At 56.2% G+C, this 60,948-nt stretch overlaps 1 non-coding gene and 8 pseudogenes across 1 annotated transcript; 1 reads left to right on the forward strand and 8 right to left on the reverse strand.

Annotated features, from left to right (window-relative positions):
* Positions 1-6,611: 6,611 nt before the first annotated feature.
* Positions 6,612-6,786, reverse strand: LOC142766424 (U2 spliceosomal RNA; annotated as a pseudogene).
* A 3,141-nt stretch (positions 6,787-9,927) lies between these two features.
* On the reverse strand, positions 9,928-10,100 carry LOC142766176 (U2 spliceosomal RNA; annotated as a pseudogene).
* Positions 10,101-18,295: 8,195 nt separating this feature from the next.
* Positions 18,296-18,463, reverse strand: LOC142766464 (U2 spliceosomal RNA; annotated as a pseudogene).
* A 7,154-nt stretch (positions 18,464-25,617) lies between these two features.
* On the reverse strand, positions 25,618-25,796 carry LOC142766370 (U2 spliceosomal RNA; annotated as a pseudogene).
* A 2,799-nt stretch (positions 25,797-28,595) lies between these two features.
* LOC142766476 (U2 spliceosomal RNA) lies at positions 28,596-28,770 on the reverse strand (annotated as a pseudogene).
* A 3,080-nt stretch (positions 28,771-31,850) lies between these two features.
* On the reverse strand, positions 31,851-32,021 carry LOC142766339 (U2 spliceosomal RNA; annotated as a pseudogene).
* Positions 32,022-39,945: 7,924 nt separating this feature from the next.
* Positions 39,946-40,117, reverse strand: LOC142766240 (U2 spliceosomal RNA; annotated as a pseudogene).
* Positions 40,118-48,686: 8,569 nt separating this feature from the next.
* LOC142766177 (U2 spliceosomal RNA) lies at positions 48,687-48,859 on the reverse strand (annotated as a pseudogene).
* Positions 48,860-57,712: 8,853 nt separating this feature from the next.
* On the forward strand, positions 57,713-57,897 carry LOC142766309 (U2 spliceosomal RNA). The gene has a single exon (XR_012884485.1). It is a non-coding gene; the product is annotated as a U2 spliceosomal RNA (small nuclear RNA).
* The last annotated feature ends 3,051 nt before the right edge of the window (positions 57,898-60,948 follow it).

A 60,948-nucleotide genomic window follows, 5' to 3' on the forward strand; every position in this document is an offset into this window, starting at 1 on the left:
GGCCGCTGCGCTGCCGTAGAGGTAGTTGTTTGCAGCGTTACCTGGAAGATAAAGAGTTTTCTTTATCAGGGGCCGGAGTGCGTCGTCTAGGCGGGCCCATTCCGCCTTGCCCACTTGTCCGCACCGCATGGCGAAGTTGAGTGCTGGAAAGACAAAAGTTTTCAGTGCATCAATTCGCTGCCATGGGGCAAGCATGGACTCGAGCAGGGTGCGGCCGACGGAGATCGCCTCATCGACCTTAGAGCGGTCTTGGAGAAGGCTGAACCCGACGGGGCGTCCTAGAAAAGATTGACTCTCGTAGTCACTGATGCGAGGGATCTCTTCTCCGTCGACGAAGAATTTCGTGTCCCTAGTGCCTACGGGAGTCCTACCAGAGAGGTGCAGGCTTCTGCACTTCTTGGGGTTCAGCCGAAGTCCCAGCTGGCCCGCGAGAGCCGCCACGACGTTGATGCGGTCCTGCAGTTTCTTGGGGCTGTCCGCCAAGGGGGTCAGATCATCGGCGTAAGCCAGCACATTGTGCTGCCTCTCACCTCCTTGGACCGCCCGAATGACTGGATCGAGCACCAAGTTGAAGAGCAGGCCGCTCAGTGGGCAGCCCTGTCTAATTCCGGCGGAGATTGTGACTGGGGCCGTTGTCCCAGCTTCGGCGACAATCCGGGTGGCGTTGTCTCGGTAGAGGTCTGCGATGATTGCGCAGAAGTCCTCTCCTGCACCTGCACCACGAAGAGAATCGATTAGTGCGTTGTGCGGAACTGAGCCAAATGCGTTGGCGAAGTCGAGAAAGGCCACGCAAAGGTCACCACCGCCGGCCCGCGCGGCGTCCAGGCGCTCCTGCAGCACGAAGTTGTTTTCAAACACGCCGTCGTGCGGCAGGAACCCCTTCTGACACCTCGAGAGCACGTCATGGTCACACACCCACTGCTGCATGCGGGAAGCTAGGCAACCCGCATACAGCTTGGAGATGGTGTTCCCAAGGGCAATGGGTCTCCAATTCGTGACCTCACTCGGATCACCCTTCTTGTGGATGAGGATGGTCCTCGTTTCCTTCCAGGCGTCGGGCACTTGCTTGTACTGGAGGCACACGTTGAATGCTGCGGAGAGAAAGAGACCTTCAGGATCATGTTCTTTCCAATGGCGGTAGGTGATCCTGTCACTGCCGGGGGCCGTGTTTTCGCATCTGCGAAGACGGGCCGCCACCTCGTCGCTGGTGAATCGGGCGAGGCAGATCTCTGTCATGTCGTCCGGGCGAGCCTTGTTAAGGAGCAGGTGGGTGTTCCCTTCCTTCGGCGCCCATGTTTCAGCAAAGTGTTGCTCCAGTCTGTCCAGCGGAATCTCGCAGAGTTTGGTTTCGCCCTGTACGATGATACGAACAGCCCGACGGCGGTTGCGACGATACAGGCTCTGTATCTGCTGGGCGTTGTTCGGGTTGGTCGGGACGCGGGGTTTCCCACCGGCAGGGTTGTCCGGAATTTTCGCCTCCTTCCTCACCGCCGATACGGCCTCCTCCAGGATGGAGAGGAAGTCGTCCCAGCGCTCAGCAGTGGCGGGCTCCCGAAGCAGTTGCCGGATTCGCTGGCTGTGTTCTGCGAGTACGCTTGTGTCGTCGATTGGCCCGGAGAGGGTGATCTTGCCGGGGTTCACTGTCGGCGGGGCGGGGTCCTGTGATTCGCCGCCTGCGTCGTCTATCGAAAGTCCCTCGGATGATGCTGGATGTGTGGGGGAATCGACGCTGTGGGTGATACTCCTGGCTGATGGACTTGCTTGAGGGTCCTCCTGTGCTGTTGTCAAGCTTTGTTGTGGTGCTCCTTGCTGGCTGGTCCTCTGAGTAGCGCGGGCTGTGTCTGGAACCTGCTGGAGACGGGACGAAAACCGTGACCCTTCTGGTGGTGACTCCTCCTCGCTGGTTGCTGATGGAATTGTCGCATCCCTGGAGCTCTGGCTTGGAGAGCAAGCTGTGCTGCCTAAGAGAGGAGGGAGAGGGGTAGGGGCCCGGTCCAGTGATGGTGGCCGGGAACGCCGTGGGTTGTCGTGGTCCGTGTCGCTGTGCGGCGACTCATGTTGCCTGGGACTCGGCGTGATGGGGGACGCGTTTCCAACCTGTGAGAACAGAGAGGCACATGAAGACCTGCTCCTCGCGGTGGAGGCCTCGCTAGGCGTGGGCGATGGGGTGCCCGTGGTTGCCGAAACCCGGTCAGGGATTTCTTGCAAGTCACCTAGAAGGGGGGAGGAAGGTGTGAGTGCCAGCTCTGTTGGTGTTGGAGAGTCCGGCGTTGCGCTCAGTGTCGCGCTGTCCTCGCTTGGTGATGATCCCGTTGACGTCGTTGAGTTGGAGCTCTGTGACGATCGAAGGGTCATTGTCCGTGTGGCTCGGTTGCCGGCAGCAGCGCGGGGCGGTCGGCCAGTCGGAGTTGCAGTAGGTGCAGCCCTCGAAGTCCTTGCAGTCGGTGGTCGCTCGTTCATGTGCTGTGCTTCCTGTTTTCTGTGTTTGCGCATGTGATTGTCCAGCCCTTTCCTTGTTGTCATGGTGGCAGGGCATTGTGGACACTTGTGCCTGTTGAGGTCGAGGGGCGACAGCTCGTGTCTACCTCTTGAGATGCAGGAGTGGAGTGTGGGATGCAGCCCAAGGCCGGTCGTGGAGCAGAGGGTACAGGTGTATGCCACCTTTACTTTGAGCTCATGCTCGTCTAGCAGATGCCGCACCAAGCTTTGTCGCCTGCTTGTCCAGCTGATCCCGGAGTACCGTACCCCACATTTGTCTATGGGGCAGGTGAAGCTGTGTGGGATTGGGAAGAAGACATCAAGGGTCTGTCCCTCCTTGCCTAGCTGGGGTTGGTTTTGGGCATCTAGCGGCCTCGGTGCAGTGGGCGTCCCGGCCTCCCCTGTATTCGGGGGACCTACCTCCTCGGACATCACCTACTGGCGGGCGAACACTTCTAAAGACAACAGGATTAGCAAGGCCGGATGTACATCATCGTGAGAACACTTAGGCATCTTGTGAAAAAACACTTCAATAAAAGACGGCACTGTACACTTGAGTAAGAAGTAGAATGATGGAGAGGAGATAGAGAAGGATGAGAGGAAAGGGAGAAAGAAAAAAAAAAAAGGTGGGGGTGGGGAGTGATCGTCAACCCATGCTTAAGTGGAGCTGACGACCTAAGACAAAGGGGAAGAAAATGAGGTAGTGAGTGACCTCCTCCCCCTGGTCGGGTGAGAAGAGAGAAGAGGGGTGCGCTCGCCCAGAGAGGAAAAGGAAGAGAAAGAAAGTGGAAAGAAAAAAAAAAACACTGCGTGCGCACCAGTGAGAGTCGCGGGCTACAAGCTACATGGCGAGTGCAGCTGGCTGCCCCAAGAAGGCAGAAGGAGTACCGACTGCGGCAGCAGAGAGGAGGGTACGAGAAGGAATTAGTAAAGAAGAGAGAAGAAAGCGAGCGAATGAAGAAGGGAGAGGAAAAAAAAAAAAAAGAGGAAGGCAGGAGGAACCGGTTGAGCGGACCCTCTACTGACACGTGTCAGCAAAGGCGCTTCCGAGAAAAAAAAAAAAGAAAAGAAGGCGTGCAAGAGTAGAGAGAAAGTCGCCTGGCTACATTGTTAGTGTAGCTGGCAACAGTGGGAGCGGGAGGGGAGCCTTAGCGCGGGCCACGTGGATGGAAAGTAGAAGAGAGAAAAAAAAAAGAAAAAAAAAGAGAGAGAGAGAAAGTGAAGAAAGAGGAGAGAGCGGAGACGCTGCTTCCACGTGGTCACCAGCGGCGCTCGCTGGTGTCCAGAGTAGAGGCGCGCTCCGAAAAAAAAAAAAAAAAAAAAAGAGCGTGCAAGGAAGGCTTGCGCTATCTTACATCACTTGGGCAGATGATGCAAGGGCCGCTGAGCCAACTAATACACAAGAAAAAGGGTGCTTTTCAGACGGGAAGCTGCCGGCAAGGCCGGTTGGAGCAGCCCGTCTCGCCGAGCACGAGAACCCACCCCCCCAAAGGGGGGCGGAAAAGAAAGGCAAAAAAGAAGTGTTTTAAAGAACTAGCATCTCACCAATGACCAGAGCCAGAAATCCAGGGCAGCAGGAACCAAGTGTCAGCAGGGGGGTCCAAGAATCCGCAGGCAGTCGTTGCTGGTCGCTCGAACAAGCTAAGAAGGCATGCACACAACAACAACAACACAAGAAGAGACAGAGAAAGACACCGCACTAACCGGGCGGGTGGTCGATTGCTTCTACAAAGAGCAGGAGTAGGATGGACAAGCCAACACTACACTTTGATCTTAGCCAAAAGGCCGAGAAGCGATGCAATTCATTAGCACGTAATTAAAATCCATTCTTTCACACCTCGTACTTAGTTCTGGCCAAAAGCCGGGCAAACAGTAGCAAAGCAATTCCGACGTCCACCCATGCACAACCAGCATTGTGCACCGACAGCGGCAGCGCTGGCTTCACGGCATTGCTTTTATCCCCAGTCCGCTTGAAGTTTCTAGTTTCGCTTACAAACATGTTAAAACTGAAACCTTCTTTTTCCCAGAGGTCGAAGCCACGCGTGCTTGCTTGCATGCGTACTCTCTATGCGCCCATGACGTCACACCAAATGCTTGCTGGCGAACATTATCAGGCATGTCGCGAGGGATGCTACAGCATTTGTTTTAAAAACTGATGCATAGTGTACATGTCCAACTCGAGCACCAAAGTCTGGAAGGAAGGAAAAAAAAAAAAAAAAATGACTGTGCAAAATGTGAATACGTCACCCATCCAACATGGCTTCTACGCCGGCTGCCCAAGCAACGCCTCTGCAACGACGCCCACAATCATCGGCAAAAAGGTGGTGCCTTTGGCTGCTTCAGCACGCTCAACATATGCCTTGCAAGTTCCGACGTGGCGGAACACCGCACCGAGGTCGACGAAGGTCCTGCCGTGAAAGGCAGACCCGGGAATGCGTGCGAAACGTCTACCGCGTGGGTTGTGAAGCCGGTGAATGAAGGATCATGTGGCAGAGGGTGACGGAACGTGAGTGTGCGACTTGACGCTGCGATGTCGTTCAAGCGTTCAACGGGCCGGCAGGTTCTGTCTGTCGTGGTCGAAAACGTCCGAGTTTTGCTGATTCCGAGGGGTAGGAGTGCTATGGTGGCGTGTACGAGGCGCTGGTGCGGCGCTCCGTCGATCGTGCCGGACGGACATGAGGCGGCCGAAGGCGGTCGTGAAGTGGTCGCGGAAATCAGTGGAGAAGTACTCGCCTGCGCTTTTCGTCGAAGACGCGCGACAGACGGTCTTCGGGAGACACGGGTGGTTGCACAAATGCGACCGTGCGTCAACGTGCAGCCATATTCGTGGATTATTTCGCCCCATTACGATAGCTTCGTCACTGCGCTCGCTGGTGTTGCTTGTTTTTGTTGACCTTCACTTGTGGCTCACACCCACTGTGGGGGATTGGCTGGTTTGTTGTTCTGCTTCTTCGACTTCTACATACTCGGCTTAGTGAAGCTGTGAGGAGTGACGAGTGGGTACGGAGGCAAAGCGCGCCCGGGGCGTGATCTCACGCGTCCTGGGGTCCACGTCGCTTCAGGTACGTGCGTGGTGCGTCCGAACGTCTAGTGCGCAATTTTCTTGGAACTTCCAGCAACTGGCAATTCCATTGAGGTGAGCGTGCGAGGATGTTCGTTGTAATTAACGAGAGCCAACGGTGGATGAGCTGGTATGAGATGGTGTTCAGAAATGAAGTGTTTGATCAACAAGGCGATGCCCGCCGTGGTGGTCTGATGGCCGTAAGGTACTCGGCTGCTGACCCGCAGGTGGTGGGATCGAATCCCGGCCGCGGCGGCTGCATTTCCCTGTGCTCAGATTAGGGTGCACGTGAAAGAACCCCAGGTGGTCGAAATTTTCCCATAATCATATGGTGGTTTTGGGACGTCAAACCCCAAAGGTCAGTGGACATAGGAAAAGCACATCGGGGCTTTGCCGCTCCACCGTACAGCAGGTGTGTGCGGAGTGGGTCCTGTGGCGTTCTTTGCGATTTTAATTTGTGATGGGGAATAGTGTAGATGCGTAGACGTGGCGAGAGCACGCGTCTTCAGGTTCAGACGCCGCGTGAAGATGTGAAATAAAAATGCCTTCGCTTGCCACTGCAACTGTAAACAGAAACACCAACCAAACCCCATTTTCTAGAGGCTTTTTTTATTTTTCGTTGCGAAACGGGTGAATTCGAAAAGCGGAAATAGCTTGGCACATACATACACACTTCTACACACATACATACATACACATCGCACATGCATACACATCGTATACACACTTCTAGCTTTCCTCCGAAACAGTAATGATAATTTCCTCAATAGTTTTATTAATATGAGTAGGAACGTTAAAAAAAATAAGAAACTTGAGTATGTACGTGTGAACATAACAAAATAAAAGAGACCCTCCATATATGAAATACACACGGAAACATTTATTTTCCCAGAGCAATCGTAAGTGTAAACACAGCTAGCGCACTCCCTGCACGCGAATACCGCGTCAGCCGGGGCGGCGTGCCGCCACCGTCTCGGACACTCGACGCACCCAAGCCGTTTACCCCGGTATCATGGGTAAATCCGAACACTCCTTCTATCATTGAATTTATTGTCGAACTCACCCCGCAGGGGGTGAGTGGGCCGATCCCGGAGGTAGTGCAATACCGGGCCAACCCGTGGCGGAGGTGAAGCAAGCTTCAAGCACTCCGCCGCATCACAAAAATAAGTTTAATATCTTGGATCCAAATAGGATCCGTATCAGATATTAAGCTGATAAGAACAGAGTGAGGTTGTCAAAAGAGGCAGCACACAAGAGAGGGAAGTAGAAGTCTCGGCCTTGCTGGCCCGACCAAAGGCCGCCCGGACCTCCGGGACCACCGGGCCAAACCAAGGGTGCGGCGCCCTACCGGCTGCCCCAGCGTCCACCCTTTCTCACCAAAGGGCTTGGCCAGTCGCCATGGCTTAGAGCCATGGTGGAGCTGCAATGGAGCAGGCCGGCAGAGCAGGGGCTGAGCCGCACGTCCACCCAGGGCCGGGGAACCCTGGGCTTAGTCGGGAAGGCCGCCTTGGGCGACCACCCGCCAGCTAAGCAAGCGACCCCAGAGCTTATAGCTCAATACAGCGGTGATAGCGGGGTGAGCCTTTTGCCCACCGCGGAGCGTCACTCCCCTGCTGCCGCACCCCGAAGTGAGGCCACCAAGTGGATCCCGCAGGCATAACACCTTCGCGGGTCCAAAGACCCCAGACAGTCCTGCTGGAGAGGCCAGGCGGTCAGGGGTGGGTTTAGACCCACGCCCTAACCTCAGGACAGGGGAAGAACGTATAAGTTGCGGTGCAACTGCCCAGTCAGCTCCCGAAGGAGCCCGGTTTGGATGCACCGCAAGCGTAAGAAGGAAGCGTGAAAAGAGAAGCGAGGGGAGAAAGAAAAAAAAAGAGTGAAAAGGGTTGTCCCCCCTCAAGGGGGGGCATCCAACCCCGGCCCAAAGGCCAAAAATGTAGTCCCGAGAGGTAGGACTACACTTTGATCTTAGCCAAAAGGCCGAGAAGCGATAATGTTCGCCACACTTTGATCTTAGCCACTTTGATCTTAGCCAAAAGGCCGAGAAGCGATGCAATTCATTAGCACGTAATTAAAATCCATTCTTTCACACCTCGTACTTAGTTCTGGCCAAAAGCCGGGCAAACAGTAGCAAAGCAATTCCGACGTCCACCCATGCACAACCAGCATTGTGCACCGACAGCGGCAGCGCTGGCTTCACGGCATTGCTTTTATCCCCAGTCCGCTTGAAGTTTCTAGTTTCGCTTACAAACATGTTAAAACTGAAACCTTCTTTTTCCCAGAGGTCGAAGCCACGCGTGCTTGCTTGCATGCGTACTCTCTATGCGCCCATGACGTCACACCAAATGCTTGCTGGCGAACATTATCAGGCATGTCGCGAGGGATGCTACAGCATTTGTTTTAAAAACTGATGCATAGTGTACATGTCCAACTCGAGCACCAAAGTCTGGAAGGAAGGAAAAAAAAAAAAAAAAATGACTGTGCAAAATGTGAATACGTCACCCATCCAACATGGCTTCTACGCCGGCTGCCCAAGCAACGCCTCTGCAACGACGCCCACAATCATCGGCAAAAAGGTGGTGCCTTTGGCTGCTTCAGCACGCTCAACATATGCCTTGCAAGTTCCGACGTGGCGGAACACCGCACCGAGGTCGACGAAGGTCCTGCCGTGAAAGGCAGACCCGGGAATGCGTGCGAAACGTCTACCGCGTGGGTTGTGAAGCCGGTGAATGAAGGATCATGTGGCAGAGGGTGACGGAACGTGAGTGTGCGACTTGACGCTGCGATGTCGTTCAAGCGTTCAACGGGCCGGCAGGTTCTGTCTGTCGTGGTCGAAAACGTCCGAGTTTTGCTGATTCCGAGGGGTAGGAGTGCTATGGTGGCGTGTACGAGGCGCTGGTGCGGCGCTCCGTCGATCGTGCCGGACGGACATGAGGCGGCCGAAGGCGGTCGTGAAGTGGTCGCGGAAATCAGTGGAGAAGTACTCGCCTGCGCTTTTCGTCGAAGACGCGCGACAGACGGTCTTCGGGAGACACGGGTGGTTGCACAAATGCGACCGTGCGTCAACGTGCAGCCATATTCGTGGATTATTTCGCCCCATTACGATAGCTTCGTCACTGCGCTCGCTGGTGTTGCTTGTTTTTGTTGACCTTCACTTGTGGCTCACACCCACTGTGGGGGATTGGCTGGTTTGTTGTTCTGCTTCTTCGACTTCTACATACTCGGCTTAGTGAAGCTGTGAGGAGTGACGAGTGGGTACGGAGGCAAAGCGCGCCCGGGGCGTGATCTCACGCGTCCTGGGGTCCACGTCGCTTCAGGTACGTGCGTGGTGCGTCCGAACGTCTAGTGCGCAATTTTCTTGGAACTTCCAGCAACTGGCAATTCCATTGAGGTGAGCGTGCGAGGATGTTCGTTGTAATTAACGAGAGCCAACGGTGGATGAGCTGGTATGAGATGGTGTTCAGAAATGAAGTGTTTGATCAACAAGGCGATGCCCGCCGTGGTGGTCTGATGGCCGTAAGGTACTCGGCTGCTGACCCGCAGGTGGTGGGATCGAATCCCGGCCGCGGCGGCTGCATTTCCCTGTGCTCAGATTAGGGTGCACGTGAAAGAACCCCAGGTGGTCGAAATTTTCCCATAATCATATGGTGGTTTTGGGACGTCAAACCCCAAAGGTCAGTGGACATAGGAAAAGCACATCGGGGCTTTGCCGCTCCACCGTACAGCAGGTGTGTGCGGAGTGGGTCCTGTGGCGTTCTTTGCGATTTTAATTTGTGATGGGGAATAGTGTAGATGCGTAGACGTGGCGAGAGCACGCGTCTTCAGGTTCAGACGCCGCGTGAAGATGTGAAATAAAAATGCCTTCGCTTGCCACTGCAACTGTAAACAGAAACACCAACCAAACCCCATTTTCTAGAGGCTTTTTTTATTTTTCGTTGCGAAACGGGTGAATTCGAAAAGCGGAAATAGCTTGGCACATACATACACACTTCTACACACATACATACATACACATCGCACATGCATACACATCGTATACACACTTCTAGCTTTCCTCCGAAACAGTAATGATAATTTCCTCAATAGTTTTATTAATATGAGTAGGAACGTTAAAAAAAATAAGAAACTTGAGTATGTACGTGTGAACATAACAAAATAAAAGAGACCCTCCATATATGAAATACACACGGAAACATTTATTTTCCCAGAGCAATCGTAAGTGTAAACACAGCTAGCGCACTCCCTGCACGCGAATACCGCGTCAGCCGGGGCGGCGTGCCGCCACCGTCTCGGACACTCGACGCACCCAAGCCGTTTACCCCGGTATCATGGGTAAATCCGAACACTCCTTCTATCATTGAATTTATTGTCGAACTCACCCCGCAGGGGGTGAGTGGGCCGATCCCGGAGGTAGTGCAATACCGGGCCAACCCGTGGCGGAGGTGAAGCAAGCTTCAAGCACTCCGCCGCATCACAAAAATAAGTTTAATATCTTGGATCCAAATAGGATCCGTATCAGATATTAAGCTGATAAGAACAGATACTACACAAGGAGAAGTTTATTCAACTCTCAACGCATGAAACAAAAAAAACAGTACAGTATGCACCGCCGGGTAATCGGCTGATAACTACATCAAATACATGAGTTACTTATAGCACAGAGAAAAAAAAAACAGAGTAACATTGAACAACGGATGTGTGTATATACAAAGGTGAGTAAACAAGGCGTACAGAGAAACGAAAAAAACACGCGGGCTATATACATATATACAATGCCGGAAAACAAGATGAGCAATGGATATCAGTTTCCCCACGAATGAATATAGACGCTGGTGGGGGGGGGGGGGGTACACAGCAAGGTCTGAGTTACACCTCAAAAGATTGACACATGGGATGCATGTAGAACGCACAACTTAAACATAAAGGTGTTGGAGCCGGAGGGGGGGGGGGGTTAGAAGGGAGTGATTGGGGCGGCTAGCTTGCCGTCCCTGAGGAAGAAAAATTTCGTATGCCAGCGACGGAGGAACTTTTCCTCGCCGCTGGCTTCGAGTTCGGCCGATAAATAGGCCCACAGCAGCCTTCGGATCCTCGAGACTGCCGGAAACGCGGCTCGTACTGGTTTCCTGCGCGCTTCCGCAAGCGATCGCCTCTGCCATAAAACCAACACTGTGAAAATCACCACGAGTTGGGCGAAGGCGCCTTTGTTACGTTTGTGGTTGGGAGGGGTGCGGATGCCGAAGGAGTGGGCCACCATGCGCCACACGGGTTTCACCGCGACGCATTCAAACAACGCGTGCTCCTGCGTTTCCACGACGCGACAGTTGGGGCAGCTAGCATTCGGGACTATGCCTAATTTGTTAAGGCGCTGTCTTGTAGGTAGGACGTGCCAGGCCTTTTTAAGGAGCAAATCGTGCGCCTCGCGGGGGATGCCGCAACGGAGGGAGCCAAGTTCACTCTGCGCGCGCTTGGCCCGTTTTCGGTCGGCATCGCTTAGCTGGTTCATCGTGATGGCCTCGACGATGCGTGCTGGCGGGTCTTCGTCTACGTCACAGCCGGGTAGTTCATTCCCCAACATGCGCATTGTTGCCGCTGCCGTTTTATAGTAGGGCGCGGGTGCTTCAGCAAAAGGACCGGAGTGTCGGCCAGCGTCCAGCCAGTCGTGCCTGGCACCGCTCCAGTAGAGGAGGAGGTTGTGGCCAACGTAATCGCTCGCGCGCGCGAGCGCTCGGGCGGTTTTAAGGGCTAGAATTCTGCCTGCGCTCTGTACATGTGGAAGGCCGAGACCCCCTTCGGATACTGCCAGGTGTAAGAGGTGTCTTTTTAAAGGTGGCGGTTTCCCTTCCCACAAGTACGCCGTGATGAGCTTGGACAGCTGGTTTATCGTCCTTGCGGGCATCACTGCTACTCGACTTGCGTACAAAGCAAGTGCGCAAATACTCGTTTTAACCGCCAGCGCTTTCTCGCGCGACGAGAGGTCTCGCAGGCCTGCACGCTCTGCCATTTGAGCGGCCCTTTCAAGGACGCGGGACCACGTTGACGGTGCGACTCCCTCGCTCGAAAAATATATCCCGAGTACCTTTACTGTGTTGACCGCTTGAAAGGTGCCGATGGCATGCGCAGGGAAATTGCCGAAGCGAAGGGCCCTGCACTTTTCCTCGTTCAGCTGCGCTCCGGACGCTGCCGCGTAGAATGCGAAGAGCTGACGAAAACGGTCGAGGCTACTGGCGTCCCTCACGAAAAGGGAGATGTCATCGGCATAACCAAGGATCTTTAGTTCCGCAGTTCCTGTGAGCGGGAGGCCCCGAATACGCGTGTCACCGGCTACGGACGTGAGCAGGGGCTCTATGGAAAGCACAAACAGGGTCGGGCCAAGTGGGCATCCCTGTCTGATCCCACGCGTGTACTGGAAGGTGTCCGTAGTGGAGCCGTTCACAACCACATGGCACCTGAGGTCCGAGTACAGGAGCTTGATGATGTTAACAAACCCTGCCGGGAGGCCAAACTCTCGGAGCGTTTCGAACAGGTAGGCGTGCCTGACCCGGTCGAAGGCCTTGGCCTGGTCGAGGGAAAGAAAAGCTCCTGATACTCTTTTCTCGGTGGCGTACTGAAAGGCGTCTCTAGTCATGTTCAGGTTGGCAAACAGTGATCTGCCCGGAACTGCGCAGGTTTGGTGCGGCGCGATGATGTCCGGCAGAAAGGTCTTTAAACGGCTGTTTAGAATAGAGGCGACAATCTTGTAATCCGCATTCAGTAGCGTGATAGGGCGCCATGACGTGGGGTCGTTCGGTGGTGAGCCTTCCTTAAGTATCAGGACCACGCGCCCCATGGCAAACGAGGCGGGTTTCGCGTGGCCTTCGAGAATGCTGTTGATTACGCCAAGTAGCGGCTCGCTCAGGATACTAAAAAAGGTCGCATAAAACCCTGCAGTGAGGCCATCCGCGCCGGGAGCTGAGTTCGGTGGCATAGACTGGATGGCGGCCCACAATTCCTGCATCGTCGCTGCGCCGCATAAGGTCGGGCATTCACCTTCATCGAGGTGTTTCAAGAATTGGTACAGTTCTGACCGGTGCGGTAGCTCCGATGAGGTCGTTATGGGCTCCGGTTCGCGGAAAGCGGTCTCGAAGTGGCGTCGAAAGGTCGCCTCGATCTCTGCTGGGTCTTCCGTGAGTGTGCCGTCTGGGCGCCTTACTTGTAGGATCCGTACTGAGCCGTTGCCGCTTACTTCGCGCAGGTCCTCTTCCCGGTGCCCCTCTGAGGTGGTTCGGAACGCGCACTTCTCGCCGGTGATGGCTCGTTGCAGTCGTGCATGCTGTACCTTAAGCGCGGCAAGATAGTCGCGAGTGCAGGAAGTGAGACACTCGGCGTTCTGGACGATGCGCATCCTGCGCAGCAGCTCGTTCATCTGAGCCGTAATGCGTTTTTTTCTCGCTCTGCCCTCTTGTTGTAAATGCGCCTTCCAGGTCGCCTTGAGGTCGTCCCAGACGGCCGGGGTCACTCGGGGGGTCGCTCTGATTGTGGCTTCAATGCGTTGCTGCATCAGGGGGGTGGAAACCGGGTCATTTAATAAAGCCGGATCTAGGCGCCACGACGCGTTTGCTGGACTGGGGCCGGGCTTCCCGCGCACGGTTGTCACCAACGGGACGTGATCCGAAATGCCCGCCAAGGCAGGAGGCAACGGGAGCACCTCACACGCCTCAAGGGAAGGTAACAAAAGGTCAGGTAAGTAGGCGCGGTCGAGCCTACTGGCGGTGGTCCTCGACATGCGAGTGGGACCGAATGCGTTATCATGCTGGAGAACCCATGCATCCGAGAGTCGCAGTCGGCGAAGGAGTCTGACAAGGTCCTTCGCGTGGTAGGCTGAGCCTCCGCGACCTGGGCCCCTGATGTCCCTTGTAGTGTCGACGACACAGTTGAAGTCGCCGAGGACTACATGCGGGAGGGGCGCTTGCAAGGACTCGCCGAGCTCTCTAAAAAAGGTGTTCGTTTCCGTTCTCGTTGTTGGCGCGTACACATTAACGAGCCGTACTTTGCGACCGTCGATGAAGATGTCCAGGATTAGCGTACGGCCGTCGGCGCCAAACACGCAATGAGCCTTTTGCCTGAACCTTCCAGAGACGAAGACGACACCGACCCCGCATGACTTGGCCCGCGTCAAGGAAAAGAAGGCATCGACCTGGCAAAGGTTCCGAAAAAGGGTGACATCGAGGAGGGAACGGAAATTCGCCTCTTGGACGAACAGCAGGTCAATGTCATGGAGCTTGGCCAAAGAGATGACGGCGGTTTGCTTCGTCTTATCGCGGAACCCGCGTACGTTCCAGGTGGCGAAACGCAGCCGGTCAGCCATAAAGCGGAGCTAGGAGGGGAGAGGGGGCGAGTTTACGAAAGGGGGAGTGCATGGCGCGCCAGGGGAAAGGGACACAGAGGGAGAAGGAAGGGAGCGCAGTGGGGGAAGGGCGCTGCCATCTGGGGTGGGGTCGGCGTACTAGGCGCTGGAATCGCCGGCTTGAGGGGGCGGGTCCCCTTCGCTTTCCGCGCGCTCGCCCAACTTCTGTGATTTCGCTTTCGGAGGGGCGTCGCTGTCGCTGCTCCTCGCGCCGAGCCCGGCCCGTCGCTGCTTCGTCTCTCCGCTCGTCGCTCGTTCTCTCGGATCGCTCTTAACACCCTCTCCTGTGCGTCGGCGCGAGCGGGAGCGTGTCCTCTGATCGCGGCCAGTCGCGGTCTGAGCTGTAATCGGGTCCCGGTTTCGGCAGAGACTGGGCAACGCATGGTCAGAGGAGGGCGCAGGGAGGGGTATCAGGCTTGGTTGAGCGCGGACTTCAGGGAGCACGTAGTACCCGCGACTCACGATGGGCAAGTCCTCTCGGGCGGGGTCTTGGCTCCTTTCTTCCAAGTCCAGGGGAGTGACTGGAGCCAGCACGTTAGTGGGTGGGTTTGCGACAAGGAGGCTCGCTGCTTCTTGCTCAGAGGCACCAGTAAGGGCTTTAGGCGCGACAGAGGAACCCTGGCGGCCGGGCCCGCCTAGCGGGCGTGCGGGCTGCGTGGTGGGTGACGATTGTGCAGAGACCGTCTCGAGGTCACTGGTGTCTGTTTCAGACGACGTGGTGGCGACGTCGTCAACGCTTCCCGGCTTCTCCCCTTCGTTGGCAGACGAAGTGTCCGCACTGCTGCCTGTGGGCGGGCCAGTATTGCAGTTGCGGTCCTCGGGTGGGAGCCCCTTCCCAATGGTGCGAGGTGCAGTCCTTGGCGATAGCACCTGTAGGCGTGGGGCACTGGCGGCCTTCGATACGGCAGGGCCGCTTACATGTACAAGTGAGGGGGTGGTATCAGTCAGTGTGGGGAAACCGCGGGCGGCAGACGCGTAAGAGCGCCTCCGAAAACACTCGCGCGTCCCGTGGTGGCCGCCACAGCGTTTACATTCGGCCTCGCAGCCCTCCGTATCGTGGCCAAAAATGCCACACCGTCTGCAGTACGCGGCAGAACATGCGGTCGCCATATGTCCGACCTCGCCGCAGCGGGCGCACACGCGACGCATCCCACGGTATTCACACATGACTTTGTGCCCCGCTATTGTCATGAAATTAGGAACAGGCCGGGACATTTCTATTTTGACTAGCCTCACACCATTTAGCTTAGTCTGGCGAGTCGCCAAGGTGGCGAAGGAAATGCTCTTAATTTTGCCGAAAGGGGCAAGAGCATTACTAAGGGCCTCATCAGACAAGAAAGCCGGGTAGCGGTAGACGTTCACGTACGTTACCGGCGGCCCGACTGCCTCTACCGGCACCTTCACCCCATTCACCGTGAAACCCTCCGCCACCATTAGGCTCGTCGCCTGACTAGCATTGCGAGTACACACAAGGAACTTTGCGCCCCCCATGTGCTGAAGCACGAATACACTATCATCACCAGCGGTTAATTCTACTGCATCAATCAGATCGTCAACAGAGACATCGCCCTCGGGCGCGGAAAACATGAAACAATTCTCCCTCACCGGGAGCTCAACTGGCATGGCCATACTGGTGGGCGGATCCCGCAAGCCGCCGGGGGGGGCGAGGCTCTGGGACGACTCGTGACGTGCAGTCAAGCTGCACACTGGTAGGCAGCGGCTCAGCTGAGGCGGGGGCCGCTTGGGGTCTGGTGATGGCAGGGGTCGCCGCTAGGAGCTCCGGGGCAGCAGGGGCGGACCGGGGGCCTGGCTCGACCTGGCATGTAGAGGGTCTCCGGGCGGGAAGGCCCGAAACCCAAGGGTGGCAGCCGCGTGCACGAGGCTGCGGCGGCGAAGGGCTTGCACTGGTTCTGGGGCTCGAACTCCGAGAGGGCCCGGGGGCCGACGCCGACGTGACGTGACCCCGGGACTCGCGCGAGGGCTCGTAAAAAACAGCTAACTCGACACTTTGATCTTAGCCAAAAGGCCGAGAAGCGATGCAATTCATTAGCACGTAATTAAAATCCATTCTTTCACACCTCGTACTTAGTTCTGGCCAAAAGCCGGGCAAACAGTAGCAAAGCAATTCCGACGTCCACCCATGCACAACCAGCATTGTGCACCGACAGCGGCAGCGCTGGCTTCACGGCATTGCTTTTATCCCCAGTCCGCTTGAAGTTTCTAGTTTCGCTTACAAACATGTTAAAACTGAAACCTTCTTTTTCCCAGAGGTCGAAGCCACGCGTGCTTGCTTGCATGCGTACTCTCTATGCGCCCATGACGTCACACCAAATGCTTGCTGGCGAACATTATCAGGCATGTCGCGAGGGATGCTACAGCATTTGTTTTAAAAACTGATGCATAGTGTACATGTCCAACTCGAGCACCAAAGTCTGGAAGGAAGGAAAAAAAAAAAAAAAATGACTGTGCAAAATGTGAATACGTCACCCATCCAACATGGCTTCTACGCCGGCTGCCCAAGCAACGCCTCTGCAACGACGCCCACAATCATCGGCAAAAAGGTGGTGCCTTTGGCTGCTTCAGCACGCTCAACATATGCCTTGCAAGTTCCGACGTGGCGGAACACCGCACCGAGGTCGACGAAGGTCCTGCCGTGAAAGGCAGACCCGGGAATGCGTGCGAAACGTCTACCGCGTGGGTTGTGAAGCCGGTGAATGAAGGATCATGTGGCAGAGGGTGACGGAACGTGAGTGTGCGACTTGACGCTGCGATGTCGTTCAAGCGTTCAACGGGCCGGCAGGTTCTGTCTGTCGTGGTCGAAAACGTCCGAGTTTTGCTGATTCCGAGGGGTAGGAGTGCTATGGTGGCGTGTACGAGGCGCTGGTGCGGCGCTCCGTCGATCGTGCCGGACGGACATGAGGCGGCCGAAGGCGGTCGTGAAGTGGTCGCGGAAATCAGTGGAGAAGTACTCGCCTGCGCTTTTCGTCGAAGACGCGCGACAGACGGTCTTCGGGAGACACGGGTGGTTGCACAAATGCGACCGTGCGTCAACGTGCAGCCATATTCGTGGATTATTTCGCCCCATTACGATAGCTTCGTCACTGCGCTCGCTGGTGTTGCTTGTTTTTGTTGACCTTCACTTGTGGCTCACACCCACTGTGGGGGATTGGCTGGTTTGTTGTTCTGCTTCTTCGACTTCTACATACTCGGCTTAGTGAAGCTGTGAGGAGTGACGAGTGGGTACGGAGGCAAAGCGCGCCCGGGGCGTGATCTCACGCGTCCTGGGGTCCACGTCGCTTCAGGTACGTGCGTGGTGCGTCCGAACGTCTAGTGCGCAATTTTCTTGGAACTTCCAGCAACTGGCAATTCCATTGAGGTGAGCGTGCGAGGATGTTCGTTGTAATTAACGAGAGCCAACGGTGGATGAGCTGGTATGAGATGGTGTTCAGAAATGAAGTGTTTGATCAACAAGGCGATGCCCGCCGTGGTGGTCTGATGGCCGTAAGGTACTCGGCTGCTGACCCGCAGGTGGTGGGATCGAATCCCGGCCGCGGCGGCTGCATTTCCCTGTGCTCAGATTAGGGTGCACGTGAAAGAACCCCAGGTGGTCGAAATTTTCCCATAATCATATGGTGGTTTTGGGACGTCAAACCCCAAAGGTCAGTGGACATAGGAAAAGCACATCGGGGCTTTGCCGCTCCACCGTACAGCAGGTGTGTGCGGAGTGGGTCCTGTGGCGTTCTTTGCGATTTTAATTTGTGATGGGGAATAGTGTAGATGCGTAGACGTGGCGAGAGCACGCGTCTTCAGGTTCAGACGCCGCGTGAAGATGTGAAATAAAAATGCCTTCGCTTGCCACTGCAACTGTAAACAGAAACACCAACCAAACCCCATTTTCTAGAGGCTTTTTTTATTTTTCGTTGCGAAACGGGTGAATTCGAAAAGCGGAAATAGCTTGGCACATACATACACACTTCTACACACATACATACATACACATCGCACATGCATACACATCGTATACACACTTCTAGCTTTCCTCCGAAACAGTAATGATAATTTCCTCAATAGTTTTATTAATATGAGTAGGAACGTTAAAAAAAATAAGAAACTTGAGTATGTACGTGTGAACATAACAAAATAAAAGAGACCCTCCATATATGAAATACACACGGAAACATTTATTTTCCCAGAGCAATCGTAAGTGTAAACACAGCTAGCGCACTCCCTGCACGCGAATACCGCGTCAGCCGGGGCGGCGTGCCGCCACCGTCTCGGACACTCGACGCACCCAAGCCGTTTACCCCGGTATCATGGGTAAATCCGAACACTCCTTCTATCATTGAATTTATTGTCGAACTCACCCCGCAGGGGGTGAGTGGGCCGATCCCGGAGGTAGTGCAATACCGGGCCAACCCGTGGCGGAGGTGAAGCAAGCTTCAAGCACTCCGCCGCATCACAAAAATAAGTTTAATATCTTGGATCCAAATAGGATCCGTATCAGATATTAAGCTGATAAGAACAGAGTGGAATTTTATTATGTTTCAGACAATGCATAGGTTGTCTTGAATTAGCCGGACGACATCGTTTAGTTCCTGTACATTGCACCGGGAGAGTCCATTGGAAACCGGACACGGATGGTGATACAAAGACGCCAGGGTGTTGGTCATCACAGGAACCTTCGGGACTGCAGCGGCTTACCCAGGGTACTTGGCAGGTGGTAGGCGATGTGGCGACGTGGTACGGTATGTCTTGCCTTAGTCAGCGGTGGTCTAGCTGCGTCCATGTCCCACGTGCGCGTGGTATATGGCGCGGGACGCTGCCACCACCTCGCTCACGCAGAGTTTCTTTAACAGACGCAGGTAGGTGCGGGAGCACAGACGCTGAAGGACGCGGTCGTTGGCCGGGTCCCAAGCGCCGAGAGCCCCGACGATGACGGCGGCCACCGTTACTCTTTGGTAGCGGCGACGCAGGTAGTCGGCGACGGGTTGGTAGCGTGCGACCTTGTCGTTTCGCGTGTTGGTAAAGGCCTCTGGTGTATTCTCGAACGGGCAAGCCACGTCGATCACCAGGGCCTCCTCCCCGCGAACCAGGACAAGGTCAGGACGCAGTCCGGTGTCGCCGACCGGCCGGTTCTCGTACGCTACGGTGTAGTCGCGGGCAGCGGCCGTGCGAAGGCGCGAGACCACCGCGTTGTGCCGTGCCTGAGACATGGCGCTGTGCGTCATGCAGTGGCAAAGCACGTGCGGTAGCGTCTCCCTCGCGTAGCCGCAGACTCGGCAACGCTGGTCCCGGTCAGTAGGGCCCCACATGACGGCGCCATTCAGGGGTAGCAGGTTGAGGCGTGCCCGGTGGATAAACCGCCAGTCGGCGAAGTGCGTGAATGCTCCCGTGGTGATGAAATGGGAGCTCGCACGATCCGCCGAGATGCAGGCCATCACCTTCCCCTGGTTGGGCTGGTCATGGAGGGCGTTGTCCCGGACGTGGGCCAGCACATCTCGTAGCGTCCGCATGACCCGGTTCCTCTGGGTTGAAGGAAGCGTTGCGTCGCCGCAGGTGATGGTGACGTGGTCCGGCCGCAGGGACCACGAGACTTGTAGCCTTCGGGATGCCTTACGGGCCTCGGTCCACACGCTGCGCAGCTGGGTTGCTGGCCTTGAGTGGACGACCTGTCGGTCGCCAGAGAGATATGCCTCCAACTCAAAACGGGTAGCCTCCCATCCGAGGCGGGTGGAGGCGATCTCGTAAGCGTCCGACAGGGCGAGGTCCCGTAGTGACTGGTCTGGTGTTGTCAGGAGCTTGAAAGCGGAGTCGATACGACAGATGTCGTATAACTCCGCTGCCACCGGTATCGCTGCAGCTCCTCCGGAGGCGCTCCCGTACACGTAGTGTGTCGAGGCATTCACCGGGAGGTAGAGTGTGCGCTTGACCATGGGCCTGATGGCAAGGTCCAACCGGTGCCAGTCTGTTTTGGTCAGGGCGCCGCACCTCATGGAGAAGTTGAGGGCGGGGAACACAAATGTCTTGAGGGCGTCAATACGCTGCCAGGGGGCTAGAAGGGACGAAAATATTGCCGTGGCGTTGCGTATGGCGTCGTCAATGACATTGGCTCCCGCTCTCTGTGGAAGGCGGAAAGCCACCGGGCGTCCGAGGTAGCGGAGCGGCTCGGAGTCGTTCAAAGCCGTTACCGGGACGCCGGAGACCCGGAACACGGTTGGCCGCATTCCGACGGGGGTGACGCCGCTGAGGTGCAGGGTCGTACACTTGCTCGGGTTGAGAGATAGCCCAAGCGGTGTTGATAGCGCCTCGACCATGTCGATGCGTTGCTGGAGAAGAGCAGGACAGTCGGCCAGGGGCGTCAGGTCGTCGGCATAGGCGAGGATGTTGTGGTCGTCGCCTGTGCCTTGGACGCCTCGAATCACAGGGTCTATGACCAGGTTGAAGAGCAACCCGCTGAGCGGGCAGCCCTGGCGTAAACCCGAGTGGATGTCGACCGGATCTGTCGTGCCCTCTGCAGCAACAATGACAGTTTGGTTGTCACGGTACAGGTCCTCGATGAGGGCGGTGAACGTATCCCCAGCACCGGAACCACGGAGGGCGTCCAGGAGGGCTCGGTGAGGCACGGACCCGTAGGCGTTTGCGAAGTCCAAAAGGGCCGCGCAAAACTCCGTGCCACCAGCTCTGGCTGCGTCTATGCGGTGCTGAAAGATGTAATTCAGTTCGAAAACGCCATCATACGGGAGGAAACCTTTCTGGCACTTTGACAAGACCTGGTGATCCATGATCCAGGCTTGTAGGCGCGACGCAAGGCACTTGGCGTATAACTTAGAGGCAGTACTGCCGAGTGCAATGGGGCGCCAGTTGCCCGGGACAGAGGGATCACCTTTCTTGTATATGAGTACCGTACGCGACGTTCGCCATGAGTCCGGGGTGCGACGGTGGTGGACGCAGGCGTTGAAAAGGGCGGACAGGAAGCGGGTCTCCGGGTCGACGGACCTCCAGTGGTGGTACGTCAGTCTGTCAGGACCGGGAGCCGTATTCTCCGACTTCCGGAGCCGGAGGAGAACCTCGTCCGCCGAGAAGGACGCCGTGTCGACCGGGACAGGGGCCGCGGGCCGTTGGAACAGCGCTGAGGTGTCTGCCGTGCGAGGTGACCAGGTGGAGGCCCAATGGTCCTGGATGTCTGGTATGGGGATGGTACAGGACCGTGTAGGACCCTCCATGATCAGGCGCACGGCACGTCGGCGGTTCCTGCGGTAGAGACGCTGGATCTGCGTGGCGTTGTCAGGGTTGACGTCTCGAGCAGGGCGTCCCGGTGTTGACGGGGGGAGGCGGACAGCCTCCGCGGCCAGAGCAACAGCCTGAGACCACGCCTGCTCACACGTCGCCCATGAGTCTGGTGTTGGAGCTGAACGGAGCGTGGCTCGCAAGACGCGGACCTGCTCCGCAAGCAGCATGGTGCGGTCCGGTGGCATCTCCATTGTCGGTGCTTCCACAGGAGTGTCGTGTGCACCGTCGTCGGCTTCATCCGCGCCAGTGTCTTCCAACCGCTCGGAAAGGGAAGGGGATGAGGAGGAGCGGGAATTGGTCGACAGAGGGCGGCGGTCGACGACGGTGCCGGCAGCATGGACACTCTGTTCGTCCACCGGCTCGTTGGCCGATGCGTCGTCGGAGTTGTCGGTACCGGGGACGTCGGCAAGCTCTGTGGACATCCGTGAGGAAGCCCTCGAAGCAGACGACGTGGTGCCGGGACCGGTACGACGACGAGAAGACGAGCCGGGCGTGGATGAGACCTCGCTAGTCGTGGACTGGGGACCAGGATCTGGTGGCACGGACGGTGGCGTTCCGGTACCCGAAGGCGATTGCCGAGGCGTAGAAGAGCCGGAGCCAGAAGTTGGGGAGGAGTGGCCCGGCATAGTAGACGCCTCGGAACTTGACACCGACGGAGAACAGGTTGCCGAAGTGCTGGAGGCCGACCCGGTACTGGAAGATGGCGTCGATGTGGAAGAATGGCCTCCACGACGTCTTCGAGACCGGGAAACGGTTGCTCGGGTCTGTGGTGCTGGTACTGCTCGGCAAGTTGTACCGGAAGGAGCTGGGCCGGAGCGTGGTGTGGTCTCTGTGCCAGAGGAACTGGAGGTAGTCGCCGTAGGCTGCCGTGGGGGGCGAAGAGGTACAAATGGAGTGGACTCCTCTTGCGCATGCCGTGCCATGGTGTGCCGGGCCAAGGAGCGTTCGCAATTGAAGTTCTTCGGGCAATACCGGCAAGGGTGGTAAGGCTCGTTCGAGGCAGGACCCGGGCAGTCGTGGCGGGCGGACAGCGAATTCAACCGGGCATCACAGGCGACGCACCGGTAGAGCCGCTCCGTTGGCCGAACCCCGTGTTTCTGCTCCATGTGGGACCGCCACGCGGACAGTCGGAGCGAGACTGATGTGCGGGCTTGGCAGCCCGCGCAACAGGGATAAGGACAACGAAGGAGCCCTGGCACCGGCAGGTACACCGTCATGATGCCCCGGTGAATGACGGGCGGTCGGGAGCGAGGAGGGCCCGATGCTGCCGCTGAAACGCCAGTAGACGCGGGTGTGCCAGGACGAGGCCGCTGGGCCGGCGGGGGCGCCGGTGTGCTCGTCCCCGAAGGGGGAGCGGGACGCCGCCGACGGCTACCGGAACCCAGGAAGAGCGGCTCGACGGACACGGCAGGTGGCCGGCGGGGGGTAGGCATGGCCAGGCAGGGACTTCTCCAGGTCCTCGTGGACGGACGTCCGGGCAGGAAGGCCGGGGCGACGGCGACGACGTCGGCGAAGTTGTCACGAAGACCGGGGTCCGCTGGTGTCACCAGCAGGCATTGGCGACCGGACCGGGAGTGGCAGGCAAGAAAAGGCTTGTAGACTCTCACCACTCCCGGAGGGCGTCTTCTCCCGCTGGCTTGACTGGAACGCCCGGTCGGTCGGTGTCCACGTCCCCGTGGCTTGATGTCCGGTCCGGTAGGCTCCGACGACGGCGGCGATGAAGTGGTCACGAGGACCGGGGCCCGTGGGTGTCGTCAGCAGGCATTGACGACCGGGCCGGGAGTGGCAGGCAAGAAAAGGCTCGTGGACTCTTACCACTCCCGGAGGGCGTCTGCTCCTGCTGGTGGGCCCGCCGCGTCGGTAGTTGGCCGGAGACTCCTTCGAAGGTGCAGCAGGGCCGAGGAACCAGGTGGACCCAGGAACAGCGTAGCTCCGTGCGACCAGGGGGGGGGACCTTCCAGGGCGGCCGGCTCCCCGGGAGGGACCGTTCTCGACCTTTGGCTGTAAAGATCAAAGTGGGAGATCCACGTGTACTACACTTTGATCTTAGCCAAAAGGCCGAGAAGCGATGCAATTCATTAGCACGTAATTAAAATCCATTCTTTCACACCTCGTACTTAGTTCTGGCCAAAAGCCGGGCAAACAGTAGCAAAGCAATTCCGACGTCCACCCATGCACAACCAGCATTGTGCACCGACAGCGGCAGCGCTGGCTTCACGGCATTGCTTTTATCCCCAGTCCGCTTGAAGTTTCTAGTTTCGCTTACAAACATGTTAAAACTGAAACCTTCTTTTTCCCAGAGGTCGAAGCCACGCGTGCTTGCTTGCATGCGTACTCTCTATGCGCCCATGACGTCACACCAAATGCTTGCTGGCGAACATTATCAGGCATGTCGCGAGGGATGCTACAGCATTTGTTTTAAAAACTGATGCATAGTGTACATGTCCAACTCGAGCACCAAAGTCTGGAAGGAAGGAAAAAAAAAAAAAAAATGACTGTGCAAAATGTGAATACGTCACCCATCCAACATGGCTTCTACGCCGGCTGCCCAAGCAACGCCTCTGCAACGACGCCCACAATCATCGGCAAAAAGGTGGTGCCTTTGGCTGCTTCAGCACGCTCAACATATGCCTTGCAAGTTCCGACGTGGCGGAACACCGCACCGAGGTCGACGAAGGTCCTGCCGTGAAAGGCAGACCCGGGAATGCGTGCGAAACGTCTACCGCGTGGGTTGTGAAGCCGGTGAATGAAGGATCATGTGGCAGAGGGTGACGGAACGTGAGTGTGCGACTTGACGCTGCGATGTCGTTCAAGCGTTCAACGGGCCGGCAGGTTCTGTCTGTCGTGGTCGAAAACGTCCGAGTTTTGCTGATTCCGAGGGGTAGGAGTGCTATGGTGGCGTGTACGAGGCGCTGGTGCGGCGCTCCGTCGATCGTGCCGGACGGACATGAGGCGGCCGAAGGCGGTCGTGAAGTGGTCGCGGAAATCAGTGGAGAAGTACTCGCCTGCGCTTTTCGTCGAAGACGCGCGACAGACGGTCTTCGGGAGACACGGGTGGTTGCACAAATGCGACCGTGCGTCAACGTGCAGCCATATTCGTGGATTATTTCGCCCCATTACGATAGCTTCGTCACTGCGCTCGCTGGTGTTGCTTGTTTTTGTTGACCTTCACTTGTGGCTCACACCCACTGTGGGGGATTGGCTGGTTTGTTGTTCTGCTTCTTCGACTTCTACATACTCGGCTTAGTGAAGCTGTGAGGAGTGACGAGTGGGTACGGAGGCAAAGCGCGCCCGGGGCGTGATCTCACGCGTCCTGGGGTCCACGTCGCTTCAGGTACGTGCGTGGTGCGTCCGAACGTCTAGTGCGCAATTTTCTTGGAACTTCCAGCAACTGGCAATTCCATTGAGGTGAGCGTGCGAGGATGTTCGTTGTAATTAACGAGAGCCAACGGTGGATGAGCTGGTATGAGATGGTGTTCAGAAATGAAGTGTTTGATCAACAAGGCGATGCCCGCCGTGGTGGTCTGATGGCCGTAAGGTACTCGGCTGCTGACCCGCAGGTGGTGGGATCGAATCCCGGCCGCGGCGGCTGCATTTCCCTGTGCTCAGATTAGGGTGCACGTGAAAGAACCCCAGGTGGTCGAAATTTTCCCATAATCATATGGTGGTTTCGGGACGTCAAACCCCAAAGGTCAGTGGACATAGGAAAAGCACATCGGGGCTTTGCCGCTCCACCGTACAGCAGGTGTGTGCGGAGTGGGTCCTGTGGCGTTCTTTGCGATTTTAATTTGTGATGGGGAATAGTGTAGATGCGTAGACGTGGCGAGAGCACGCGTCTTCAGGTTCAGACGCCGCGTGAAGATGTGAAATAAAAATGCCTTCGCTTGCCACTGCAACTGTAAACAGAAACACCAACCAAACCCCATTTTCTAGAGGCTTTTTTTATTTTTCGTTGCGAAACGGGTGAATTCGAAAAGCGGAAATAGCTTGGCACATACATACACACTTCTACACACATACATACATACACATCGCACATGCATACACATCGTATACACACTTCTAGCTTTCCTCCGAAACAGTAATGATAATTTCCTCAATAGTTTTATTAATATGAGTAGGAACGTTAAAAAAAATAAGAAACTTGAGTATGTACGTGTGAACATAACAAAATAAAAGAGACCCTCCATATATGAAATACACACGGAAACATTTATTTTCCCAGAGCAATCGTAAGTGTAAACACAGCTAGCGCACTCCCTGCACGCGAATACCGCGTCAGCCGGGGCGGCGTGCCGCCACCGTCTCGGACACTCGACGCACCCAAGCCGTTTACCCCGGTATCATGGGTAAATCCGAACACTCCTTCTATCATTGAATTTATTGTCGAACTCACCCCGCAGGGGGTGAGTGGGCCGATCCCGGAGGTAGTGCAATACCGGGCCAACCCGTGGCGGAGGTGAAGCAAGCTTCAAGCACTCCGCCGCATCACAAAAATAAGTTTAATATCTTGGATCCAAATAGGATCCGTATCAGATATTAAGCTGATAAGAACAGAGGTTTTCAAAAATGTTAGGAACATTTCTGACCGAAAAGGAAAAACTTGTTCTCATTTTTTGTTCCTTCAACCAGAAAGGAAGAAGGTGGTGTATCGTGAACTGTGTATAGAGAAGGTGAAAATAGGAGATAGCAGGGGAGAAAAAGTGAAAGGGGCGTGTGTCGTGTAGTATCACCTCTTATTTTTGCGATGTCTTTGGGAGGGTGACTTTGTCAGCACGTGGCCCAGCGAGTGACAGTCACTTTATGGCCACGTGTGCGCAGTACACTTCCCGAGAAGCTGCAATGGTCTCGCTCACTGCAAGCTTCTTAAGTAACCGGAGATATTTCCGGCTGCAGAGTTTTTTGAAAACTCTGTCATTTGCCGGGTCCCAGGAGCCAAGCATGCCGACGACGACTGCTTCGATCGTGACTCTCTGGTAGCGGCGGAGCAAGAAGTCCCGAACTGGTTCTACTACACTTTGATCTTAGCCAAAAGGCCGAGAAGCGATGCAATTCATTAGCACGTAATTAAAATCCATTCTTTCACACCTCGTACTTAGTTCTGGCCAAAAGCCGGGCAAACAGTAGCAAAGCAATTCCGACGTCCACCCATGCACAACCAGCATTGTGCACCGACAGCGGCAGCGCTGGCTTCAGGGCATTGCTTTTATCCCCAGTCCGCTTGAAGTTTCTAGTTTCGCTTACAAACATGTTAAAACTGAAACCTTCTTTTTCCCAGAGGTCGAAGCCACGCGTGCTTGCTTGCATGCGTACTCTCTATGCGCCCATGACGTCACACCAAATGCTTGCTGGCGAACATTATCAGGCATGTCGCGAGGGATGCTACAGCATTTGTTTTAAAAACTGATGCATAGTGTACATGTCCAACTCGAGCACCAAAGTCTGGAAGGAAGGAAAAAAAAAAAAAAAATGACTGTGCAAAATGTGAATACGTCACCCATCCAACATGGCTTCTACGCCGGCTGCCCAAGCAACGCCTCTGCAACGACGCCCACAATCATCGGCAAAAAGGTGGTGCCTTTGGCTGCTTCAGCACGCTCAACATATGCCTTGCAAGTTCCGACGTGGCGGAACACCGCACCGAGGTCGACGAAGGTCCTGCCGTGAAAGGCAGACCCGGGAATGCGTGCGAAACGTCTACCGCGTGGGTTGTGAAGCCGGTGAATGAAGGATCATGTGGCAGAGGGTGACGGAACGTGAGTGTGCGACTTGACGCTGCGATGTCGTTCAAGCGTTCAACGGGCCGGCAGGTTCTGTCTGTCGTGGTCGAAAACGTCCGAGTTTTGCTGATTCCGAGGGGTAGGAGTGCTATGGTGGCGTGTACGAGGCGCTGGTGCGGCGCTCCGTCGATCGTGCCGGACGGACATGAGGCGGCCGAAGGCGGTCGTGAAGTGGTCGCGGAAATCAGTGGAGAAGTACTCGCCTGCGCTTTTCGTCGAAGACGCGCGACAGACGGTCTTCGGGAGACACGGGTGGTTGCACAAATGCGACCGTGCGTCAACGTGCAGCCATATTCGTGGATTATTTCGCCCCATTACGATAGCTTCGTCACTGCGCTCGCTGGTGTTGCTTGTTTTTGTTGACCTTCACTTGTGGCTCACACCCACTGTGGGGGATTGGCTGGTTTGTTGTTCTGCTTCTTCGACTTCTACATACTCGGCTTAGTGAAGCTGTGAGGAGTGACGAGTGGGTACGGAGGCAAAGCGCGCCCGGGGCGTGATCTCACGCGTCCTGGGGTCCACGTCGCTTCAGGTACGTGCGTGGTGCGTCCGAACGTCTAGTGCGCAATTTTCTTGGAACTTCCAGCAACTGGCAATTCCATTGAGGTGAGCGTGCGAGGATGTTCGTTGTAATTAACGAGAGCCAACGGTGGATGAGCTGGTATGAGATGGTGTTCAGAAATGAAGTGTTTGATCAACAAGGCGATGCCCGCCGTGGTGGTCTGATGGCCGTAAGGTACTCGGCTGCTGACCCGCAGGTGGTGGGATCGAATCCCGGCCGCGGCGGCTGCATTTCCCTGTGCTCAGATTAGGGTGCACGTGAAAGAACCCCAGGTGGTCGAAATTTTCCCATAATCATATGGTGGTTTTGGGACGTCAAACCCCAAAGGTCAGTGGACATAGGAAAAGCACATCGGGGCTTTGCCGCTCCACCGTACAGCAGGTGTGTGCGGAGTGGGTCCTGTGGCGTTCTTTGCGATTTTAATTTGTGATGGGGAATAGTGTAGATGCGTAGACGTGGCGAGAGCACGCGTCTTCAGGTTCAGACGCCGCGTGAAGATGTGAAATAAAAATGCCTTCGCTTGCCACTGCAACTGTAAACAGAAACACCAACCAAACCCCATTTTCTAGAGGCTTTTTTTATTTTTCGTTGCGAAACGGGTGAATTCGAAAAGCGGAAATAGCTTGGCACATACATACACACTTCTACACACATACATACATACACATCGCACATGCATACACATCGTATACACACTTCTAGCTTTCCTCCGAAACAGTAATGATAATTTCCTCAATAGTTTTATTAATATGAGTAGGAACGTTAAAAAAAATAAGAAACTTGAGTATGTACGTGTGAACATAACAAAATAAAAGAGACCCTCCATATATGAAATACACACGGAAACATTTATTTTCCCAGAGCAATCGTAAGTGTAAACACAGCTAGCGCACTCCCTGCACGCGAATACCGCGTCAGCCGGGGCGGCGTGCCGCCACCGTCTCGGACACTCGACGCACCCAAGCCGTTTACCCCGGTATCATGGGTAAATCCGAACACTCCTTCTATCATTGAATTTATTGTCGAACTCACCCCGCAGGGGGTGAGTGGGCCGATCCCGGAGGTAGTGCAATACCGGGCCAACCCGTGGCGGAGGTGAAGCAAGCTTCAAGCACTCCGCCGCATCACAAAAATAAGTTTAATATCTTGGATCCAAATAGGATCTGTATCAGATATTAAGCTGATAAGAACAGAGTGAGGTTGTCAAAAGAGGCAGCACACAAGAGAGGGAAGTAGAAGTCTCGGCCTTGCTGGCCCGACCAAAGGCCGCCCGGACCTCCGGGACCACCGGGCCAAACCAAGGGCGCGGCGCCCTACCGGCTGCCCCAGCGTCCACCCTTTCTCACCAAAGGGCTTGGCCAGTCGCCATGGCTTAGAGCCATGGTGGAGCTGCAATGGAGCAGGCCGGCAGAGCAGGGGCTGAGCCGCACGTCCACCCAGGGCCGGGGAACCCTGGGCTTAGTCGGGAAGGCCGCCTTGGGCGACCACCCGCCAGCTAAGCAAGCGACCCCAGAGCTTATAGCTCAATACAGCGGTGATAGCGGGGTGAGCCTTTTGCCCACCGCGGAGCGTCACTCCCCTGCTGCCGCACCCCGAAGTGAGGCCACCAAGTGGATCCCGCAGGCATAACACCTTCGCGGGTCCAAAGACCCCAGACAGTCCTGCTGGAGAGGCCAGGCGGTCAGGGGTGGGTTTAGACCCACGCCCTGACCTCAGGACAGGGGAAGAACGTATAAGTTGCGGTGCAACTGCCCAGTCAGCTCCCAAGGGAGCCCGGTTTGGATGCACCGCAAGCGTAAGAAGGAAGCGGGAAAAGAGAAGCGAGAGGAGAAAGAAAAAAAAGAATGAAAAGGGTTGTCCCCCCTCAAGGGGGGGCATCCAACCCCGGCCCAAAGGCCAAAAATGTAGTCCCGAGAGGTAGGACTACACTTTGATCTTAGCCAAAAGGCCGAGAAGCGATGCAATTCATTAGCACGTAATTAAAATCCATTCTTTCACACCTCGTACTTAGTTCTGGCCAAAAGCCGGGCAAACAGTAGCAAAGCAATTCCGACGTCCACCCATGCACAACCAGCATTGTGCACCGACAGCGGCAGCGCTGGCTTCACGGCATTGCTTTTATCCCCAGTCCGCTTGAAGTTTCTAGTTTCGCTTACAAACATGTTAAAACTGAAACCTTCTTTTTCCCAGAGGTCGAAGCCACGCGTGCTTGCTTGCATGCGTACTCTCTATGCGCCCATGACGTCACACCAAATGCTTGCTGGCGAACATTATCAGGCATGTCGCGAGGGATGCTACAGCATTTGTTTTAAAAACTGATGCATAGTGTACATGTCCAACTCGAGCACCAAAGTCTGGAAGGAAGGAAAAAAAAAAAAAAAAATGACTGTGCAAAATGTGAATACGTCACCCATCCAACATGGCTTCTACGCCGGCTGCCCAAGCAACGCCTCTGCAACGACGCCCACAATCATCGGCAAAAAGGTGGTGCCTTTGGCTGCTTCAGCACGCTCAACATATGCCTTGCAAGTTCCGACGTGGCGGAACACCGCACCGAGGTCGACGAAGGTCCTGCCGTGAAAGGCAGACCCGGGAATGCGTGCGAAACGTCTACCGCGTGGGTTGTGAAGCCGGTGAATGAAGGATCATGTGGCAGAGGGTGACGGAACGTGAGTGTGCGACTTGACGCTGCGATGTCGTTCAAGCGTTCAACGGGCCGGCAGGTTCTGTCTGTCGTGGTCGAAAACGTCCGAGTTTTGCTGATTCCGAGGGGTAGGAGTGCTATGGTGGCGTGTACGAGGCGCTGGTGCGGCGCTTCGTCGATCGTGCCGGACGGACATGAGGCGGCCGAAGGCGGTCGTGAAGTGGTCGCGGAAATCAGTGGAGAAGTACTCGCCTGCGCTTTTCGTCGAAGACGCGCGACAGACGGTCTTCGGGAGACACGGGTGGTTGCACAAATGCGACCGTGCGTCAACGTGCAGCCATATTCGTGGATTATTTCGCCCCATTACGATAGCTTCGTCACTGCGCTCGCTGGTGTTGCTTGTTTTTGTTGACCTTCACTTGTGGCTCACACCCACTGTGGGGGATTGGCTGGTTTGTTGTTCTGCTTCTTCGACTTCTACATACTCGGCTTAGTGAAGCTGTGAGGAGTGACGAGTGGGTACGGAGGCAAAGCGCGCCCGGGGCGTGATCTCACGCGTCCTGGGGTCCACGTCGCTTCAGGTACGTGCGTGGTGCGTCCGAACGTCTAGTGCGCAATTTTCTTGGAACTTCCAGCAACTGGCAATTCCATTGAGGTGAGCGTGCGAGGATGTTCGTTGTAATTAACGAGAGCCAACGGTGGATGAGCTGGTATGAGATGGTGTTCAGAAATGAAGTGTTTGATCAACAAGGCGATGCCCGCCGTGGTGGTCTGATGGCCGTAAGGTACTCGGCTGCTGACCCGCAGGTGGTGGGATCGAATCCCGGCTGCGGCGGCTGCATTTCCCTGTGCTCAGATTAGGGTGCACGTGAAAGAACCCCAGGTGGTCGAAATTTTCCCATAATCATATGGTGGTTTTGGGACGTCAAACCCCAAAGGTCAGTGGACATAGGAAAAGCACATCGGGGCTTTGCCGCTCCACCGTACAGCAGGTGTGTGCGGAGTGGGTCCTGTGGCGTTCTTTGCGATTTTAATTTGTGATGGGGAATAGTGTAGATGCGTAGACGTGGCGAGAGCACGCGTCTTCAGGTTCAGACGCCGCGTGAAGATGTGAAATAAAAATGCCTTCGCTTGCCACTGCAACTGTAAACAGAAACACCAACCAAACCCCATTTTCTAGAGGCTTTTTTTATTTTTCGTTGCGAAACGGGTGAATTCGAAAAGCGGAAATAGCTTGGCACATACATACACACTTCTACACACATACATACATACACATCGCACATGCATACACATCGTATACACACTTCTAGCTTTCCTCCGAAACAGTAATGATAATTTCCTCAATAGTTTTATTAATATGAGTAGGAACGTTAAAAAAAATAAGAAACTTGAGTATGTACGTGTGAACATAACAAAATAAAAGAGACCCTCCATATATGAAATACACACGGAAACATTTATTTTCCCAGAGCAATCGTAAGTGTAAACACAGCTAGCGCACTCCCTGCACGCGAATACCGCGTCAGCCGGGGCGGCGTGCCGCCACCGTCTCGGACACTCGACGCACCCAAGCCGTTTACCCCGGTATCATGGGTAAATCCGAACACTCCTTCTATCATTGAATTTATTGTCGAACTCACCCCGCAGGGGGTGAGTGGGCCGATCCCGGAGGTAGTGCAATACCGGGCCAACCCGTGGCGGAGGTGAAGCAAGCTTCAAGCACTCCGCCGCATCACAAAAATAAGTTTAATATCTTGGATCCAAATAGGATCCGTATCAGATATTAAGCTGATAAGAACAGAGGTTTTCAAAAATGCTAGGAACATTTCTGACCGAAAAGGAAAAACTTGTTCTCATTTTTTGTTCCTTCAACCAGAAAGGAAGAAGGTGGTATATCGTGAACTGTGTATAGAGAAGGTGAAAATAGGAAATAGCAGGGGAGAAAAAGTGAAAGGGGCGTGTGTCGTGTAGTATCACCTCTTATTTTTGCGATGTCTTTGGGAGGGTGACTTTGTCAGCACGTGGCCCAGCGAGTGACAGTCACTTTATGGCCACGTGTGCGCAGTACACTTCCCGAGAAGCTGCAATGGTCTCGCTCACTGCAAGCTTCTTAAGTAACCGGAGATATCTCCGGCTGCAGAGTTTTTTGAAAACTCTGTCATTTGCCGGGTCCCAGGAGCCAAGCATGCCGACGACGACTGCTTCGATCGTGACTCTCTGGTAGCGGCGGAGCAAGAAGTCCCGAACTGGTTCGTATTTTCGTTCCTTTTCCAGTCGGGCTGCCTCGAGTGCTTTGAGCCGGTTGTCAAAGGGGCAGGTCACGTCCACGATGATCGCCTCTTCCCCCCTGGCGAGAACGAGGTCGGGGCGAAGGTTGGTGGTACCAACCGCTCTGTTCTCATGCGTGACCGTGAACTTCTTGCTGGCGGCTTGTTTCACCCTCGCCACAATCTTGTTGTGACGACTGGTGTAGGCCATGCTGTGGCGCATGCAGTGACCCAGGACGTGTGGCAGCGTTTCCACTGCGTAACCGCACACACGGCACCGTTTGTCGGCGGAGGTGGTCCATGGGTTGGCTCCATTCACAGGTAGGAGGTTCAGGCGTGCCCTGTGAATGAAGCGCCAGTCGCAAAAGCGGGTGAATTTGCCGGAGCGCATGAAGTGGGAGCTGCTCGGGTCTGCGGCGACGCATTCCATTGCCTTCCCTTGATTGGGCATTTCTTGAAGGAAGCGATCGCGTGCCCGCATCATTCGGAAGCGCAGCGTTTTCACCACTTTTCGTCGTTTCTTTGACGTGAGAGTTTCCTCTCCGTCACACGTGATGCTGGTCCCTCCGTCCTCGAAAATTTCCCAGGTGACGTGTAGCCTGCGGGAAGCCTTCCGAGCCTCGGTCCAGACGGACTGCAGTTGTGTCGGCCGTGCCTGGAAAATGCCCTCCGTTTCGCCGCTGAGGTAGCAGGCGAGCTCCTCGTTGGTGGCCTGCCTGCGAATGCGCTTGGAGACAATTTTGGTTAGCGCTTCGAAGGCAAGTTCCCGGACCTCGAGATCGGCTGAGGTCAGAAGCTTGAAGGCGTTGTCCACGCGGCAGGCGTCACTTGTGTCTGCGGCGAGGGGGATTCCAGCTGCTCCGGCCGCTGCGCTGCCGTAGAGGTAGTTGTTTGCAGCGTTACCTGGAAGATAAAGAGTTTTCTTTATCAGGGGCCGGAGTGCGTCGTCTAGGCGGGCCCATTCCGCCTTGCCCACTTGTCCGCACCGCATGGCGAAGTTGAGTGCTGGAAAGACAAAAGTTTTCAGTGCATCAATTCGCTGCCATGGGGCAAGCATGGACTCGAGCAGGGTGCGGCCGACGGAGATCGCCTCATCGACCTTAGAGCGGTCTTGGAGAAGGCTGAACCCGACGGGGCGTCCTAGAAAAGATTGACTCTCGTAGTCACTGATGCGAGGGATCTCTTCTCCGTCGACGAAGAATTTCGTGTCCCTAGTGCCTACGGGAGTCCTACCAGAGAGGTGCAGGCTTCTGCACTTCTTGGGGTTCAGCCGAAGTCCCAGCTGGCCCGCGAGAGCCGCCACGACGTTGATGCGGTCCTGCAGTTTCTTGGGGCTGTCCGCCAAGGGGGTCAGATCATCGGCGTAAGCCAGCACATTGTGCTGCCTCTCACCTCCTTGGACCGCCCGAATGACTGGATCGAGCACCAAGTTGAAGAGCAGGCCGCTCAGTGGGCAGCCCTGTCTAATTCCGGCGGAGATTGTGACTGGGGCCGTTGTCCCAGCTTCGGCGACAATCCGGGTGGCGTTGTCTCGGTAGAGGTCTGCGATGATTGCGCAGAAGTCCTCTCCTGCACCTGCACCACGAAGAGAATCGATTAGTGCGTTGTGCGGAACTGAGCCAAATGCGTTGGCGAAGTCGAGAAAGGCCACGCAAAGGTCACCACCGCCGGCCCGCGCGGCGTCCAGGCGCTCCTGCAGCACGAAGTTGTGTTCAAACACGCCGTCGTGCGGCAGGAACCCCTTCTGACACCTCGAGAGCACGTCATGGTCACACACCCACTGCTGCATGCGGGAAGCTAGGCAACCCGCATACAGCTTGGAGATGGTGTTCCCAAGGGCAATGGGTCTCCAATTCGTGACCTCACTCGGATCACCCTTCTTGTGGATGAGGATGGTCCTCGTTTCCTTCCAGGCGTCGGGCACTTGCTTGTACTGGAGGCACACGTTGAATGCTGCGGAGAGAAAGAGACCTTCAGGATCATGTTCTTTCCAATGGCGGTAGGTGATCCTGTCACTGCCGGGGGCCGTGTTTTCGCATCTGCGAAGACGGGCCGCCACCTCGTCGCTGGTGAATCGGGCGAGCCAGATCTCTGTCATGTCGTCCGGGCGAGCCTTGTTAAGGAGCAGGTGGGTGTTCCCTTCCTTCGGCGCCCATGTTTCAGCAAAGTGTTGCTCCAGTCTGTCCAGCGGAATCTCGCAGAGTTTGGTTTCGCCCTGTACGATGATACGAACAGCCCGACGGCGGTTGCGACGATACAGGCTCTGTATCTGCTGGGCGTTGTTCGGGTTGGTCGGGACGCGGGGTTTCCCACCGGCAGGGTTGTCCGGAATTTTCGCCTCCTTCCTCACCGCCGATACGGCCTCCTCCAGGATGGAGAGGAAGTCGTCCCAGCGCTCAGCAGTGGCGGGCTCCCGAAGCAGTTGCCGGATTCGCTGGCTGTGTTCTGCGAGTACGCTTGTGTCGTCGATTGGCCCGGAGAGGGTGATCTCGCCGGGGTTCACTGTCGGCGGGGCGGGGTCCTGTGATTCGCCGCCTGCGTCGTCTATCGAAAGTCCCTCGGATGATGCTGGATGTGTGGGGGAATCGACGCTGTGGGTGATACTCCTGGCTGATGGACTTGCTTGAGGGTCCTCCTGTGCTGTTGTCAAGCTTTGTTGTGGTGCTCCTTGCTGGCTGGTCCTCTGAGTAGCGCGGGCTGTGTCTGGAACCTGCTGGAGACGGGACGAAAACCGTGACCCTTCTGGTGGTGACTCCTCCTCGCTGGTTGCTGATGGAATTGTCGCATCCCTGGAGCTCTGGCTTGGAGAGCAAGCTGTGCTGCCTAAGAGAGGAGGGAGAGGGGTAGGGGCCCGGTCCAGTGATGGTGGCCGGGAACGCCGTGGGTTGTCGTGGTCCGTGTCGCTGTGCGGCGACTCATGTTGCCTGGGACTCGGCGTGATGGGGGACGCGTTTCCAACCTGTGAGAACAGAGAGGCACATGAAGACCTGCTCCTCGCGGTGGAGGCCTCGCTAGGCGTGGGCGATGGGGTGCCCGTGGTTGCCGAAACCCGGTCAGGGATTTCTTGCAAGTCACCTAGAAGGGGGGAGGAAGGTGTGAGTGCCAGCTCTGTTGGTGTTGGAGAGTCCGGCGTTGCGCTCAGTGTCGCGCTGTCCTCGCTTGGTGATGATCCCGTTGACGTCGTTGAGTTGGAGCTTTGTGACGATCGAAGGGTCATTGTCCGTGTGGCTCGGTTGCCGGCAGCAGCGCGGGGCGGTCGGCCAGTCGGAGTTGCAGTAGGTGCAGCCCTCGAAGTCCTTGCAGTCGGTGGTCGCTCGTTCATGTGCTGTGCTTCCTGTTTTCTGTGTTTGCGCATGTGATTGTCCAGCCCTTTCCTTGTTGTCATGGTGGCAGGGCATTGTGGACACTTGTGCCTGTTGAGGTCGAGGGGCGACAGCTCGTGTCTACCTCTTGAGATGCAGGAGTGGAGTGTGGGATGCAGCCCAAGGCCGGTCGTGGAGCAGAGGGTACAGGTGTATGCCACCTTTACTTTGAGCTCATGCTCGTCTAGCAGATGCCGCACCAAGCTTTGTCGCCTGCTTGTCCAGCTGATCCCGGAGTACCGTACCCCACATTTGTCTATGGGGCAGGTGAAGCTGTGTGGGATTGGGAAGAAGACATCAAGGGTCTGTCCCTCCTTGCCTAGCTGGGGTTGGTTTTGGGCATCTAGCGGCCTCGGTGCAGTGGGCGTCCCGGCCTCCCCTGTATTCGGGGGACCTACCTCCTCGGACATCACCTACTGGCGGGCGAACACTTCTAAAGACAACAGGATTAGCAAGGCCGGATGTACATCATCGTGAGAACACTTAGGCATCTTGTGAAAAAACACTTCAATAAAAGACGGCACTGTACACTTGAGTAAGAAGTAGAATGATGGAGAGGAGATAGAGAAGGATGAGAGGAAAGGGAGAAAGAAAAAAAAAAAAAGGTGGGGGTGGGGAGTGATCGTCAACCCATGCTTAAGTGGAGCTGACGACCTAAGACAAAGGGGAAGAAAATGAGGTAGTGAGTGACCTCCTCCCCCTGGTCGGGGGAGAAGAGAGAAGAGGGGTGCGCTCGCCCAGAGAGGAAAAGGAAGAGAAAGAAAGTGGAAAGAAAAAAAAAACACTGCGTGCGCACCAGTGAGAGTCGCGGGCTACAAGCTACATGGCGAGTGCAGCTGGCTGCCCCAAGAAGGCAGAAGGAGTACCGACTGCGGCAGCAGAGAGGAGGGTACGAGAAGGAATTAGTAAAGAAGAGAGAAGAAAGCGAGCGAATGAAGAAGGGAGAGGAAAAAAAAAAAAAAAGAGGAAGGCAGGAGGAACCGGTTGAGCGGACCCTCTACTGACACGTGTCAGCAAAGGCGCTTCCGAGAAAAAAAAAAAAAGAAAAGAAGGCGTGCAAGAGTAGAGAGAAAGTCGCCTGGCTACATTGTTAGTGTAGCTGGCAACAGTGGGAGCGGGAGGGGAGCCTTAGCGCGGGCCACGTGGATGGAAAGTAGAAGAGAGAAAAAAAAAAGAAAAAAAAGAGAGAGAGAGAAAGTGAAGAAAGAGGAGAGAGCGGAGACGCTGCTTCCACGTGGTCACCAGCGGCGCTCGCTGGTGTCCAGAGTAGAGGCGCGCTCCGAAAAAAAAAAAAAAAAAAAAAAAAAAAGAGCGTGCAAGGAAGGTTTGCGCTATCTTACATCACTTGGGCAGATGATGCAAGGGCCGCTGAGCCAACTAATACACAAGAAAAAGGGTGCTTTTCAGACGGGAAGCTGCCGGCAAGGCCGGTTGGAGCAGCCCGTCTCGCCGAGCACGAGAACCCACCCCCCCAAAGGGGGGCGGAAAAGAAAGGCAAAAAAGAAGTGTTTTAAAGAACTAGCATCTCACCAATGACCAGAGCCAGAAATCCAGGGCAGCAGGAACCAAGTGTCAGCAGGGGGGTCCAAGAATCCGCAGGCAGTCGTTGCTGGTCGCTCGAACAAGCTAAGAAGGCATGCACACAACAACAACAACACAAGAAGAGACAGAGAAAGACACCGCACTAACCGGGCGGGTGGTCGATTGCTTCTACAAAGAGCAGGAGTAGGATGGACAAGCCAACACTACACTTTGATCTTAGCCAAAAGGCCGAGAAGCGATGCAATTCATTAGCACGTAATTAAAATCCATTCTTTCACACCTCGTACTTAGTTCTGGCCAAAAGCCGGGCAAACAGTAGCAAAGCAATTCCGACGTCCACCCATGCACAACCAGCATTGTGCACCGACAGCGGCAGCGCTGGCTTCACGGCATTGCTTTTATCCCCAGTCCGCTTGAAGTTTCTAGTTTCGCTTACAAACATGTTAAAACTGAAACCTTCTTTTTCCCAGAGGTCGAAGCCACGCGTGCTTGCTTGCATGCGTACTCTCTATGCGCCCATGACGTCACACCAAATGCTTGCTGGCGAACATTATCAGGCATGTCGCGAGGGATGCTACAGCATTTGTTTTAAAAACTGATGCATAGTGTACATGTCCAACTCGAGCACCAAAGTCTGGAAGGAAGGAAAAAAAAAAAAAATGACTGTGCAAAATGTGAATACGTCACCCATCCAACATGGCTTCTACGCCGGCTGCCCAAGCAACGCCTCTGCAACGACGCCCACAATCATCGGCAAAAAGGTGGTGCCTTTGGCTGCTTCAGCACGCTCAACATATGCCTTGCAAGTTCCGACGTGGCGGAACACCGCACCGAGGTCGACGAAGGTCCTGCCGTGAAAGGCAGACCCGGGAATGCGTGCGAAACGTCTACCGCGTGGGTTGTGAAGCCGGTGAATGAAGGATCATGTGGCAGAGGGTGACGGAACGTGAGTGTGCGACTTGACGCTGCGATGTCGTTCAAGCGTTCAACGGGCCGGCAGGTTCTGTCTGTCGTGGTCGAAAACGTCCGAGTTTTGCTGATTCCGAGGGGTAGGAGTGCTATGGTGGCGTGTACGAGGCGCTGGTGCGGCGCTCCGTCGATCGTGCCGGACGGACATGAGGCGGCCGAAGGCGGTCGTGAAGTGGTCGCGGAAATCAGTGGAGAAGTACTCGCCTGCGCTTTTCGTCGAAGACGCGCGACAGACGGTCTTCGGGAGACACGGGTGGTTGCACAAATGCGACCGTGCGTCAACGTGCAGCCATATTCGTGGATTATTTCGCCCCATTACGATAGCTTCGTCACTGCGCTCGCTGGTGTTGCTTGTTTTTGTTGACCTTCACTTGTGGCTCACACCCACTGTGGGGGATTGGCTGGTTTGTTGTTCTGCTTCTTCGACTTCTACATACTCGGCTTAGTGAAGCTGTGAGGAGTGACGAGTGGGTACGGAGGCAAAGCGCGCCCGGGGCGTGATCTCACGCGTCCTGGGGTCCACGTCGCTTCAGGTACGTGCGTGGTGCGTCCGAACGTCTAGTGCGCAATTTTCTTGGAACTTCCAGCAACTGGCAATTCCATTGAGGTGAGCGTGCGAGGATGTTCGTTGTAATTAACGAGAGCCAACGGTGGATGAGCTGGTATGAGATGGTGTTCAGAAATGAAGTGTTTGATCAACAAGGCGATGCCCGCCGTGGTGGTCTGATGGCCGTAAGGTACTCGGCTGCTGACCCGCAGGTGGTGGGATCGAATCCCGGCCGCGGCGGCTGCATTTCCCTGTGCTCAGATTAGGGTGCACGTGAAAGAACCCCAGGTGGTCGAAATTTTCCCATAATCATATGGTGGTTTTGGGACGTCAAACCCCAAAGGTCAGTGGACATAGGAAAAGCACATCGGGGCTTTGCCGCTCCACCGTACAGCAGGTGTGTGCGGAGTGGGTCCTGTGGCGTTCTTTGCGATTTTAATTTGTGATGGGGAATAGTGTAGATGCGTAGACGTGGCGAGAGCACGCGTCTTCAGGTTCAGACGCCGCGTGAAGATGTGAAATAAAAATGCCTTCGCTTGCCACTGCAACTGTAAACAGAAACACCAACCAAACCCCATTTTCTAGAGGCTTTTTTTATTTTTCGTTGCGAAACGGGTGAATTCGAAAAGCGGAAATAGCTTGGCACATACATACACACTTCTACACACATACATACATACACATCGCACATGCATACACATCGTATACACACTTCTAGCTTTCCTCCGAAACAGTAATGATAATTTCCTCAATAGTTTTATTAATATGAGTAGGAACGTTAAAAAAAATAAGAAACTTGAGTATGTACGTGTGAACATAACAAAATAAAAGAGACCCTCCATATATGAAATACACACGGAAACATTTATTTTCCCAGAGCAATCGTAAGTGTAAACACAGCTAGCGCACTCCCTGCACGCGAATACCGCGTCAGCCGGGGCGGCGTGCCGCCACCGTCTCGGACACTCGACGCACCCAAGCCGTTTACCCCGGTATCATGGGTAAATCCGAACACTCCTTCTATCATTGAATTTATTGTCGAACTCACCCCGCAGGGGGTGAGTGGGCCGATCCCGGAGGTAGTGCAATACCGGGCCAACCCGTGGCGGAGGTGAAGCAAGCTTCAAGCACTCCGCCGCATCACAAAAATAAGTTTAATATCTTGGATCCAAATAGGATCCGTATCAGATATTAAGCTGATAAGAACAGATACTACAACAAGGAGAAGTTTATTTAACTCCAAACATGTATACTCAGGTCACTGACTTATACATAATACTCAGCCGGCACTTCGGCTGGTCACAATAGTTTGGCGCGATCATTGGAGCGCCGCGTTACAGGAACAACACGCATGTGAATAGGCGCGCCTGAACGGGAAAACAATACATATGCAGTCATTTTAACAGGCTCTCCCACGCCCGACTCGCAAATTAACATGCAAGTGTGTACACTATGCACCCGGCCTACATAAAATAAATACATGCAACATTTATTAAATTTATACAATGCTACGCAGTGAGCGCTCTGCGCAGCGCGGCGGCGCTGCGCAGGGCAAGCACATTGCAGCGCGGTCGTGTGCGCATCTGCTCAAAACAGGATAAAGCTTGTTCGTTTATCGAGGGAGCAGTTAGGCTCCTGCGTGATACCCTATGTATCGCTCATTTGAAGAAAAGGGTGGGAGGTGGTGGGGAGGGGGGCCTCGGACGGCGGTCCGGAACTAAAAAAAGGTGGGAGGGGGGGGGGGGGTGTCAGTAGGGGATGATCGGGGAAACGAGCTTTCCGTTTCTCAAAAAGAAAAACTTGGTGTGCCAGCGGCGCAAAAACTTTTCCTCCCCGCCAGCTTCTAGCGCTTCGGACAGGAATGCCCACACCATCAAGCGAATGTTCGCTACTACCGGAAATGCCGCCCTCACTGGCGAGCGGCGCGCTTCCGCGAGGGAGCGACGCTTCCAAATCGCGAAGAGCGTGCATGCCACGACCAGTTTAGCGAAGGCGCCTTTGTTTCGCCTGAGACAGGGGGGAGGGCGGATGCGGAAACATCGTGCGATGATGCGCCACACAGGCTTGGCGGCCGTGCAATCAACTAGGGCGTGTTTCTGCGTTTCCGTTTCGCGGCAATTCGGGCAACGCGCGTTCGGGACGATGCCGAGTTTGTGCAGGCGCTGCCGCGTTGGCAGCACGTTATACGCCTTCTGCCACGCAAAGTCATGGGTCGCCTTTGGCTGGCCGTGGAAGGTTGTTGGCAGGGCTCGAAGAGCGTTTCTGGCCACCGTTTTCTCCTCGTCGGATAGTTGGGCGCGGTTGAGGGCTTCCGCGATTCGGGTGGGCGGGTCGGCGTCAACGTCGCAGTCCGGCGTCTCTTTGGTAAGCATGCGCATCGTCGCTGATGCTGTCCTGTAGAAATGCGAGGGTATTTCTGCGTGTGGCCCGGAGTGTCTGCTTGCGCCCAACCAACTATTTGTTGCGCCACTCCAGTATAGGAGCAGGCCTCTCCCGAGGTAATCGCCCGCTTGGAAGAGGGAGCGCGCCGTCTTCACAGCGAGGATTTTGCTTAGGGTGAGGGCGTGCGGTAGCCCAAGCCCCCCCTCTGTCACAGCCATCTGTAGGAGGCTTCGCCGCACCGGTGGAGGTTTGTGGTTCCAAAGGAATGCGTTTAGCATCTTGTTGATCTGGGTTGCCACTTTCACAGGCATGACAGCAACCCGGCTCGTGTAGAGGGCTAGTGCGCAAACACACGTTTTCGCGGCGAGAGCCTTCTCATGAATGGACAGACTGTGCCGGCTCGCTCTTTCGATGAAGTGGCGAGCCCTGTCTAGGACTCGCGTCCACGTTGTCACCGCCACTCCCTCGCATGTGTAGTAAATGCCCAGCACTTTCACCGTAGATACGATGCTGATTTCTCCGATTGCCTCGGCGGGGAAGCCACCGAACAGGAGGGCCTTACTCTTGGCTTCGTTCAGCAAGGCGCCCGATATTCCTGCGTAGGTGCTGAAGATCCGACGGAAGTGCTCCAAACTGCTTGGGTTCCGGACGAACAGGGAGACGTCGTCAGCGTATGCTAACACCTTTAGTTCGTCAGAGCCCGTCAGGGGTAGGCCTCTAAACTGCGGGTCACATGCGAGGTTTGTAAGTAGGGGTTCCAGTGACAGGATGAAGAGCGTCGGGCCCAACGGGCACCCCTGTCTTATTCCGCGCGTGTATTGGAATCCAGCCGACTCGGACCCGTTGACTACGACGCTGCCTCTCAGATCTTTATACAGGAGTTCTAGTATAGAGACGAAGTCCGCTGGGAGGCCGAAATGACGGAGCATTTCGAACAGGTATGCATGCCGCACCCTGTCGAAGGCCTTCGCCTGGTCCAGCGACAAGAAGGCTCCCTTAATTTTCTTTGCTGCGGCGAACTCGAATGCGTCTCTTGTGAGCGAAAGATTCGCAAACATAGATCTGCCTGGCACGGCGCAGGTCTGGTGCGGGGCTACCATGTCTGGGAGGAAGAGTTTGAGCCGATTGTTGACTATGGTTGCCACGATTTTATAGTCAACATTAAGAAGGGTAATCGGACGCCAAGACGCCGGGTCACATGGGGGGGCTCCGTCTTTCAAGATCAGGACGATCCGTCCGTGGCGGAAAGAGTCCGGCTTCACCCGTTGCTTGAGAACCAGGTTTACAACCTCAAGGAGGTGATTACCAAGAGTCTCAAGAAAAGCAACATAGAAAGCAGCCGTGAGGCCGTCTGTTCCTGGGGCAGAAGTTGGGGGCATGGTGCCTAAGGCGCAACGAAGCTCCTCAATCGTTGCTTCGCCACACAAAGTCGTGTAGTCAGCCTCGTCCAAGCGCCGGAGATTCCTGCAGAGATCGCTTGTTGCTCTTGGTAGCCCAGGTTCACAGGGCTCAGTCTGCTGGAAGGCCGACCTGAAGTGGTCCCGGAAGATGGCTGCAATCTCGGCCTGGTCTTCTGTGATCGTCCCGTCAGGACGCCTGGCCTCAGTGATCTTTGAGCAGCCATTCCCGTTCACCTCCCACAGATCGACTTCCGTTGTGTCTGCCGCGGTACTCTGCGTCGCCTTTGGCCTCCGCGTCAACTCTTGTAGGAGTCTGCCGTACTGGACCTCCAAGGCCCCAAGGTAGTCTTTTGTGCAGGCAGTTAGGGTGTCGGCACCTTCGATTATTCTCTTCCTCCGCAGAAGCTCATTCATTTCTCTGGTTATTCTTTTTTTTCGTTTCCTGCCCTCTCTTTGCAGGAGCCCTTTCCACACATTCTTCAGGTGGTCCCAGACTTCAGGGGTGACCTGGGGGGCTTCTTTCAGCGAGTTTGCGATGAGGTCCTGAAGAATCGGGGCGCAAGTTTTGTCATCCAACAGCGCCGAGTCGAGTCGCCAGCGCGTGCTGCCGGTAGGAAGACCGGGCGTTCCCTTGACCGTTGTGAGGACTGGGGCATGGTCAGTTTGCCCTTGCAGGAAGTCCGGCAGGGCTAGGACTTCGCACGACATAATGGAGGGGAGGAGGAAGTCCGGGACGTAAGCCCGGTCGATCCTGCTTGCCGTGGTTCTTGATGACCGGGTGGGAACGAAGGTGTCATCGTGGAGATGGACCCATACATCCGTGAGCCGCAGGTGCCGAAGGATCTTCACCAGTTCTTTGGCGTGGTAGGTTGATCCCCCTCGGCCTGGACCCCGGATGTCTCTCGTCGAGTCAACCACGCAGTTGAAGTCACCAAGAATCACGTGTGGCAGAGGATCGGTTAGGCATTCATGGAGTTCCTTAAAAAAGGAGTTTGTATCCGCGCGCGTCACTGGGGCGTATACGTTCGTAAAACGGACTCTCCTTCCGTCCACGTATATGTCTAGCATGATCGAGCGGCCATTTGCTGAAAAAATACAGTGGGAGCCCTGCCGGTAGCGACCCGAAACGAAAATGACCCCGACACCACAGGACCTGGCAGTCGTCAAGGAGAAAAAGGCATCAGTGTGGCACGAACGCCGGAAATTAACCACGTCTAAGGGAGACCTGAAGTTGGTCTCTTGGACGAAAAGTATGTCTATGTCCTGACCTTGGGCAACGGATAAGACCTGACGTTGTTTGTCCCTGTCTCGGAACCCACGGACGTTCCAGGTGGCAAACTTAAGCGACGGCATCTCCGATGGCTGCGCGCACAGCTGAGTGAAGGTAAAGAGCCAGCTGAGAGCAGGCAAAAAAAACTAGGGAGGCATTGTTAGGGGGACAAACGCCTAGGCTGTTGAGCAGAACGGGCTCGCGTGTTTTTCGTCGGTGCGGTGATCGCCTGTTTAACAGCACGCAAGCGTCAAATGTAAACAAGCGTGACGTCACGCGCTGCCGCGATAGCGAAAGAGTGTGAAAGCGCGTGTGTGCCTGCGATAAGAGGAGCATTGCAGCATGGCTTGATTCCGGTGTCGGTGGCGAGGGTGTCTCGGCGTGGCTAATCTTAGTAAGAGGGGAGGGGGGGGGGGGGGAGAGCGGCGCGTCGCCTAGGCAGATGGATGGCCACTTATTTTCTTCGCTCCCCGGTGTCATCCGCGGGGGCGGAGGGGGGGCCGTCGCCTATAGAGCCCTTTCGCGACTTCTTTGGCTGGTTGCGGGCTAATGTTGCATCACTGTCGCTGCTTGTTTCAGGGGGCTTTGAGCGGCGTAGGGCGTGCTCGGCGCTCTCGGCTCTCCCCCCTTTCTCCTTCCTCCTGTCTTCTGTACCGGTCGCCGACCTTCGGCGCGAGCGTGAACGGTGCCGCCGCTGTTCGAGTTCAGGCGGGAGCGTGTTTGCGGGAGAGGAAGGGGGGGCGTCTCCTGAGCTGCTCGCTATTGGTAACTGGTGGAAGAGGCCGGTGAGGGTTGTCGAATCGTCGTGTGCAGCGTCGCCCGGGAGTATGTAGCGGCCGCAACTCGTGATCGGGATGTCTTCTGAGCAGTTTGGGCGTGTGTGCCTGCTGGGCAGCGGCGGGAAAGATTCGTCGTCCAGTCTGCGCGGCGCTTGCTCCTCTCTATTATTAGTCGCCTTGGCCTTTGCGGTTTCTTGGTCATCAGGCTCCGATAAGACCACCACCCATGAATCACGTGACGAGTTCGGGGAACTGGACTCGGTGCCGCTTCCGCCGTCGGAGACGCGGTGTGTGTGAGGGCTGTCTGCTCCTCCCGCTTTCGCTGGCTGACCCGCGGGAAGCGACGTGGACGTGGACTCGGCGTGCGTACTGTCACTCGTGTTCGTGGTATCCGTCTCCCTAACTGGTGGAACGCTAGGGGGGGTACGAGTGGGGGGGCCCGAACGCAAGACTTGCAAGTTCGGCTTGTCGGTACGGCTGACCAGGGGGGTGAGGACGCTCGCGCGGTCTTGTTTGTTGGCGGCGGTTGTAAGAGCAGTCGGGAGGCCACGGGCGGCTGCGACATAAGACCGTTTGCGAAAACATTCGCGTGTGCCGTGTTGGCCCCCACATCGCTGGCACTCGGCTTCGCATCCCTCCGTATCATGGCCAAAGGTGCCACACCGTTTGCAATAAGGCGTCGAGCAAGCGGAGGCCATGTGGCCCACCTCGCTACACCGCGCGCAAACGCGCCGCATTCCCCGGTACTCGAACATTACGCGGTGCCCCGCGACGGTTGTGAAGTTGGGCACCGGTTTGTTCATTTCCATGCGCACAACTCGTATGCCATTCAGCTTGTTTGGGCGGTTTGTGGCTGTCGCAAAGGCCACGCTCTTCACCTTCCCAAACTGCGCAAGTGCGTTTATCAGGGGTTCATCGGGGAGAAATGCGGGGTAGCGAAACACGTTAACGAAAGTTATCGGTGGCCCCACAGCCTCCACTGCCACTTTCACATTGCTAACGACAAAACCCTCGGCTACCGTCAATTTGGTTGCTTGAGCCGCGGTGCGAGTACACACCAGGAAGCGCGATCCACCCATATGCTGGAGTACGTGCACGCTATCATCTCCGGCAGTGCGCTCTACTGCATCGATTAAATCATCTATACAAAGATCGCCGTCTGGCGCGTTAAAGAAAAAACAATTTTCCCTCACCGGGAGGTTAGTTTGCGCGGATGTCATGCTGGTAAGCGTTGCCTGTTGCTCCTCCAAGCTAGGAGAAGGGGGGGCGTGGCTGTGACTGGTAGGAACGCAGCTATGCTGCGTACTGGTAGACGGGCTCAGCAGGCGCTGTGTCCGAGGTCTGGTAGTTGATGGTAGACGGCGGGGCGGAAGGCACCAGGGCAGCAGGTGGGGTCCGGGGTCCGCACGTCATCGGGCATGGGGGGGTCACCGAGCAGGAAAGCCCGGGACAGGGATCCGGGTGCTGCAGGCTGGGCCGACAGCTCTCCGGGGTAGACGCTGGACTTTCTTTTCGCACTGGAAGGCCCGGGGGTCGACGTCGGCGCGACGTGACCCCAGGTCCGGCTGAGTGACTCGCGCGAGAAAAAACGGCTTGCTCGGACACTTTGATCTTAGCCAAAAGGCCGAGAAGCGATGCAATTCATTAGCACGTAATTAAAATCCATTCTTTCACACCTCGTACTTAGTTCTGGCCAAAAGCCGGGCAAACAGTAGCAAAGCAATTCCGACGTCCACCCATGCACAACCAGCATTGTGCACCGACAGCGGCAGCGCTGGCTTCACGGCATTGCTTTTATCCCCAGTCCGCTTGAAGTTTCTAGTTTCGCTTACAAACATGTTAAAACTGAAACCTTCTTTTTCCCAGAGGTCGAAGCCACGCGTGCTTGCTTGCATGCGTACTCTCTATGCGCCCATGACGTCACACCAAATGCTTGCTGGCGAACATTATCAGGCATGTCGCGAGGGATGCTACAGCATTTGTTTTAAAAACTGATGCATAGTGTACATGTCCAACTCGAGCACCAAAGTCTGGAAGGAAGGAAAAAAAAAAAATGACTGTGCAAAATGTGAATACGTCACCCATCCAACATGGCTTCTACGCCGGCTGCCCAAGCAACGCCTCTGCAACGACGCCCACAATCATCGGCAAAAAGGTGGTGCCTTTGGCTGCTTCAGCACGCTCAACATATGCCTTGCAAGTTCCGACGTGGCGGAACACCGCACCGAGGTCGACGAAGGTCCTGCCGTGAAAGGCAGACCCGGGAATGCGTGCGAAACGTCTACCGCGTGGGTTGTGAAGCCGGTGAATGAAGGATCATGTGGCAGAGGGTGACGGAACGTGAGTGTGCGACTTGACGCTGCGATGTCGTTCAAGCGTTCAACGGGCCGGCAGGTTCTGTCTGTCGTGGTCGAAAACGTCCGAGTTTTGCTGATTCCGAGGGGTAGGAGTGCTATGGTGGCGTGTACGAGGCGCTGGTGCGGCGCTCCGTCGATCGTGCCGGACGGACATGAGGCGGCCGAAGGCGGTCGTGAAGTGGTCGCGGAAATCAGTGGAGAAGTACTCGCCTGCGCTTTTCGTCGAAGACGCGCGACAGACGGTCTTCGGGAGACACGGGTGGTTGCACAAATGCGACCGTGCGTCAACGTGCAGCCATATTCGTGGATTATTTCGCCCCATTACGATAGCTTCGTCACTGCGCTCGCTGGTGTTGCTTGTTTTTGTTGACCTTCACTTGTGGCTCACACCCACTGTGGGGGATTGGCTGGTTTGTTGTTCTGCTTCTTCGACTTCTACATACTCGGCTTAGTGAAGCTGTGAGGAGTGACGAGTGGGTACGGAGGCAAAGCGCGCCCGGGGCGTGATCTCACGCGTCCTGGGGTCCACGTCGCTTCAGGTACGTGCGTGGTGCGTCCGAACGTCTAGTGCGCAATTTTCTTGGAACTTCCAGCAACTGGCAATTCCATTGAGGTGAGCGTGCGAGGATGTTCGTTGTAATTAACGAGAGCCAACGGTGGATGAGCTGGTATGAGATGGTGTTCAGAAATGAAGTGTTTGATCAACAAGGCGATGCCCGCCGTGGTGGTCTGATGGCCGTAAGGTACTCGGCTGCTGACCCGCAGGTGGTGGGATCGAATCCCGGCCGCGGCGGCTGCATTTCCCTGTGCTCAGATTAGGGTGCACGTGAAAGAACCCCAGGTGGTCGAAATTTTCCCATAATCATATGGTGGTTTTGGGACGTCAAACCCCAAAGGTCAGTGGACATAGGAAAAGCACATCGGGGCTTTGCCGCTCCACCGTACAGCAGGTGTGTGCGGAGTGGGTCCTGTGGCGTTCTTTGCGATTTTAATTTGTGATGGGGAATAGTGTAGATGCGTAGACGTGGCGAGAGCACGCGTCTTCAGGTTCAGACGCCGCGTGAAGATGTGAAATAAAAATGCCTTCGCTTGCCACTGCAACTGTAAACAGAAACACCAACCAAACCCCATTTTCTAGAGGCTTTTTTTATTTTTCGTTGCGAAACGGGTGAATTCGAAAAGCGGAAATAGCTTGGCACATACATACACACTTCTACACACATACATACATACACATCGCACATGCATACACATCGTATACACACTTCTAGCTTTCCTCCGAAACAGTAATGATAATTTCCTCAATAGTTTTATTAATATGAGTAGGAACGTTAAAAAAAATAAGAAACTTGAGTATGTACGTGTGAACATAACAAAATAAAAGAGACCCTCCATATATGAAATACACACGGAAACATTTATTTTCCCAGAGCAATCGTAAGTGTAAACACAGCTAGCGCACTCCCTGCACGCGAATACCGCGTCAGCCGGGGCGGCGTGCCGCCACCGTCTCGGACACTCGACGCACCCAAGCCGTTTACCCCGGTATCATGGGTAAATCCGAACACTCCTTCTATCATTGAATTTATTGTCGAACTCACCCCGCAGGGGGTGAGTGGGCCGATCCCGGAGGTAGTGCAATACCGGGCCAACCCGTGGCGGAGGTGAAGCAAGCTTCAAGCACTCCGCCGCATCACAAAAATAAGTTTAATATCTTGGATCCAAATAGGATCCGTATCAGATATTAAGCTGATAAGAACAGATACTACACAAGGAGAAGTTTATTCAACTCTCAACGCATGAAACAAAAAAAACAGTACAGTATGCACCGCCGGGTAATCGGCTGATAACTACATCAAATACATGAGTTACTTATAGCACAGAGAAAAAAAAACAGAGTAACATTGAACAACGGATGTGTGTATATACAAAGGTGAGTAAACAAGGCGTACAGAGAAACGAAAAAAACACGCGGGCTATATACATATATACAATGCCGGAAAACAAGATGAGCAATGGATATCAGTTTCCCCACGAATGAATATAGACGCTGGGGGGGGGGGGGGTACACAGCAAGGTCTGAGTTACACCTCAAAAGATTGACACATGGGATGCATGTAGAACGCACAACTTAAACATAAAGGTGTTGGAGCCGGAGGGGGGGGGGGGTTAGAAGGGAGTGATTGGGGCGGCTAGCTTGCCGTCCCTGAGGAAGAAAAATTTCGTATGCCAGCGACGGAGGAACTTTTCCTCGCCGCTGGCTTCGAGTTCGGCCGATAAATAGGCCCACAGCAGCCTTCGGATCCTCGAGACTGCCGGAAACGCGGCTCGTACTGGTTTCCTGCGCGCTTCCGCAAGCGATCGCCTCTGCCATAAAACCAACACTGTGAAAATCACCACGAGTTGGGCGAAGGCGCCTTTGTTACGTTTGTTGTTGGGAGGGGTGCGGATGCCGAAGGAGTGGGCCACCATGCGCCACACGGGTTTCACCGCGACGCATTCAAACAACGCGTGCTCCTGCGTTTCCACGACGCGACAGTTGGGGCAGCTAGCATTCGGGACTATGCCTAATTTGTTAAGGCGCTGTCTTGTAGGTAGGACGTGCCAGGCCTTTTTAAGGAGCAAATCGTGCGCCTCGCGGGGGATGCCGCAACGGAGGGAGCCAAGTTCACTCTGCGCGCGCTTGGCCCGTTTTCGGTCGGCATCGCTTAGCTGGTTCATCGTGATGGCCTCGACGATGCGTGCTGGCGGGTCTTCGTCTACGTCACAGCCGGGTAGTTCATTCCCCAACATGCGCATTGTTGCCGCTGCCGTTTTATAGTAGGGCGCGGGTGCTTCAGCAAAAGGACCGGAGTGTCGGCCAGCGTCCAGCCAGTCGTGCCTGGCACCGCTCCAGTAGAGGAGGAGGTTGTGGCCAACGTAATCGCTCGCGCGCGCGAGCGCTCGGGCGGTTTTAAGGGCTAGAATTCTGCCTGCGCTCTGTACATGTGGAAGGCCGAGACCCCCTTCGGATACTGCCAGGTGTAAGAGGTGTCTTTTTAAAGGTGGCGGTTTCCCTTCCCACAAGTACGCCGTGATGAGCTTGGACAGCTGGTTTATCGTCCTTGCGGGCATCACTGCTACTCGACTTGCGTACAAAGCAAGTGCGCAAATACTCGTTTTAACCGCCAGCGCTTTCTCGCGCAACGAGAGGTCTCGCAGGCCTGCACGCTCTGCCATTTGAGCGGCCCTTTCAAGGACGCGGGACCACGTTGACGGTGCGACTCCCTCGCTCGAAAAATATATCCCGAGTACCTTTACTGTGTTGACCGCTTGAAAGGTGCCGATGGCATGCGCAGGGAAATTGCCGAAGCGAAGGGCCCTGCACTTTTCCTCGTTCAGCTGCGCTCCGGACGCTGCCGCGTAGAATGCGAAGAGCTGACGAAAACGGTCGAGGCTACTGGCGTCCCTCACGAAAAGGGAGATGTCATCGGCATAACCAAGGATCTTTAGTTCCGCAGTTCCTGTGAGCGGGAGGCCCCGAATACGCGTGTCACCGGCTACGGACGTGAGCAGGGGCTCTATGGAAAGCACAAACAGGGTCGGGCCAAGTGGGCATCCCTGTCTGATCCCACGCGTGTACTGGAAGGTGTCCGTAGTGGAGCCGTTCACAACCACATGGCACCTGAGGTCCGAGTAGAGGAGCTTGATGATGTTAACAAACCCTGCCGGGAGGCCAAACTCTCGGAGCGTTTCGAACAGGTAGGCGTGCCTGACCCGGTCGAAGGCCTTGGCCTGGTCGAGGGAAAGAAAAGCTCCTGATACTCTTTTCTCGGTGGCGTACTGAAAGGCGTCTCTAGTCATGTTCAGGTTGGCAAACAGTGATCTGCCCGGAACTGCGCAGGTTTGGTGCGGCGCGATGATGTCCGGCAGAAAGGTCTTTAAACGGCTGTTTAGAATAGAGGCGACAATCTTGTAATCCGCATTCAGTAGCGTGATAGGGCGCCATGACGTGGGGTCGTTCGGTGGTGAGCCTTCCTTAAGTATCAGGACCACGCGCCCCATGGCAAACGAGGCGGGTTTCGCGTGGCCTTCGAGAATGCTGTTGATTACGCCAAGTAGCGGCTCGCTCAGGATACTAAAAAAGGTCGCATAAAACCCTGCAGTGAGGCCATCCGCGCCGGGAGCTGAGTTCGGTGGCATAGACTGGATGGCGGCCCACAATTCCTGCATCGTCGCTGCGCCGCATAAGGTCGGGCATTCACCTTCATCGAGGTGTTTCAAGAATTGGTACAGTTCTGACCGGTGCGGTAGCTCCGATGAGGTCGTTATGGGCTCCGGTTCGCGGAAAGCGGTCTCGAAGTGGCGTCGAAAGGTCGCCTCGATCTCTGCTGGGTCTTCCGTGAGTGTGCCGTCTGGGCGCCTTACTTGTAGGATCCGTACTGAGCCGTTGCCGCTTACTTCGCGCAGGTCCTCTTCCCGGTGCCCCTCTGAGGTGGTTCGGAACGCGCACTTCTCGCCGGTGATGGCTCGTTGCAGTCGTGCATGCTGTACCTTAAGCGCGGCAAGATAGTCGCGAGTGCAGGAAGTGAGACACTCGGCGTTCTGGACGATGCGCATCCTGCGCAGCAGCTCGTTCATCTGAGCCGTAATGCGTTTTTTTCTCGCTCTGCCCTCTTGTTGTAAATGCGCCTTCCAGGTCGCCTTGAGGTCGTCCCAGACGGCCGGGGTCACTCGGGGGGTCGCTCTGATTGTGGCTTCAATGCGTTGCTGCATCAGGGGGGTGGAAACCGGGTCATTTAATAAAGCCGGGTCTAGGCGCCACGACGCGTTTGCTGGACTGGGGCCGGGCTTCCCGCGCACGGTTGTCACCAACGGGACGTGATCCGAAATGCCCGCCAAGGCAGGAGGCAACGGGAGCACCTCACACGCCTCAAGGGAAGGTAACAAAAGGTCAGGTAAGTAGGCGCGGTCGAGCCTACTGGCGGTGGTCCTCGACATGCGAGTGGGACCGAATGCGTTATCATGCTGGAGAACCCATGCATCCGAGAGTCGCAGTCGGCGAAGGAGTCTGACAAGGTCTTTCGCGTGGTAGGCTGAGCCTCCGCGACCTGGGCCCCTGATGTCCCTTGTAGTGTCGACGACACAGTTGAAGTCGCCGAGGACTACATGCGGGAGGGGCGCTTGCAAGGACTCGCCGAGCTCTCTAAAAAAGGTGTTCGTTTCCGTTCTCGTTGTTGGCGCGTACACATTAACGAGCCGTACTTTGCGACCGTCGATGAAGATGTCCAGGATTAGCGTACGGCCGTCGGCGCCAAACACGCAATGAGCCTTTTGCCTGAACCTTCCAGAGACGAAGACGACTCCGACCCCGCATGACTTGGCCCGCGTCAAGGAAAAGAAGGCATCGACCTGGCAAAGGTTCCGAAAAAGGGTGACATCGAGGAGGGAACGGAAATTCGCCTCTTGGACGAACAGCAGGTCAATGTCATGGAGCTTGGCCAAAGAGATGACGGCGGTTTGCTTCGTCTTATCGCGGAACCCGCGTACGTTCCAGGTGGCGAAACGCAGCCGGTCAGCCATAAAGCGGAGCTAGGAGGGGAGAGGGGGCGAGTTTACGAAAGGGTGAGTGCATGGCGCGCCAGGGGAAAGGGACACAGAGGGAGAAGGAAGGGAGCGCAGTGGGGGAAGGGCGCTGCCATCTGGGGTGGGGTCGGCGTACTAGGCGCTGGAATCGCCGGCTTGAGGGGGCGGGTCCCCTTCGCTTTCCGCGCGCTCGCCCAACTTCTGTGATTTCGCTTTCGGAGGGGCGTCGCTGTCGCTGCTCCTCGCGCCGAGCCCGGCCCGTCGCTGCTAATGAATTGCATCGCTTCTCGGCCTTTTGGCTAAGATCACGTGGATCTCCCACTTTGATCTTTACAGCCAAAGGTCGAGAACGGTCCCTCCCGGGGAGCCGGCCGCCCTGGAAGGTCCCCCCCCCCCTGGTCGCACGGAGCTACGCTGTTCCTGGGTCCACCTGGTTCCTCGGCCCTGCTGCACCTTCGAAGGAGTCTCCGGCCATCTACCGACGCGGCGGGCCCACCAGCAGGAGCAGACGCCCTCCGGGAGTGGTAAGAGTCCACGAGCCTTTTCTTGCCTGCCACTCCCGGCCCGGTCGTCAATGCCTGCTGACGACACCCACGGGCCCCGGTCCTCGTGACCACTTCATCGCCGCCGTCGTCGGAGCCTACCGGACCGGACATCAAGCCACGGGGACGTGGACTTCGACCGACCGGGCGTTCCAGTCAAGCCAGCGGGAGAAGACGCCCTCCGGGAGTGGTGAGAGTCTACAAGCCTTTTCTTGCCTGCCACTCCCGGTCCGGTCGCCAATGCCTGCTGGTGACACCAGCGGACCCCGGTCTTCGTGACCACTTCGCCGACGTCGTCGCCGTCGCCCCGGCCTTCCTGCCCGGACGTCCGTCCACGAGGACCTGGAGAAGTCCCTGCCTGGCCATGCCTACCCCCCGCCGGCCACCTGCCGTGTCCGTCGAGCCGCTCTTCCTGGGTTCCGGTAGCCGTCGGCGGCGTCCCGCTCCCCCTTCGGGGACGAGCACACCGGCGCCCCCGCCGGCCCAGCGGCCTCGTCCTGGCACACCCGCGTCTACTGGCGTTTCAGCGGCAGCATCGGGCCCTCCTCGCTCCCGACCGCCCGTCATTTACCGGGGCATCATGACAGTGTACCTGCCGGTGCCAGGGCTCCTTCGTTGTCCTTATCCCTGTTGCGCGGGCTGCCAAGCCCGCACATCAGTCTCGCTCCGACTGTCCGCGTGGCGGTCCCACATGGAGCAGAAACACGGGGTTCGGCCAACGGAGCGGCTCTACCGGTGCGTCACCTGTGATGCCCGGTTGAATTCGCTGTCCGCCCGCCACGACTGCCCGGGTCCTGCCTCGAACGAGCCTTACCACCCCTGCCGGTATTGCCCGAAGAGCTTCAATTGCGAACGCTCCTTGGCCCGGCACACCATGGCACGGCATGCGCAAGAGGAGTCCACTCCATTTGTACCTCTTCGCCCCCCACGGCAGCCTACGGCGACTACCTCCAGTTCCTCTGGCACAGAGACCACACCACGCTCCGGCCCAGCTCCTTCTGGTACAACTTGCCGAGCAGTACCAGCACCACAGACCCGAGCAACCGTTTCCCGGTCTCGAAGACGTCGTGGAGGCCATTCTTCCACATCGACGCCATCTTCCTGTACCGGGTCGGCCTCCAGCACTTCGGCAACCGGTTCTCCGTCGGTGTCAAGTTCCGAGGCGTCTACTATGCCAGGCCACTCCTCCCCAACTTCTGGCTCCGGCTCTTCTACGCCTCGGCAATCGCCTTCGGGTCCCGGAACGCCACCGTCCGTGCCACCAGATCCTGGTCCCCAGTCCACGACTGGCGAGGTCTCATCCACGCCCGGCTCGTCTTTTCGTCGCCGTACCGGTCCCGGCTCCACGTCGTCGGCTTCAAGGGCTTCCTCACGGATGTCCACGGGGCTTACCGACGTCTCCGGTACCGACGACTCCGACGACGCATCGGCCAACGAGCCGGTGGACGAACAGAGTGTCCCAGCTGCCGGCATCGTCGTCGACCGCCGCCCTCTGTCGACCAATTCCCGCTCCTCCTCATCCCCTTCCCTTTCCGAGCGGTTGGAAGACACTGGCGCAGATGAAGTCGACGACGGTGCACACGACACTCCTGTCGAAGCACCGACGATGGAGATGCCACCGGACCGCACCATGCTGCTTGCGGAGCAGGTCCGCGTCTTGCGAGCCACGCTCCGTTCAGCACCAACGCCAGACTCATGGGCGACGTGTGAGCAGGCGTGGTCTCAGGCTGTTGCTCTGGCCGCGGAGGCTGTTCGCCTCCCCCCGTCAACACCGGGACGCCCTGCTCGAGACGTCAACCCTGACAACGCCACGCAGATCCAGCGTCTCTACCGCAGGAACCGCCGACGTGCCGTGCGCCTGATCATGGAGGGTCCCACACGGTCCTGTACCATCCCCATACCAGACATCCAGGACCATTGGGCCTCCACCTGGTCACCTCGCACGGCAGACACCTCAGCGCTGTTCCAGCGACCCGCGGCCCCTGTCCCGGTCGACACGGCGACCTTCTCGGCGGACGAGGTTCTCCTCCGGCTCCGGAAGTCGGAGAATACGGCTCCCGGTCCTGACAGACTGACGTACCACCACTGGAGGTCCGTCGACCCGGAGGCCCGCTTCCTGTCCGCCCTTTTCAACGCCTGCGTCCACCACCGTCGCACCCCGGACTCATGGCGAACGTCGCGTACGGTACTCATATACAAGAAAGGTGATCCCTCTGTCCCGGGCAACTGGCGCCCCATTGCACTCGGCAGTACTGCCTCTAAGTTATACGCCAAGTGCCTTGCGTCGCGCCTACAAGCCTGGATCATGGATCACCAGGTCTTGTCAAAGTGCCAGAAAGGTTTCCTCCCGTATGATGGCGTTTTCGAACTGAATTACATCTTTCAGCACCGCATGGACGCAGCCAGAGCTGGTGGCACGGAGTTTTGCGCGGCCCTTTTGGACTTCGCAAACGCCTACGGGTCCGTGCCTCACCGAGCCCTCCTGGACGCCCTCCGTGGTTCCGGTGCTGGGGATACGTTCACCGCCCTCATCGAGGACCTGTACCGTGACAACCAAACTGTCATCGTTGCTGCAGAGGGCACGACAGATCCGGTCGCCATCCACTCGGGTCTACGCCAGGGCTGCCCGCTCAGCGGGTTGCTCTTCAACCTGGTCATAGACCCTGTGATTCGAGGCGTCCAAGGCACGGGCGACGACCACAACATCCTCGCCTATGCCGACGACCTGACGCCCCTGGCCGACTGTCCTGCTCTTCTCCAGCAACGCATCGACATGGTCGAGGCGCTATCAACACCGCTCGGGCTATCTCTCAACCCGAGCAAGTGTACGACTTTGCACCTCAGCGGCGTCACCCCCGTCGGAATGCGGCCAACCGTGTTCCGGGTCTCCGGCGTCCCGGTAACAGCTTTGAGCGACTCCGAGCCGCTCCGCTACCTCGGACGCCCGGTGGGTTTCCGCCTTCCACAGAGAGCGGGAGCCAATGTCATTGACGACGCCATACGCAACGCCACGGCAATTTTTTCGTCCCTTCTAGCCCCCTGGCAGCGTATTGACGCCCTCAAGACATTTGTGTTCCCCGCCCTCAACTTCTCCATGAGGTGCGGCGCCCTGACTAAAACAGATTGGCACCGGTTGGACCTTGCCATCAGGCCCATGGTCAAGCGAACACTCTACCTACCGGTGAACGCCTCGACTAACTACGTCTACGGGAGCGCCTCCGGAGGAGCAGTAGCGATACCGGTGGCAGCGGAGTTATACGACATCTGTCGTATCGACTCCGCTTTCAAGCTCCTGACGACTTCAGACCAGTCGTTGCGGGATCTCGCCCTGTCCGACGCTTACGAGATCGCCTCCACCCGTCTCGGATGGGAGGCTACCCGTTTCGAGTTGGAGGCGTACCTCTCTGGCGACCGACAGGTCGTCCACTCAAGCCCGGCAACCCAGCTGCGCAGCGTGTGGACCGAGGCCCGTAAGGCGTCCCGAAGGCTACAAGTCTCGTGGTCCCTGCGGCCGGACCACGTCACCATCACCTGCGGCGACGCGACGCTACCTTCAACACAGCGGAACCGCGTAATGCGGACGCTACGAGATGTGCTGGCCCACGTCAGGGACAACGCCCTCCATGACCAACCGAACCAGGGAAAGGTGATGGCCTGCGTCTCGGCGGATCGTGCGAGCTCCCATTTCATCTCCACGGGAGCGTTCACGCACTTCGCCGACTGGCGGTTTATCCACCGGGCGCGCCTCAACCTGCTACCCCTGAATGGCGCCGTCATGTGGGGCCCTTCTGACCGTGACCAGCGTTGCCGGGTCTGCGGCTACGCGAGGGAGACGCTACCGCACGTGCTTTGCCACTGCATGACGCACAGCGCCATGTCTCAGGCACGGCACAACGCGGTGGTCTCGCGCCTTCGCACGGCCGCTGCCCGCGACTACACCGTAGCGTACGAGAACCGGCCGGTCGGCGACACCGGACTGCGTCCTGACCTTGTCCTGGTTCGCGGGGAGGAGGCCCTGGTGATCGACGTGGCTTGCCCGTTCGAGAACACACCGGAGGCCTTTACCAACACGCGAAACGACAAGGTCGCACGCTACCAACCCGTCGCCGACTACCTGCGTCGCCGCTACCAGAGAGTAACGGTGGCCGCCGTCATCGTCGGGGCTCTCGGCGCTTGGGACCCGGCTAACGACCGCGTCCTCCAGCGCCTGTGCTCCCGCAGCTACCTGCGTCTCATGAAGAAACTCTGCGTGAGCGAGGTGGTGGCAGCGTCCCGCGCCATCTACCACGCGCACGTGGGACATGGACGCAGCTAGACGACCGATGACCAAGACAAGACCCACTGTCTACGTCGCCACATCGCTCACCACCTGCCAGGTGCCCTGACTAAACCGCTGCTGTTCCGGCGGCTCCTGCGATGATCAACACCCTGGCGTCCCTGGTACCACCATCCGTGTCCACTTCCAACTGGCTATCCCGGTGCTATGTCCAGGAACAATACGATGTCGTCCGGCTAATTCCAAACATCCTATGCATTGTCAGTAACATAATAAAATTTACACTCTGTTCTTATCAGCTTAATATCTGATACGGATCCTATTTGGATCCAAGATATTAAACTTATTTTTGTGATGCGGCGGAGTGCTTGAAGCTTGCTTCACCTCCGCCACGGGTTGGCCCGGTATTGCACTACCTCCGGGATCGGCCCACTCACCCCCTGCGGGGTGAGTTCGACAATAAATTCAATGATAGAAGGAGTGTTCGGATTTACCCATGATACCGGGGTAAACGGCGTGGGTGCGTCGAGTGTCCGAGACGGTGGCGGCACGCCGCCCCGGCTGACGCGGTATTCGCGGGCAGGGAGTGCGCTAGCTGTGTTTGCACTTACGATTGCTCTGGGAAAATAAATGTTTCCGTGTGTATTTCATATATGGAGGGTCTCTTTTATTTTGTTATGTTCACACGTACATACTCAAGTTTCTTATTTTTTTTAACATTCCTACTCATATCAATAAAACTATTGAGGAAATTATCATTACTGTTTCGGAGGAAAGCTAGAAGTGTGTATACGATGTGTATGCATGTGCGATGTGTATGTATGTATGTGTGTAGAAGTGTGTATGTATGTGCCAAGCTATTTCCGCTTTTCGAATTCACCCGTTTCGCAACGAAAAATAAAAAAGCCTCTAGAAAATGGGGTTTGGTTGGTGTTTCTGTTTACAGTTGCAGTGGCAAGCGAAGGCATTTTTATTTCACATCTTCACGCGGCGTCTGAACCTGAAGACGCGTGCTCTCGCCACGTCTACGCATCTACACTATTCCCCATCACAAATTAAAATCGCAAAGAACGCCACACGACCCACTCCGCACACACCTGCTGTACGGTGGAGCGGCAAAGCCCCGATGTGCTTTTCCTATGTCCACTGACCTTTGGGGTTTGACGTCCCAAAACCACCATATGATTATGGGAAAATTTCGACCACCTGGGGTTCTTTCACGTGCACCCTAATCTGAGCACAGGGAAATGCAGCCGCCGCGGCCGGGATTCGATCCCACCACCTGCGGGTCAGCAGCCGAGTACCTTACGGCCATCAGACCACCACGGCGGGCATCGCCTTGTTGATCAAACACTTCATTTCTGAACACCATCTCATACCAGCTCATCCACCGTTGGCTCTCGTTAATTACAACGAACATCCTCGCACGCTCACCTCAATGGAATTGCCAGTTGCTGGAAGTTCCAAGAAAATTGCGCACTAGACGTACGGACGCACCACGCACGTACCTGAAGCGACGTGGACCCCAGGACGCGTGAGATCACGCCCCGGGCGCGCTTTGCCTCCGTACCCACTCGTCACTCCTCAGAGCTTCACTAAGCCGAGTATGTAGAAGTCGAAGAAGCAGAACAACAAACCAGCCAATCCCCCACAGTGGGTGTGAGCCACAAGTGAAGGTCAACAAAAACAAGCAACACCAGCGAGCGCAGTGACGAAGCTATCGTAATGGGGCGAAATAATCCACGAATATGGCTGCACGTTGACGCACGGTCGCATTTGTGCAACCACCCGTGTCTCCCGAAGACCGTCTGTCGCGAGTCTTCGACGAAAAGCGCAGGCGAGTACTTCTCCACTGATTTCCGCGACCACTTGACGACCGCCTTCGGCCGCCTCATGTCCGTCCGGCACGATCGACGGAGCGCCGCACCAGCGCCTCGTACACGCCACCATAGCACTCCTACCCCTCGGAATCAGCAAAACTTTGACTCGGACGTTTTCGACCACGACAGACAGAACCTGCCGGCCCGTTGAACGCTTGAACGACATCGCAGCGGCAAGTCGCACACTCACGTTCCGTCACCCTCTGCCACATGATCCTTCATTCACCGGCTTCACAACCCACGCGGTAGACGTTTCGCACGCATTCCCGGGTCTGCCTTTCACGGCAGGACCTTCGTCGACCTCGGTGCGGTGTTCCGCCACGTCGGAACTTGCAAGGCATATGTTGAGCGTGCTGAAGCAGCCAAAGGCACCACCTTTTTGCCGATGATTGTGGGCGTCGTTGCAGAGGCGTTGCTTGGGCAGCCGGCGTAGAAGCCATGTTGGATGGGTGACGTATTCACATTTTGCGCAGTCATTTTTTTTTTTTTTTCCTTCCAGACTTTGGTGCTCGAGTTGGACATGTACACTATGCATCAGTTTTTAAAACAAGTGCTGTAGCATCCCTCGCGACATGGCTGATAATGTTCGCCGGCAAGCATTTGGTGTGACGTCATGGGCGCATAGAGAGTACGCATGCAAGCAAGCACGCGTGGCTTCGACCTCTGGGAAAAAGAAGGTTTCAGTTTTAACATGTTTGTAAGCGAAACTAGAAACTTCAAGCGGACTGGGGATAAAAGCAATGCCGTGAAGCCAGCGCTGCCGCTGTCGGTGCACAATGCTGGTTGTGCATGGGTGGACGTCGGAATTGCTTTGCTACTGTTTGCCCGGCTTTTGGCCAGAACTAAGTACGAGGTGTGAAAGAATGGATTTTAATTACGTGCTAATGAATTGCATCGCTTCTCGGCCTTTTGGCTAAGATCAAAGTGTCGAGTTAGCTGTTTTTTACGAGCCCTCGCGCGAGTCCCGGGGTCACGTCACGTCGGCGTCGGCCCCCGGGCCCTCTCGGAGTTCGAGCCCCAGAACCAGTGCAAGCCCTTCGCCGCCGCAGCCTCGTGCACGCGGCTGCCACCCTTGGGTTTCGGGCCTTCCCGCCCGGAGACCCTCTACATGCCAGGTCGAGCCAGGCCCCCGGTCCGCCCCTGCTGCCCCGGAGCTCCTAGCGGCGACCCCTGCCATCACCAGACCCCAAGCGGCCCCCGCCTCAGCTGAGCCGCTGCCTACCAGTGTGCAGCTTGACTGCACGTCACGAGTCGTCCCAGAGCCTCGCCCCCCCCGGCGGCTTGCGGGATCCGCCCACCAGTATGGCCATGCCAGTTGAGCTCCCGGTGAGGGAGAATTGTTTCATGTTTTCCGCGCCCGAGGGCGATGTCTCTGTTGACGATCTGATTGATGCAGTAGAATTAACCGCTGGTGATGATAGTGTATTCGTGCTTCAGCACATGGGGGGCGCAAAGTTCCTTGTGTGTACTCGCAATGCTAGTCAGGCGACGAGCCTAATGGTGGCGGAGGGTTTCACGGTGAATGGGGTGAAGGTGCCGGTAGAGGCAGTCGGGCCGCCGGTAACGTACGTGAACGTCTACCGCTACCCGGCTTTCTTGTCTGATGAGG

The sequence above is a fragment of the Rhipicephalus microplus genome, chromosome 6, assembly GCF_043290135.1.
Source record: "Rhipicephalus microplus isolate Deutch F79 chromosome 6, USDA_Rmic, whole genome shotgun sequence".
Classification (NCBI taxonomy): domain Eukaryota; kingdom Metazoa; phylum Arthropoda; class Arachnida; order Ixodida; family Ixodidae; genus Rhipicephalus; species Rhipicephalus microplus.